This window comes from Gymnodraco acuticeps, unplaced genomic scaffold, assembly GCF_902827175.1.
Source record: "Gymnodraco acuticeps unplaced genomic scaffold, fGymAcu1.1, whole genome shotgun sequence".
Taxonomy (NCBI): Eukaryota; Metazoa; Chordata; class Actinopteri; order Perciformes; family Bathydraconidae; genus Gymnodraco; species Gymnodraco acuticeps.
In genome coordinates this window covers 1-72,089 of record NW_022991158.1, presented here as the reverse complement: position 1 = coordinate 72,089, position 72,089 = coordinate 1, and the positions used below count along the sequence as shown (strand labels likewise).

Below are 72,089 nucleotides of genomic sequence, written 5' to 3'. Positions count from 1 at the left end.
GGAGATCTAATCTGTCATGCACCGAGGCTAGGGTTCACCTGCCGCCGGATAATAACCATGTCGAAGGGCACAGATGATTTAGGAGAGCCCGGCTCTTTGTTTGGCTTTCCAAACACCTGATGGTTTCATTAATTAACCGGGCACAATTAGCGGCCCACGTCACGCCAGGTAGACTCCTTCAAGAGAAATATGAGATATTAAAAAGCAGGGAGGAACTCCATTAGAGCTGACCTTTTCGGTGAAATTACTGATATTTGAGATTTAAATCAGAATTCAATGAAAACTTCATCTTTATTCTTATGGCTGAGGCCCCTTCTGTCTCCAGTCTGAAATGGGGTCTCTTGCAGCCTGCTGGTCGTTAATTATGATCTTTATAAATTAAATTAAGAGGATGTCACTGCTTGATTTTTTTATCTTCCTGTCCTACAGGTTAAAGAGTAGATAAGATATTTATCACCTCTTGGCTGATCTCCTACATATTAATTATAAAACGCAGCACATTTCCAATTGGCTTTCTGTTACAGAATGCTTTCAGTTATCAAGTAAACATTTATTACATATTACCAGAATACATTGTGAGTATCCTTGTGAGTTTATTTGAACAAATGGCCTTTTCTCCCTCTGAGACTGAAAAACAATCTCAGCTATTCACCTGATAGTTGGGTAAAATATGCAGCCGCCTCTGACATGTGACAGATATGGACCCTGGGACAGAAAAGACAATGTAATTCTGAGGGTATTCATCCTGATAAAAATGCCTTTGGCAAGATGAAGCGCAGTGTGTTTTACACAGTAACGTTTTGAGATGTGTAATAGTCCAGATTATGTTATACTTGCTGAAGGAGAGTGCTGTCCCTCCTCTTTTCTCTGTCAATACATACATCACATTTCTATGTTATACTTTCCCCCCCGCACTGTCAGTCTTTTACTTACTTTTGAACACAAACACATTAAAGCAGAGACGACCACCACACTCATCTCTCTAAGTCTCTTTCCCCCGTCTCTTACTTACAGCTGCCGGCTCTCATCTCATCTCATTTTATCTCTCCCCTTTCTTTCTCTCACACACACTTCACATACACAAAAACACACAGCCACTGCCAGCCGCATGCATTTATTTATTCGTTATATTTCCTAATTCAGTTTGACGAATGAGTGACAGCTTGACACTTCATTCGGCAAGATTAATAGAACGACACAATATTTACGTGGCAGAGACAGCCAATTATCCCACCATCTATCATCCAGATTATCTTTCTGATTGAAAACTACTCGTCCATGTAATCGGAATTATTTGGAATTAGAAGGGAATTTATGGCTTCTTGTGTCACTTTTCCTGGACGGTGGTAAATTAGAAATATTAGATATATAAAGAGAGTATAGGAAATGGGATAAATAGAGGCCCGGAATTGATGTCACACATTTCCATTTTATTTTTCTGCCAGTGTTGGCCCTCCTCAATAAACTCCATTTTACCTAACGTTTCAGAGATTATCTTCACAAAGTATTGACACACATTGTGTTCTGATTATACCAATACAATGATGTAAATATGTTTGATTAAGCAATGAGCTGTTTTAATGAGAAAGCAGAATGTGATGAACTTTGAAGACAGTAATGGATAGATCTTATCAACAGAGATAGCCTTGTGTGTATTGATCTCTGGCTATGTTTTTAAATGTCCATCTCACTCAAGGCAGAACCGACGTTAGTTTACGCCTTCAACCTCTGTCCTTCAGCCTCTGTTGATTAATTTTCCCGACTCTTTCTATCTCACCCTACAATACTTTGTATTCTGTTTTCATACATCACCTTTTTGTACTATTCTCTCGTCAAATGAGTCACCACTTGATTCATTAACATAATCTCTGAGCTCTTCCTAATGTCTTTGAGTATCTACGTTTCATAGAAGAAACATGTTTCTATTACAGTATACTTATAATGAAAAACCTTGTGTGTGTGATGTGGTTGTCAGATCAGTTGAGACACAATGGATGGACAGGACTGACAGTAAAAGCTCCACACTGTAGATATCAGTACCCCCCGCCGAATATGGACGTTGTTTTGAATCAGCTATACTGTAAATTAAAATAGACCTCTAATGTAATCTGATGCCGAAGTGGTCAATAGCCGGACTAAAAATAAACGCACCTAATATTTGTTATGGTACATGAATTGACTGAGCATTTTTCGCTGTAGGTCTTTAGTAATGAAATTTGGAAAGTGACGTTTCATCCATTTAGTAAATCCTGGCAGTCTAAAAGCTGAGCACTCAGTCATTTCTTCTTTTAGAAATGGTGAAAATTGCCACATATAACAATGTTGCTGGGGTTTGATTGTATTGGCCAGAGTGCGTTCAGACTTGTAAATAGGATTATGCCATCCCAATATAGTGCTTCAACAACTAGCTTGTTTATTTTTATCCTCTTATTAAAGGGAGTTGAATCCTTAAAGGGTGCCAAAATTATCCTGCAAATCGCTGACAGGGAAAAATGAAAGGTCTCTAACGGTTATTATAAGCAATCTGTCTGGCATTGAAGCACAATGTGACTGCTGCGCTTGCGATACCAACGAGGTGACCTCCGTGAGATGGAAGAGAGACGTGTTGAAAGTCAGACACACCGTCTGGATGGGACCACCAGGAATACACACACCTCACACAGCATGTTCATACCACTGCCACCCTCAAAGACTGTTTTACACACAAAAAATAACCATAAAAGTTTTGTGTCCTACTTTATATTTACAAATATGTGATTAACAGTATGTGGTGCATCCAAAACGTATACATTGTAGCATATTTAGCAGACAAGCTATACTAAAACTAAAAGTCTGTGATTTAACATTTCAAAGTAAAAATACAGAAGTATCATCACAACGTACTTAAAAGTATCAAAAGTAAAAGTACTAGGCACTTTAAAAAGTGTTATGCTCTTATAGAATAATATAGTATCCTGTTTGTATTACTAACACATACAGTAGATGTACAGTAGGAACATTTTGATGATGAAGGTAATCAAAGTGGAGCACATTTCAAATGCCTTTTTTACTTTTTATAGTATTATGGTAATTGCTAGTATGGAAAATTAGTATTTTATAAGCCTATATGTTTTATGTGAAAAAAACAACTATAAGAAGATTCCTTCTGAAATGAACTGTCGTACAAGAAAAATAAAACATACAATGGAGATACCTAATTAAAGTTAGACAAATCCCTACTTTACTACAGTACTTCAGTCATAGTATTAAGTTACTTTCCACCCCTGCTTGTCAGTGCTTTGTTGGTATAGAAATCGAAATATTTGAAACGGCACTTAACTGGGAAATATTGTCTTGGCAGCCACCAAATTCTTTGTCGAATCATAGCCTGACTTTCTCTGTGGCGCAACAGGCTCAAGTTTCCATTTACCCATGTACAATGTAAATGTCTTTACGTTTCATGAGTTAACATTTTTTTCTTTTAATGAACGAAGTGAACCTAACAATAAACTCTCAACAACAGGTTGAAGGTAGTTCTCTTTCCATGTCATGGCGATGCTCTTTGTCTACTTTCTTTACCAAGATGGCTGCAGGCTGCCGGAGGAGTTGGTATTTTGGATATATCTCAGGAGTTAACGAAGCCAGATTACTCTGCTGGTTGACTCCTTGGTCCCCAGGGAGCAAATAACAGTACTGCGCTCCTGGGTTCCCCGTAACCTTTCCCCATCCTGACTGACATTTGTGTTTTTCTTTGCCTTGGGCCTGGGCGTATGGCAGCTGTGAGAAGATGCACGGGGATGCTAAGTATGTTAAACAACTGCATGCATGTGTCCAGTTGGGTTAAATTGTGTGATGTCAACATGTGTGTGTGTGTGTGTGTGTGTGTGTGGTGATGTGTGTGTGTGGTGTGTGTGTGTGGAGTGTGTGTTTGCATGTCAATGTGTGTGGTGTGTGTGTGTGTGTGTGTGTGTGTGTGTGTGTGGTGTTGGGGAGGGAGATTGCTCTGCTGTGAAACTGAGCACACATTCACAGCTCTGACTGTGACACATCTGATGAAAACAAGAGCTGCTGAAGAGAGTTGGTACGTTGTTCTCAAGTTACGAAATCTCGTCATATAGTATTGTAACGTTATGTTACACCAACAGCTGCTGTGTGTCAGGACTGTGTGTTAGCAGATCAGGCACTCTGTCAAACTCTTCTTCTAGATGTAGAGAGACAGAGAAAGATGTTTACAGTCAGGGAGCAAATGTCAACAACAGGTGACATAGATCACCAACAAATATTGTTAATCTTGTATGAAACTTCTGTGATCTTTTTACTGTTTAGACATCCAGCAAAAGTCTGGATATTTTTAAAAGATAAGATCAGATAATATTATCAATTTGCAGTGTACTGACTTATTATTTATTAATGATATGCGAGTTGGGTGTTTTAGGACAAAATGTTGCTGAATAAATATGCACCCAGTATTTCACCCTCCCATTCTTCATCCTGCCGGGACAGTGAAGAGTAATCGTGAATCAAAACTAAATGTAACTACATGGTTTCAATCTGAATTAAAGGTCAGTGGAAAGAAAAAGTGTATATGAAAAGTTCCCCTTTCATATAACATACTTATGTTATATAGTACTCCATGTGCTTTATACAAATCCCTGTACTGTACTATTAAGCAGTTAGTTAACATTTACTAGACTTTTGTACAATTGAACACTAACATGATCAATCAACTGTGAAAGTTTAAAAAGATTTTTCTTTTAAAACGTTCACATTTGATTGCTAAATGTTTTTCATTGATTAAATCATTTTCTTTTAGCTTTTTTTTTGCAGCTGCGTGTAACAATGTCATGTTTTGCCTTGCTTTGTGGTGTCTAAGTACTTTCACGCGCTGCGCTGTGTTTAAGTACAAATGTAGAATTACTTGTACTTTACTTTTTCATTAAATACTACTACACTATTCTATTTTTGACAGGTATAGTTACTAATTAATGTGAATATAGAGATTTTATATACTAAACATAACTATGTAATAAAATAGTAGAAAGGAGCTCTTCCTCAGCCAGCCATACCAATAAAATGCATCTTATACATTTATGCATCAGTAATAAAAACCCAATGATACAGTACATTATAATAATATAACAACTGACATCCCATATTCTGCTGCATTAAGAGCGCTACTCCTTTGATACTTTTAGCAAATGTTCAATACTTTTGCTTACGTTTTATATTTTGAATACAGGACTTTTAACTGTTGTGGCATATTTTGACATGTTTATTACTTAAGTTAAAGGCCTGAATTATTCTAGCACAACTAGGTGCTTATACAGTCATAAAGACATCTAGCTCCTGTTTCTGAATGTTAAATGCCCATTTTTAGACAAAAGTATCTCCAATGAAACAAAGCCATGGATATGTTTAGTGTAGTAAGGTTTATAGCGCCTTGAAAAGGTTAATAAAATGCTAAATATCTATACTGTTCTTCCAAAATCTATATTTCAATGCTTGTATTTACATTGCTGTTGAAATATAAAATGTACAATAAAGGTACAAGCCAATAGTGTGGAAAAAAATAAAATAAAAAAAATAGATCGAACTGCACTGAAACAAGTGTGATTGAACTTCTGAAGAGTGAAGTGACCACGGACCATTTTAGTTCTCAGACCGGTAGAAGTGGTGTGGGAGAAGAGGGATGGAAATACGGTTGGGTGTATGAACCTTACAGTGGAGCTGTCATGGCGCTAATGGAGCAGAGGGTCAGGAGTCCTCAGCACCTGTGTGGAAGATTAATGACCACAGAGCTACAGGAGGGAAAGACGGACAGAAAAAGAGAGAAACTCTAAAACGGGCCTTGGCCTATCTGACTAACAAAGGTCACAAATGCTTGACCCTTGCGAGGCAGCTACGATATTACCTACGTCTCTGCACTTCTGTCACTAGTGTTTGGAAAATGATATAGATCCAATGGACTTTATTTCAACAGATGTCAAAACCAGCCTGAGAACATGCTACAACATCACTACGTTACATGTAAAGTGTATGATAGAGCAGTTAGATTCATATTCAGCACAAGCTGTTAAGACCATAAAAGGTGCTCTCAGGCAGTGAGTACAGTGGGACCTTTATGATTACCTCAGTAGCGTGTAGCGCCACAGAAAAGAGATATCATCATTATCTCGACACAAAGGCGGCCCTCACATTGTTAAAACAATTTGCCGCTTGCTAATGTAGGCTGTCAGAGCGGCGCACAGGTCTACTTCCAAGAGTTAAGTTGTAGGGCTTTTTCTTCCCCCCCCCCCCTTGCCCGCCTGCCTGGGGAATCACGGCGGGTACGAGGCTCATTTCCTCATCAAACACAGGACGAGTGATTTGGAATATTTATGAGGCTACCAATTTAAGTTAAACATTTAACAAAAAAGCATCCGTTTAAAATGAGACAGCAGAAAGGGTTAAAGTCCATGTGGGTAGCCAAGGCTAAAAATTAAACATGAAATGCTGGAGATGAATTAAAGTAGCAGGTCTAAGACGGATTTCAGCTCAGTGGCATTACTGTATAGAAGCGTTGGTGATATGGTATATGTTGAAACAAGCTTTTCATTGACTGTGACTGGAATTCTAATTAGGTATGAAGAGATAATGCTTGATAAAGTGACTGTGAGATCATTTTTTAATAATTTGCATACTAATGTGACAATTTCATATAAATGAGACATCACTTGAACTATGTTAGAAATCAATTACTTAAAAACTCAAATCTACATGCATTTATCTATTGTGCAGTTCATAAATCCCTATGTGTGGGGAAAGCATGTATTGATTGCCCCCTGATGAAAATATCAGATGATCATTATGTATATGGTTCAGTGGTAAGCTGTTAAATAATTCTCAATCACTGCCATCAGAACATTGTTGAATGAAAAAAAATCTAATTGTGGAATACAGATACATGATGACTGTCTGCTCCAATAGTCCTGTCACAATAAAGATATCAGAGCCTGCTTAGGTCAGAGGGCATGTGTAACACAATGCTGCATTGACTTTATTGATAATCTATGGCTCCCTTTCATTCTGTCCCTCCTCTCCTCTCGTCTTTGTAGCAGCAGATCAGTGAGCGGCCGAGAAGGAGGGGTCAGTCGGCTCCTGGTCTGCTCAGTGACTCTCTCTACTTCCTTTTAATCACCGCTCCCTCAGGGATATTCTGCCATCCATCTATCACACCGAGAAAACTTCAGGTGCTCTATATTGCTGAGGGATAAAGAGCTTGGGTCAGGGTTGTGTATCTACTTTATGTGTCTGCACACTGACTTCTCTGAGATGCATATGAGATCGTTTAAAGCATTGGCATGTGTAATGTGAATCAATAAGACGCTATAAGTGTTGTAGCAATTTATCATTAAGTCTAATTTAATGATAAGTATTACTGTAACTTAATTATCTGTATAATTCCCACTGATTGAATTCACATCTAGCCTCTAATTTCATCTTCCTTAGAACAAACCAAAGTCTGTCTCTACAACTATTGGTTTGTAATTAACATGTATTTAAGTTTCAACCGTCTGGTCAACACTTCTTGTAATGTAAATGTGCTTGCTGAAGACCTTCCCCTTCCCTCCTTCTGGAGTGTATAAAGTATTGGTATTTTCTTTGGATGAGGAGGTCTGCTGCTGGCTTCTTGGTGCGAGACTGTCCTTTCGGCTGAAATAGGTTAACTCTGTTAAATGCTTTTTGACTTTTATTGACTTTATTAAATAACACAACTTTGCTTTAAACTTCTATTATTTGTTCATTTCTTGCCAACCAGGTTGTTTCTGTTTTTAAATTTCCTCCACAATAAGGATATCAGATCAGCTCAGGACTTAAATAAATAGTTCAGCACAAAAAAAAAAGAAGCTTTTTGAATCAACAGCTATAGATGATTAGCTAATCTTAGCATTAAGACAAGGAAAAAAAGCTTCCCCATACTCTTTCCAATATATAAATGATAAATATCAGTATGTCTAAACTTCACTGATGCCGCACAGTTATACAGCATGGCTCTACTCGACTCAACTTCCTTTTGTGTGGTTACTGTAGAGTTATATTTGTATTTATTCATGTTAGCAAACTATGGATAAGCTCACCATGAGAATAATTTGGGTAAAACTGTGAGCTGCATTTGGGGCCTGTTGACATGTGTTTTTGAGGACAAAGGAAGATGGGGGAAGGTGAGAGCATGTCCTGATTTGCATTCAACTTAGATCTAGCTGCAGTGTTTGTGATGTTAAGAGAGGTCCCTTGGGTTTCTCTGGTGCTTATCAACAGTAGCAGTTAAGTGAATACTGTTCAAAAACATACCTGTGTTTGTGTTTTATATTGATTTCTCTGTTTTATCCTTTCATAAATGTAAGGACTACAAATGGCTATAAACATTCTGGGCTGGTTGGAGTAAACAGGGTTTTATTGCTCTTTGGGGGAGGTGTAGGTATGCAGGCCTTGAGACCTTTTGTTGGAAAGTGAGCCTGTTTGGTTTCCTGCTGCTGCGTTTCCTGCTGCGTTGCGTCTCCCAATGAGATGACCTGAAAAGATGACCAGCTGACCTAACACCAAACCCCTCCTTCTTACTCTGGTATATATCCGGTGGATCCCTGGCGTTCGGCCTCTTCTTCACATGCTGCCCTCGGGTGAAAGTAGCTCTGTAGTATGCGGACTAGGGCAGGAAGTAGCCGGCATTACTCCTAAGCATTGCAATTAACTGTAATATATCATGTTGTATTGTAATGATTGTATTGCATTGTCATATTGCCATTAAAGTAGATTATTGTTACGGTTTACGTTGTAGCTATGGATTACTTCCTGTATTATAACCAGCTTCATAGGAACGCGCGGAGATTTGCAAACAGCGGACCAGTTATCCCTCCAAATCTCAAACAAAATGGTGACCCTGACGTGATAACGAAGCTGAGGAAGAATTCAGACGCTTTCAAACATCTCAGACAATCAGCAGGACTCTGCAACTTTGCAAATAAGGTAAGACGATGAAACTCGCCTGTCTGTAATTGGATACGCTAAAACTTTAGGATTGTCTGTAGGCGTTTTCAACAGTGTTTTTATAGTTTTAAATGGAATATACAATGCATATTTTACTATGTTAGGAAAGTTATATACAAAACGTAAACGTGGATCGACAGGTAGACGAAAGTCCTGCGGACGTGAAAATAGAGCAGTTTGGCGCGGATCTGCAGGTGTTTATTCCTGAGTGGCGTAGAAATGGTGCAGTTTGTGTGAATGCGAGGTTTGAATCCTGCACAGGCAAAACCTGAAAACTCGATATATCAGATCGAGTCGCCGTTTAAAACTGGGGTTTAAATAACAGACCAATGCTAAAAGCTTAAAGCCAGAGGTCTGTTATATATTAAACCAAGGTAGAGCGTTTCCCTTTGTCTGGAGACTTCTGCTGCTGCCATCTAGTGGCTGAAAGGGGGTATCACACCCTTGAAACTTCTGCTGCTGCTGCCATCTAGTGGATGAAAGGGGGTATCACACCCTTGAAACTTCTGCTGCTGCGCATCTAGTGGCTGAAAGGGGGTATCACACCCTTGAAACTTATGCGAGCTTTAGAGTTTAATCAATTACATTGCTGGCCGGTATTGTTTGGGTAAACTGGTACAAAACAATAAGGGATTGAACATTTTTTACAACGACAGCACCAGGAGATGAGTAAACTCAAGAATCTGTAGAGTGTAAATACATTGTGCAAAACACATTTTACACTCGAACTGTTTGCAAATGTAGACAATATAAATAAATGTTCAGAAAGAAGACATAGGCCTACACTTGATTCAAATTTCATTACTGTGATCCGATTGGTGTGCTCTGCAGGTTTACTATTGTTCGAAGTAAACAGTGGGATTTAAAATGAGAGAAGATATGGAGATGTTCTTCATAGTGTGTGGAATATGTGATGCTGGAAACATGTAAGTATTTCGGAGTTGTGTTGGGTACATATGTAACAATGGATGAAACAATTTTTGGAGTTAGTTTTGTAATATCATAAGTAGACATTAATTATGTTGTTTAGATGGCATTTAACAACTAAGACAGATAGTATGATTAGAAAGAGACAGAGTGGAAAGGGTTGGATTTATTTAACATCAGTGTGCTAGACTTCTTATAGGTAATGTGTACCGGGACCTGGACTCCCCCTCTGAGTTAGAAAGGCTTTGATCCCGACCCTCCAAGCAGACAACGAGACCTAACCCAACAGGAGACTCCTCCTTCTCCATCGTACAGACAGAGAACCAGAGCTGAACCAACAACGACCTGAGGCATCCAGAACCAAACCAGTATGCTGACAAGAGGCAAACTCTCATCGGTCCCCCTCAAACAGGACATGAAGTTCCAAACTGCGCCGCGAGATTTGGCACAATAGACATGAGAGCAGAATCCGCCCTCCATAAAAACAGCAGAGAGACTGTAAAGGAGGAGTGCAACAACAGTGGCATGATGGGTGCTGCAGATGTGGACTGGGCCAATGGCTGCCTACAAAAGTTACAGCGGATGGATTCAACAGCTGATGGACTGAAGAGAAGACAGAATCAGAGGAGTTGGCATGGTCGATTAGAAGTGAGGAGGCCGGGGTCACGGCTTGAGAAAACCAGGGGAGGAGGAAAGGAGAACGGGAATGAGTGAGTTACACATAAACACACTTATTCACGAAACGCACATTTAAATAACTTGAATTAACTTCATAAAGACAGAAAGATTTATTAATCATTTGGTAAATTAAAAATAGCAGTAAAGAGGAAACTATTAAAGTAAAATGATAATCATCCTAAAACACACTGACAGAGTAGAACCATATTCTTCAATATTTTCATCATGTTAACAATTCATTCTTTAAGACATTTTTATTCACGTGTGAATAAAGTAGCGGTCTCATTGGTTACAATATTGATCACCATTAAAAGGATAGTTTTAGGAACCACTCTATAGGACAAATCTTTGTTTGTATTAATGGCTAGTGCCAAGCCACATATTAAATTCCAATCTAAAGTGTTGATTTCACCATTGTGGCATAGTTATTACCAGACTTCGGTTTTAAATCCTTGATAAAGGAGGGAGTAATTGTTGCATGTTCGGACACCCAAGGTTCCACACACTGCTAAAGAGTTTAACATCGTTTTTTAAGTAGACCAGAATTATAATGAGCTATGAAATGCAGAGCGACACAGATCCTAGTAATGTTTTGACTCAAGATAATAGTTATTGTACACAAGTTTCTGAAATAGATCATTAGACATTTTAATTAGTAGTGGTACTCGAAGGAAGTGAGTTTTGTACCAAGTTTCAGGAAAGTGGGAGGCGGAAGTCCCAATGACAAGTGAGAATCATCTTGAAAATTATAGTTGAAATCGTGACATATTTTTGTAGACAAAGGATACTGGCCTATGCTGAAATGTCAAAGTCTCTGCAGAGCACGACACATGGCCAAAAAAGACGGAGACCAACTGACCTTTGACCCTGACCGACAGTGTAACTTGACAAGGCACTGTGGATGACTGACTCTGGGGTGAACCTGACCAAACTTGACATGACAACCAGACAGTGTGAGTGTGAATGAATGCCGGCATGTGATCAGTGTAACTGCATGATTCTAAAACAATAACTAACCAAGCATGTTTTTGGACTAACATATTATTTTTGGAGCTCCAAGGGAAACGAGAGGTTTCCTAAAAATTCCACAAAAAGGGGAAACCGCACATGTGATATTTTCCTCTCACATGAGTTGGCGGTTTGCAAATGTAAAAGCTGAAGATTCTGTTTCTTTTAGGCCTGAAGGACGGAGAGGAACACTTCTTTTCACTGAAGTGTTCACTGTGGAAATAATGATAATAATGTTCGTTATGTTCCTAACCAATTACCTGACAGTTTTTGTTCCCCTCCCATTACAGGCTTTTGTTACACATGATTTCATGTGTAAAAAGGGGGAGTGAGTAAGTATAATGTATAAATGTCAACATGGCTGTAAAATTCACAATTTACATTTTTTAAGGATTGAGCATTGAATGTAATTAACCTGCTCCATATCTGGGGATAAGATACTGTTTGATGAATGTTGAGATGTTTCTAAATATTGATTTGAATTATAACAGGTAACAAAGAAGCAGTGGCCAAGGGGCTACTGTGAAACCGAAGAAGTTGACCTGTGATAATGAAACAATTTTGTAATATTTTAACAGACATTAGAGCAACTGAGGTTTGAAATGTAGAAAGAACATATTACAGTTAAAGCTAAACATAGTAGTGTATTGAGACAGAATTTAATTTAGACAACATCCTGTAACTAGCCTGGTAAAGAAGTAAGAGCCATATACTTTATTATTTAGGTCATTATAGGGATATACATTTAATCTAAATTTATAATAGAAAGACATTTGATGACAGTTTGTTGGAATTCTGTATTCATTTTTTCAGCGTGATAATATCTAAGCACTGACAGGTAAGAGCAGTATCACCAGGAAATCATTCACTTTGTTAGCATCGTGATTTTGGTTGTTTTTGAATCCATAACATTAGTGTGTTTCTTTACCAGAAACATTAGCAGTTCATATTATATTTGGATTTTAAATAGGATTTCATTTAAAAATAAACACAGATGCTTGTCAGAAATTCAGAGCTATTGAAATATGTTATTTAGTTTACCTAAAGATGTTGAGGTTCTTATTTAGTTGGCACAATCCAAGTATTAAGATTCTGAAGCTGCACTGGCAGATACGAGGTCTACAATTAATTTGGAAAACCTGTTCACAGACGGCTGTTGTTTTCAAGACACCCCACCAAGAGGCTCCAAGTGGGGCAAAACAGCTGAGCGTAGGCTTGAGGGAGTTGTATCAGATTTCTCCACACAGGTCACCGGCGCCAAAAGGGGGACCCGAGAAGCACGAGGACAAAGTGGCTCAACCCCAGGCTCTCCGACCCCGACCGAGTGACCCAGCGGACCTCTTATGCCGTCTGCCTGGGAGAAAAGGGGGACAGCTCGTACCACGGGAGCCAGTGTGCGGCGGGGGAAACCACCTACTAGGACCAGGGGACGACATCAGGACGGACGTGGCCCTGGCAGACGTGGACTACTCGGAAGCAGCAGACTGGAGGAGCAGGACCCTGGAGACATCTCTACAGCATCGACCCGGAAGCCGCCATCAGCGGGCCGGAGGACGAGAAGGAGGAAGACATCTCTCTAGCAGGCAGCCCAGAAGCTGCTGTCAGCGGATTGGGTGGACAAAGACACGGCAAGCCAGGACGGCGCAGCAGAGGAGTCTACTTCGCTCTGATCAGTTCTACCCGTGAAGGGAAAGCTGCATCTCTCCCTCCCTATTAGCTGTCCTTGTGGGCTATTCCTCCGAGGGGGGGGGCTGATGATTCTAGCACTCAGCTACCCCCCTCATGGTTCCTTCACTGCCATGGAAAGTGGTGTTCGGTCTCCATGAAGGTTTCAAGTACTCTGAATACCAGCTTCGGATGGATTTACGGACACAGTAGAAAAGAATGACCGTGGGTATATTTCAAAATGCCTTGTCTAAGTTTATCTCTGGAGAAGGAGATAAAAAGGGGGATTTGTAGAGTTATATTTGTATTTATTCATGTTAGCAAACTATGGATAAGCTTAAAATGAGAATAATTTGGGTAAAACTGTGAGCTGCATTTGGGGCCTGTTGACATGTGTTTTTGAGGACAAAAGAAGATGGGGGAAGGGGAGAGCATGTCCTGATTTGCATTCAACTTAGATCTAGCTGCAGTGTTTGTGAGGTTAAGAGAGGTCTCTTGGGTTTCTCTGGTGCTTATCAATAGTAGCAGTTAAGTGAATACTGTTCAAACAATACCTGTGTTTGTGTTTTATATTGATTTCTCTGTTTTATCCTTTCATAAATGTAAGGACTACAAATGGCTATAAACATTCTGGGCTGGTTGGAGTAAACAGGGTTTTATGGCTCTGTGGGGGAGGTGTAGGTATGCAGGCCTTGAGACCTTTGGTTGTAAAGTGAGCCTGTTTGGTTTCCTGCTGCGTTGCGTCTCCCAATGAGATGACCTGAAAAGATGACCAGCTGACCTAACACCAAACCCCTCCTTCTTACTCTGGTATATCTCCGGTGGATCCCTGGCGTTCGGCCTCTTCTTCACATGCTGCCCTCGGGTGAAAGTAGCTCTGTAGTATGCGGACTAGAGCAGGAGTAAGCCGGCATTACTCCTTAAGCATTGCAATATAACTGTAATATATCATGTTGTATTGTAATGATTGTATTGCATTGTCATATTGCCATTAAAGTAGATTATTGTTAACGGTTACTTTGTAGCTATGGATTACTTCCTGTATTATAACCAGCTTCATAGGAACGCGCGGAGATTTGAAAAGCGGACCAGTTATCCCTCCAAATCTCCAACAGTTCTTCCAGCAGCTCAACTCTGTCCCTCATCATGAATGCTGGCTGTATATCTGAACTTGCGCCCACATCATTCTCTTCATCATCTTGCACTTGTTTTAAGCTGCTGATGATGATAGAGCTTGTAGCAGCGCTGCTGCCAAAAAGGTCTGTCAATTTGCGACATTTATATGCTCCACCTGTGAGTGACTTCACCTTTTTTTCTCTTGCCTTCTCGCCCACCTTTTTCTTTTCGTTTTCTTTGATTTTTATTTTTTTAACCATGTTTTTTCATTCTCCCTGTCTGCTGCGGCGTCTAATCCCTTCTCTTCATGTGGCCGGTATTTTTTCTTCTTCGTGTGTGATTATTTGACATAAGAACCACACAACCGCATTATCGGCCGCTGTCGCCCTCTGTCGGCCGTCAGCGCAATTTAAATGATGACGTTAAACCTTTTTTTTTTTTAAGTGCCGGCCGCCAACGGCCCTTGACGACCGGCCGTTCTGTGGTTCTCCAGATTCTACAGATGGCCAGTCCGCCCCTGCCCTCGGCATATATACGTTTTTAATATTATGTTGTTTGGTACCTATAACCATGGGCGTAGGAAGCATCCTGAATGTAGGGGGGACATTTTTAACGGGGGGTTTGGGGATCCCCCACCACGAGGTGGTTTGATACTTTTATGTGGCTATACTAGCATGAGGAAAATGATGGGTACATTTTGTAATTTCATCCAGTAGTAAAGAAAGGAAACATATTTGATTATTGATTCAGAGCCGTCTTTGAATTAATAAAAAGCAGTTTAAATGCCCACGTTTTGTACATTTATATACAACAATAAATATTTGTGAGTGCATTGAGAGATATTGTTGTGGAGAGTCATTTATATATAAATCGCAAAATACATTTGTGAATCCTTCTGTGAGCATTTATTAACATTGAGACTGATCTGACTCCATACAGATGTTAAGTTCACCTAGGAATGGTATCGACTTAAATGTTCAAATAAATGTTGCTCTTCTGTCTATATTGGTCACATGATGCCCCTTGACTGAAATGCTTCCTGTTCAATATCCCCACTGATTTCCTTAACACTCTGGGATGAGAGTCCACATCACAATTTACTCTAAACTGTCATTTCCCTTTCATCACTCACCTCAGCAATGGACCTCTCTCCACTGTCCCTGTATTCTGCCTCTGACTCACTCTGAAGCGCCTAGATGTCAAGAGAGGTGGTGAAGTGATCATTATTTATTGAGCAGTATACTCTTTCACATTGAATCATAACAAGTCATACTGAATGTAAATACAACTGACTTACTTTAGAAAGTAAGTCCCAGTCTGTGACATTGGACATTTTGAAGACTCAAAGTCCCAAGCAGTAGGTAGAATATTAGCTAGTCTATGTAATGTGCACAGAAAATAAACAGTTAACTGAATACTGGGAAGGAAATTGCCTATAAGCACTCAGTAAAACATAAACACACACAAAAAGCTTCTGAATGATAAGAAGTATAATTAAAACATAATGCACATTACCATTTTGAGAAAATAATCTCTTATCGAACTGAGGCTCCAGTAAAACACACTGACTGCGTCTCTACATGGACATCATGGTATTTACATGAGCACAGAGACATCGGGTTATTCATGTTCCCTGTTTACATGATAAATACTAGTAAACTTTCGATGCCTTTTCTCATCTAAACTATTCACTATTTGTATCTCTCTATCATCATGACATAAAGACGAAACTCCTCTCAAGAAGTGAGACACTCTTGCCGCCGCCATCACTGTTAACTGATTAACTGCTACCAGCTGAAGACTTACTTTCCTCTTCTTTGAAATGTTCTTATGTCCATGTTGTCTGGGGGAGAAAACATATCAAACCAAGAGATCGTCAGCTTTGATTTTCGCTGTATTAACCATTTCCTCAACACTTGGTGTGTGTGCCTTACCTCCGCTACCGGCATCGCTTCATACAACAGATCTGAGCTGTCCACCCAGTGTTTATCAAACTTTTTCATACCTGTTAGGGAAATTATTGACCTAGACTCCTAGATATGACGTACAGGACCAACCCTGACGTCTGTTTATCTCCTTTAAGGACATAGGCTGCTTCAGCCATAATGTTATTGTTCCCATTCTGTGACCGGTCAACACTAGGTAACAGATGGTCTGTTGTTGTGGGTGCACTGGGACACTTCCTTCTTTGTTGTTTGTGGACTCCAAGGTATGACATCTTCGAGGCCATAAATGACGGACGCAAGTAACTCAGTGTGCCCAACTGTTTAAACTATCTTATCAAAATATGTTGATTACTCTCTGTGAAACCAGTTAAATGGGCTAACGAGAGAGAGGCGCTCCAGAATTGACGTGGCAACCCACCCGTGCAGTCTCACCGTGACTGCTGTGATTTGTGATGTGAACTCTCCGGCCGTAACTCCAAATAAATCATCAGTGTTTGACATCAAAGCTCCTGGTCCACCGTGTCTCCTTCCTGAGTCGGTGACTCCCAATGCATAGCTACACAGAAGTTTCCTCTACAAATTGGCGTTGTCGGCAGGATACCAACAAATCTTCAGAGCTGGTAAGTGTGATTTCAAATCGACATTTGGACATTGCCTTACCAGAATCTGTGATTGACGGTATCCTAAAAAATTACCTGTGAAACTGAGCGGCTGTGTTTCGTTTTTGGTTATTGAACATTTGGGGATAATAAACCCAGGGGATCAGTGTCTGGGGACTCAGTCCTGGCTGATTTCCTCTGTGTGTGCTGCTCGGGACGGAAGTGCCATACAAGCATACACAGCTCATGTTTAGAGAGACCTTAAAGAAAGGCATCAGTGAAGTGGAGCTTCTGTGTGAAAGCAATGTAAAAGATTTGTATTGGACAAATCGCCGAATTCTGAGGGTTTTAGCGGCCAACACAGCAGTTGAAAATAAGCAGCCAGAGATATTACTGCCATCGCCTCTCTGTAAAAACACGGCTCCAGCTGCAAGCTGCGGGTGTGTGTGTGTAAAACCTCCCCGTGTTTGTGGGGCTGGAGCTGTGCAGCTGAGAGGGAGAAAGTCACAGCTTTTGTCTATAGCTTTAACTCACAACACCGCCGTCTCTATTACTAACGGGACGGTCTAAAAAGCACTCGTTGTTTTGGACCGCTTTCTCACGGTTAGACTGGCCAGCGCGAGGTGCGTGCATCACCAGATGCGCTACAGTTCCCTAGACATTGAGGAGCAGGTGGCGGTCAGGGGTGCATACATGAAATTATAGGCTAATTGATTACAGGTGGGTAGTGGCAAGCAAGCATAGAGCAAACTGTGTTTCATCATTGTAAATGAACTCGATGACAGGCTGGTCGTGTCGGACTACAGTCAACTGGGCTGTCGTTTGGAGAGAAAGGGAAGAGGGAAAAGTCTGTGGGCTCCGATCGGGGGGGCACAGCGCCACTAGAAAAGAGTAGTGGTGTCGCATGAGGATAAGCTAGTTATCGCTCTTGGACGGCTTTCAGGCACCGATCTATGACTTGTATACAAGGGTGGGGCGTGAGTCAAGGCGCCCCACTAGAGATAATTCTCCACCCCCTCTGAGACCTCTTAATTCGGACTAAATTGAGCTGGATGAGCTTTGCTGTCACGCTGGTGTTTATTACGAGTTCATGTTTTCTTTGTCTGATTGTTTGTATGGGGGGTCTATATTGGTTTGTCCCGCCGTCTTGTGTATGTTTTGTAACAACTAATAATGAATCAGTCCATAAACAGGGTAAAGTGAACTAAACTTTAGTTATCTCACCAAAAGTAAATGACTTGAGAAAAATAAATAATATAAAGATGTAAAGCAAAATTCTGGTAGTATAAATGTGCTGCAAAATGAAAATAAATAGCAAAAGAGTGTTTTTTTATGTCCTGCATCTGAGTGTGCTGGGGAAAATGTAAACAAGAAGCCCACTGTTCAGGGTGTGCGCTAGCTGTAAGAAGAAAAGAAGATTATATTGCTTTAAGAATCCATTCTTAAATGGTATTGCTGGTATGTTAAGATAGGTTTGTGACCCCGTCCTGCGCCCCGAGACCCTCAGAGACCTGCCTGAGGAGATCAGGGTTGCAAAAATCTGTTTTTGTAGGTCAATGTTGTATTATTTGTTTCATTAATTGTTGTTGAAACCTTTTGTGCTGTTGCTGCTAAATGGAAACTTTGTTGATTATCTGTTCCAACTGGCCCCTGGAGTCAGATAATTAATATAAGTTTAAGTTCAATTACAGTTTTAAAAATAGTTTAACATTCTTTATTAAACTGCTTCAAATTATTTCTCGTATCAACCAATTGGTCTCCATAGACATTACTAAAATTAAAATAGTTGTTTAACTACTGACAAGTTTTCTGAAACCGAGCTTATGAACAACAGAGTAAAGGTCGCTGGTTAAGCCAGGATCAATATATTTGTTGAAGTTTTTTTATTGTGTGCATAATAAAATGTGTTGAATTAATTGAGCAATTCTTTAAAAAGTATAATGTTGCAATCTCTTTAAAATAAGTAATTACAGTTAAAAAAAATAGATGTTGTTTTCCAAGGACCTCTCTTTCACAGGTCCACACTTTGAATCATCACACTTCCAAGTCCTACAGAGATCAGTATCACTTTGTGTTGCAAGCCAAATCCAGGGGTTCTACCCGAGCCCAATTTTAAATTCCATAAAGAAAAGTATTGAACCCAGCTCCAGCTAAATGTCAAATGTATTTAATTAATGTGCAAGTGTTTTGATTTATTTAAAATGTTCCAGTCTAGCTTCCTTCGAGTTTAGTGTAAACAACATATTGGTTCTCATAACATTCTCACTGCTGTGCTGTCCCAAATGTTTTGTCCTTGGGCAGACAAGCACACACACACACACACACCCACACACACACACACACACACACACACACACACACACACACACACACACACACACACACACACACACACACACACACACACACACACACACACACACACACACACACACACACACACACACACACACACACACACACACACACACACACACTTTGGATGAGTATTCACTTTATCCAAATTGTAAATTGTTGCCTTCTTTAAAGTTATTAGTAATTCAAGATTAATTATTAAATTAAATGTGGTACATAACATAGAATAAACAAAATAACTTTGACTTGATAATTTTGTTCACAACATTAGACCTTGTCCTCTAATCTCTACTAGAATAAGATAAGTGTGCATGTTTGGGTATTTTAACACTCCTATAATGTACGTAATCTTGTTATCCTTTTCATTACAGAGCTGGGAAAATGGTGTATTGCTTAGATTCTGATCCGTGCAAGTCCAATTTTGACTGACTTTAGTTCTAATGTTAATGTTAATTTGATTTCAACCCATAAGTAATTATTTAGATTAACTCAACATTTCACATGATGGATTAGTGATCCACATTTATTTTCCCCACTCATTTGTTGTGCAATTAGGCCAATGGTAAAGAGAGACATTGATGACCTTGTGTTCCTTTTGTTAGTACGTGGTTCCATTTTGTCTATGGCCTTGGACGGCTTCACTAAGAGTCACCCAGTTCTACCCTGCTACAGTCCGGCTGAGTGCAGTCACAGAGATGCTATGGCTGCTCTACATGAAATGACATTAATGGTCTGGTCCGAGAATGGCCACCATTCCCTGCTCCCAGAGAGAATGACGCTCCTCAAAACTGAACATTACAGCCATTGATACTGTCTCACGTGGGTCTGCTCCCCCCCACCGAGCCATGAACTAAAAGCTTGACATCTGCTTTGAACACCTGGAAGCCTCCCCGCCACACCAGCACCAACCCTTGGGTCAGTCAGATGAGACTAACGGCTTCACTTGGGGCATTTGGGGTCAGACACATGACTCTCGTTACCGCAGAGTGGGTTGTTTTTTTTAAGGCTATTCATAATGCTATGCAGAGGATGCCTGTAGGTTGGCAAGCTGTTAAAAGCCCCTACTATTTTTAAAATAGGCCTAATGCCAGGGGCCTCTTAGTTCTACATGTATTCACATTATATGGACCATGTTTCCACCTAGTAAAACTAGAGGCTGCACGGTACTCAGGCTACAATATGACCATTCTGTTCTGCTCTAACGATTCAATTGATAGATTCTACATCAAAACAATTAGCTTTTATTGTTTCCAATGATAACGTCACTTTAAGTGGAGGAATGCAAACCTGTTTTCAAATGTCAGGTTTTGAATTTGTTTGACATTTCTCAGTAGTGACACCCTCAGACACCCAATATCATTTATGCTATGCCTTCAGTGATAACACAGATGTTAAGGGGATGACGTTTTTACTCCCAAATCAGATATGCTTTGTTCTTCAACAAAAGTATACATTTCCTGCATAATCTATGTTTCTCACAATAGTTTTTGTAAGCTGCACACAGGTGATACTGAGTCTTCTCGATTAATAGATTATAAACTACACCATGCTTAAATAGACTCCTAAGTTATTATTTCATATGTGACATATGTAAGAAAAGGGAGGGAATAGTCAATTATATTGAGTAATTGATTTTATATTGGAACATTTATTTCTCAAACCTGTTTTATCGAAGAGGAAAATATTTCTGATAAACTAATATGTTATCAAACGGTAAATGGTGAATTAATATAACATTTAGAATCATTGAGAAGGGGTGATATCCACAGGGACTAGCTCACCTTTAACTTAAAATAACATTTCTCTGCTTTGGACTGATGAGTATATGATTCTTGCATGTTAAATGACTAACACAAACCTTACATTTATGCATGTGCATGTGTCAGGAAGGCTCCCAAATAATTCTGAGGGGACTGTCCTATTTTTGTAATTAAATGATAATGTGCTAATCCATTACTTTGAGTTGTCTGCACTCAGGAAAACATCCCTATCAAGTGTTAACCCAATAACTAGGACAGCTCTGAAGGCCAAGGGTCAGAGAGAGAGGGTCACACTCTCCGGCTGCAGAGGGCACCCCCAGCCACGGGCAAGGAGGCACGAGGTCGTTCGAGATGAGAGGATTCTAATCTTCAACTATCTGAGGAGATGGGATGCTTCTTCACCATTCTGTGCGGTGGGCTCAGGCAGACAACCCTGCGGGACGAGCGAGGACTTCAGAGGCTTCATACAAGGTTCCTTGTTTCTTGGAGGAGCAGATGTCTTCCTAACCTCTCCCATCACGGGGGGAGACCTGGATGCGCCACTTGGAATATGCAGTTTTGTCTGGCACTGCTCTCAAGCAGATAGCAGAAGGAATGCAGGCAGATGAGCCTCCGTTTCACTGGGGGGATCAACTACAGTGCTCACTGAATGAGCCACAAAAGCAGAGCAATTGGGGGGTTGAAATATGGTGGTCTGATGACGAAGAGTTTGAGCCAATCAGCACCTCAGTGCTAATCTACAGTATTAGGATGCCTTTACACACACCAGACACTCTTTGTCATAAAGAGAGGAGGAGAACGAGTCAGAAAGACTGAAGGACACGTTCTTCCAGCTCTCGTACAAAGATGAACTTTACATTGATTGTATATCTTGGATGTTTACAGATGTACAATTAATGACTGTCTTTATATTTCCAATGACCAGACATGTGTTGAATAGTGGTGATTCATATATTTTTGCCGGATCAGATTACACTTTCGCACTAAACAAAATTAATTAATTAATATTTTCAGATTGAATAATAAGATATTTCTACTATTATCACAGATAATGTTAATATCCTTAATCGTCCAGCAATCAGGCTTAACAACACTACTCTTTAATGTATTATCCATGCATAGAAAGACCTACAATGATGTTTCAAGTACTGGATTAATTTCAGTTTTGGCCCAAAACAAATATTTATAATATTTCATATAACAATTATGTAGCATATTTGATCCTCAAATTAGAGAAGTATAATTTAAAGAAATTGATATTATACATTCAACATTAGATAAACACAGAAGAATTCTTTCCAAGTACCATAAGTAGATGCTCAGGTAAGTATGGCTAATAGGAATAATTGATAGACTTAATTTGGTACAAATCAGTGGTAGCATTCACAAATATAATAATTCAAGTTTTAAGAATGTTTAATCCTTCCTTTCCAGGTTTTTACAAAAGTCTTTGAATATTTGCCTAACTTTTCCTTTTCAGATTTTGAACAATGTACTTGACTAAAATGAATGTATTGATTTGACTAAGTGCCTTACTCTTGACTAAAGCATATTTAAGTAAACGTAAAAGTAATCCTAAAATTGAGGACACTGCAATTTTGCAGATTACAGATTGATCAAATCACCATTGTGAATTTTATACCCTAACTGTGAATTTTTAGCTGGATCTCTTACGATCCTAAGTTATAAAATGCTTTTGACTAGTGATTGCCTTGAAGTAAATCTTTAAAGCGGCAAGCTGGTTTTGATTTTATAGTTTGATGAGTGAAATTAACTAATGGTAAATGATAAAATATATTAGTTTAAAACAAATATTTATCTATTTATGCATCTGTGTTTTATGTGTGTTCATTATTGTGCTTTTGACGAAAGATGATCAAACACTGATGAGAGATGATTTTTCCTATTATGATTGGCTGTATCAATCATTGTGATTGAATGTTTCAATCTTATTCTACTTTGTGATGTAATTAATGTAAGGTGAGACCACACTCAAATCTGGAGACGCCTATTGAGTTAATTATTGACCAAATTATTATTAGACTAATGTTTTTAGGTTATCATAAATGATAAAAAGAGAAGACTGTTAGGGAAATTATTGACCTAGACGCCTAGATATGACGTACAGGACCAACCCTGACGTCTGTTTATCTCCTTTAAGGACATAGGCTGCTTCAGCCATAATGTTATTGTTCCCATTCTGTGACCGGTCAACACTAGGTCACAGATGGTCTGTTGTTGTGGGTGCACTGGGACACTTCATTCTTTGTTGTTTGTGGACTCCAAGGTATGACATCTTCAAGGCCATAAATGACGGACGCAAGTAACTCAGTGTGCTCAACTGTTTAAACTATCTTATCAAAATATGTTGATTACTCTCTGTGAAACCAGTTAAATGGGCTAACGAGAGAGAGAGGCGCTCCAGAATTGACGTGGCAATCCACCCGTGCAGTCAGACCGTGACTGCTGTGATTTGTGATGTGAACTCTCCGGCCGAAACTCCAAATAAATCATCAGTGTTTGACATCAAAGCTCCTGCTCCACCGTGTCTCCTTCCTGAGTCGGTGACTCCCACTGCATTGCTACACAGAAGTTTCCTCTACAATACCAAGGACCACTTAACCAATAAAAAAACACTCGCGGACCACCTAACTCCACAAATATCCAAAAACACATCGTTTTTTACAAATCGCCTGAAAATGATACAAACAAGTGGCTACATGTGTGATGAAGGTGTTGTGCTGGGCTATATCATGCAATCGAAAGTTAAACTTAAGCTCGCTCCATTGCGGAGATATTCCCGCGAGAGTGCGGAAAACTTAAATATATTTATTTATTTCAAATGGGAAATGTTACCAATATACTCACGGACCACTAGGGGGCGCTCACGGACCACCAGTGGTCCGCGGACCACACTTTGAGAAGCACTGACCTATGACAACACTCCTTGAACATGCGCGCTACGGGAGAATCTGCCTTGGTACAAAGTAGCAGTGAAAACATGGTACGGAGTTTCATTGATTTGGGGCATTCTCTCAATAAGCAAGTGGAATGGATTTGATAGTGAAGCACTGACACAGCGCTCTACAAAGTGCGGCGAGTGGATAGACGGATTCACGGACTTTCCAAATGGTAGAAGTAGGGGGGTCTAAACTAATCATTTGAAAAAGTGGGGGGGACTTGTCCCACCCTCATATAATGGCTGCGACGCCCATGCCTATTACTCTCCTTATGTCTTAGTGATACCAAGCTATTGGGTGTTTCTCAATGTCGAGGAAGGCTGCTCCACAGCCTCTATTTCAAGGATGCTACCTCATCGAGTCCCGCCGAAGGACTGTTCCAATGTCCAGGATGCTTGGAATTATACCGAAGCCGGCGTCGTTGTGGGAAATTTCGAGGCTGCACATGTGTATCCTCCGCGGTCTTAAAATCCCCACAATGCTTTGCGCACGGACCAATTTCCAAATCTCTGGCGGAAATCACGCTCCATTTAAGGCGGGGCCTCGCATATGACGCACACCTGTTAGCCTGTTCCACCATTCTTCGATTTCCGAGGCTAGGATCCGGATTCTTGCCTCGCTTCTGAAGGACCTGACTCGGAGGGACATGTCCTACCAAGGAAGCGTCCTTGACATTGAGACACACCCATTGTGTTTGTGGAAAAAAAAAGAAAAAAGATTGATTTGGAGATATTTTATCCTGCAGTTATTTCATGACCTTGGCGTTTCCTGTTTTATTTGTAAAAATCACTAACCTTGTTCCACAAACTTCCTGTTTATGTGGTTTCCCACTTTATGTGATTGTTGGCCTCGTCCTGATTGGATCCACCTGTGTGTGTGATCACCCTGCTGCTCCTGTGTTTTAGCCTGCATATAGCAGCTGTGTCTTGTTGTGGTGATTAGTTCTGAAAGCATCTATACCTGTCTGTTTTCAACTGTTCTCCTTCAGTGCGTCGTTAATGTTCCCTGGTGTGGTTCGCCACAGTGCTCGGCACTACTTTAATCCTCTTATACCCCGTTGATGTTTTCCCTGTTTTTTCTAAGTTTAGTTTATTCTTGCTTTTGTTTTTGTAAGCTCCCTTTTTTTGTTATCTTTACCTGCTTGCCTACCTGTGACATGTTATTGTTGTTTTACTTTTATGTCATTTTCTTTAAAGCTACAGTAAAGACAGACCTCTTATTTAAAGTTTTGGTTAGGCCCACTGTTTTCCACTAACAGGACTATTTGGGCTGTCACAGTCTTACAGGTGGTTTGGTACAGTGTGGAGATGTTTTATTTGTATTTCATGCTTTTTCGCTGTTTTAGCTCCGGTGTGCTTCTGTCTTGCAGTATGAGTGTCGGCTTTCTACATGATATTTGTGCTGGTTTTAGAGCCTTCCCGATATTTTACTCCAACTCCGGGTTTCCTGGACATGCTCTCCTGTACTGGTAGGCCTGTTTTTGTCCCCCTATTTGTGGATAAGACTTGGTAACAGTAAGTGAGCTTTAGTTGCATTGATCTAACGAGTAAAGACCAACAGTTTGTTGTGGACATTCTCGACACATGCCACTGAAACCTTTCTTTGAAATCGACAACAAACTAAGAAACCACAGAAACCAGCAGACACAGGTTTGAACATTTATGTTCTCACGGTTATGCTGCAATGATTTAGTTAGTAGGCCTCGTTGCAGGGGAGAACAAACACAGATCTAGTTAGGCCATTAATTACCTTGTTTCTCATATAACATTATATATTATAAACTCACATGTTTTGTTTTGAAAGAACTTTGATGAAAGGATTCGACTGATTATTACATTATTCTGAAAAGGAATCTAGCTTCGATACAACAATTGTTAATACCTAGGCCGTCTCCGATACCGAACTCCGGTGCTGATAAGGCTCCGGTGAACGGCCGTCCAATCTTTTTAGGACTTCAAACCCCCCCCACAATCTACACGCAAGATCAACGTAATCTGCTTAGGGGGGAGTTTACAACGTGGCCTCTAACACCACGCTGCCCGTCGTATCCCTATTTTAGGCACTCCAGCCTCGGATGTCCGACCCCTAGGATAGCAAAATGGTGTGTATGGTGTAGTAGGTGTTGGTGGGCTGGTAGAACCCCAGAGCAGTATCAAAACTGCCCCTGGAGGAGAATCCCTCTGTTAATGGGAGACTCCCTGATAATTAGGGCAGCTTCAGAACCCACAGACCCCTAACCCCACCCTCTCTTGATCCCCAAATATATCAATCAAAAAAATACAAATGTAATATCAAACACAGCCAGAGTCAAACATCAATGTCACAGCAGTGACATCACCAGCCAGAGTCAAATATTCAATATCACAGCAGTGATATTACCACATCAGCAGAGCATATGTCATATTCCCCTTAAACAATTTAAATCCAAATTATCAACTAATGTCAGCCTTTTCCAAGGAAGGGTGTTCTTACCTCACTCTAAGACCAAGCAGATACCTTCACGATAGAGACCAGGATTTTGGGTCGAAGTGTACAAAGTACAAACCGGATTTATTAAGGTTTTAACAAAAATTGAGGATTAAAAAGAATCCTTTTAAAAATGATAAAGACAACAAGTCAAAATACAATAGCAACAGGTTCACAAGTCAAATGTTCTCCAGCCGCCTAAAAGAGCCCAAGCCCAGGCCCGGGGCTTGGGCCTCAGAAAACTTCCCCCAAGAAGCCTCCAAGAAACCCCCAAGACCTCCTTGTTTCTTCTTCTCCACTCTTCTTTATAGTCTTCTTCCTCCTTTCTCTCTTTCAGTCAGGAGGAGGTCACAACTGTTCAACTTCTAATTATTGAACATTAAAAAATGTAAGGTTTAAAAATTAAACAAATACAAACTTATAGTACTGATATGTAGTTTTAAAGAGAGGGAATATGAAAATGTTTCATGAAAGCAGAACACATTGTCAATGTCATGACTTTAGAATCAAATTATTTTCTTTAAACATTTCAATTTCAAATATGCAAACTTTAAACTTTAATTCATTAACAGAGACTTCATTTATTAACAGAGACAAATATGGGCAGCTTGTCTCTACGATTCGTTGGCCCAGGAAGTTGATTCGACCCTTTGCGTAGGCCGTCTGCATCCTGTGCCTCATTGTCTTCATACCCGCTGTAACCGCTCTCAAGGTGTCAAAAACCACAAGCGCCTTCTCTGAATGCTAGCTGGAACTTTTATTGCACCATCTAAAATGTTTTAGTGTGTATAGGTCAAAAGTTGAGAATGTTCTATCTAGTTTCACATGCCTGGTTTCATATGCCTGAAACAACAAAGAAGGAAACATACATCCTTTCCATTCACAAGGCAAGGCAAGGCAAGGCAAGTTTATTTATATAGCACTTTTCAACACAAGGCAATTCAAAGTGCTTTACAAAAAATGAAAGAGATTAAGAAAATGGCATTTAAAATCAGTCATTAAAAAGAAAAGCTAATAAAAGAAACATTAAAAGAAAAAATACATGGATAAAAGTTACAGTGCAGTTTAAGATATGAATAGTTCAATTAAAAGCAGCGACAAAAAGAAAAGTCTTCAGCCTGGATTTAAAAGTAGTCAGAGTTGCAGCGGACCTGCAGGTTTCTGGGAGTTTGTTCCAGATATTTGGAGCATAATAACTGAATGCTGCTTTACCATGTTTAGTTCTGACTCTGGGGACAGAAAGCTGACCAGTCCCTGAAGACCTGAGAGACCTGGATGGTTCATAATTTAGCAGGAGGTCAGAAATGTATTTTGGGCCTAAACCATTCAGTGCTTTATAAACCAGCAGTAGTATTTTGAAATCTATTCTTTGACACACAGGAAGCCAGTGTAAAGACTTCAGAACAGGAGTGATGTGATCCACTTTCTTAGTGTTAGTGAGGACTCGAGCAGCAGCGTTCTGAATTAGCTGCAGCTTTCTAATAGATTTTTTAGTGAGACCTGTGAAGACACCATTGCAGTAGTCGAGTCTACTGAAGATAAAAGCATGGACAAGTTTTTCCAAATCCTGCTGTGACATTAGTCTTTTAATCCTAGATATATTCTTTAGGTGATAGTAGGCTGATTTAGTAATTGTTTTAATGTGACTGTTGAAACTCAGGTCAGAGTCCATGACTACACCTAGATTTCTGGCTTTATCTGTTGTTTTGAACATTGCACACTGAAGCTCAGTGCTAACTTTTATACGTTCTGACTTGGCTCCAAAAACCATTACCTCAGGTTTATCTTTGTTTAATTGGAGAAAGTTCTGACACATCCAGTCATTGATTTGTTCAATGCACTTACTCAGTGTTTGAATTGGAGCATAGTCTCCTGGTGAAATTGTTACGTAAATGTGTGTGTCATCTGCATAGCTATGGTAACTTATTTTGTTGTTCATTATCTGAGCCAGTGGTAGCATGTAGATGTTAAAGAGAAGAGGCCCCAAGATGGAGCCTTGAGGAACCCCACATGTCATATTTGTCAACTCAGATGTGTATTTACCTATAGAAACAAAGTTGTTTCTGTCCTTTAAGTAGGATTCAAACCAATTCAGAACTGTTTCCGAAAGTCCCACCCAGTTTTCCAGTCGGTCTAGTAATATGCTGTGGTCAACAGTGTCAAACGCAGCACTGAGATCTAATAATACTAACACTGAAGTTCTGCCACTGTCTGTGTTTAAGTGGATGTCATTAAAGACCTTTACAAGAGCAGTCTCAGTGCTGTGGTTTGGACGAAAGCCTGATTGGAACACATCGAAACAGTTATTTAAATGCAAGAAATTACTCAACTGTTGAAAAACAACTTTTTCAATGATTTTACCTAGAAATGGGAGGTTTGATATGGGCCTGTAATTGTTCATTACTGAAGCATCTAGATTATTCTTTTTTAAGAGCGGTTTAATGACTGCAGTTTTCAGGGCCTGTGGAAAAATACCTGAGTGAAGAGATTTGTTTACTATATGAAGTAGATCTGAGGCCATGCAAGGCAAAACATCTTTGAAAAATCCTGTTGGAATAATATCAAGGCAGCAGGAGGAGGATTTCAGAAGTTGAATAATGTCCTCTAGGTTTTTATCATTAATCTGATGGAATTGTGTCATGGTGTTTGAATTGATGTTAAGTGGACACAGAGACAACACATTTGCTGTTCCTGATGCAGAGGCACTGACTGCTTGTCTGATTTTCTGAATTTTGTCAGTGAAAAAGGAGGCAAAATCATTGCACGCCCTGGTGGATAGAAATTCAGAGGCTACTGACACTGGGGGGTTAGTTAGTCTGTCGACGGTAGCAAACAAGGCACGTGCGTTGTTTTTGTTTTTGGTAATGATGTCAGAGAAGAACGATTGTCGTGCGTTTTTCAATTCCAAATTATAAAGGCCAAGTCTCTCTTTATAGATTTCAAAGTGAACCTGGAGATTTGTTTTTCGCCACCTGCGTTCAGCTTTTCGACATTCTCTTTTTTCTGTTTTCAGGGTTATGGCCTTTCTCCATGGAGATATTTTCTTGCCAGACACTTCCTTTACCTTAGTTGGAGCAATGGCATCTATAACATTTTTAATTTTTGAATTAAAATGATCTACTAGCTCATTTACTGAGATGTTAGCAGGGGCAAGTGTGGAAGAGAAATTCTGAGTAAACATTTCCCTAGTATTTTCAGTTAAATATCGCTTTGTGGTTACCTCTTTTTGAACATTTTTGTGAACAGAAATAGAGCTCTCAAAGAAAACACAGGAATGATCAGAGAGTGCAACATCAGTCACCACAACCTTAGAGATATTCACACCCTTTGAGATAATTAAGTCCAGAGTGTGCCCCTTATTGTGCGTGGGCTCCGTCACATGCTGAGTCAGTCCATAGCTATCAAGAACACAAAACAGTTCTTTAGCCCCTCTGTCCTGGGGGTTGTCAACATGGATGTTAAAATCACCAACAATGACTAGACGGTCAAAGTCAATACACACTATAGACAGCAGTTCAGTAAAGTCATCAAAAAAGCTTGCACAGTATTTGGGTGGTCTATAGATATTTAGTAACAGAGCTCGAGAGGAGCATTTCAGCCGAAGGGCCACATATTCAAAAGAATCAAAGTTTCCATACGATGTCTTCCTGCATTGAAGGGAATCATTGAACAGAATAGCAACTCCACCCCCTTTCTTATGCATTCTTTCCTGACTCATAAAACTAAAGTTGGGAGGGGTTGATTCGATAAGAACAGCTGCACTGTTATTTTGTTCAATCCAAGTTTCTGTTAAAAACATAAAATCGAGATTGTGCTCAGTGATAAAATCATTGATTAAAAATGTTTTTCCTACCAAAGACCTGACATTTAATAAAGCTAGTTTAAGTTTGTTAAACACACTATCAGTCATGTTTTTTGTAACAAGCTGTGGCTGACATGGAATCACTGCTAAATTAGATACACTCACACAAACGTTTGAGCGCTTCCTGTATCTAAGATGATTCACCGCTCTTAATCTATTACCTATCAACACAGATCTCGGCAAAGCTACTGGCAGGCAGGGCCCCGACATGTCCTGGAAAGAGTTGAGAGTGCCATACGCCCTTGAGCCTGGACCCATCATATATCAGTAAGAGTTTGTTGTGTTTTGTACACACACATCCTTATCAGGCTTCGGAGACTGCAGATGCCCCCTCGAAGGGAGGGGAGGTGGTCGACGTAGGCACGGTGATGGAGACGGGCGAGATGGTGCGGGGGTAGAGGACATGCTGCCAGGGGGGGGAGGTGGTTGATGTAGGCGCGGTGATGAGGACGGGGGAGATGGTGCGCGTCTCCGCGGTGATTTTGGTGGGCGTCGTTGAGGAGCGGGGGTAAAGGACATGGTGCCAGCCCTGCGTATCGCCTTCGTTTGGTCTTTGAACTCCAGGAAGGAATCGGTGCCAACCCTCTGTATCTCCTTTGTGTGTTCATCGATCTCCAGGAGGGTGGGCGAGGGTGAAAGGGTGAACGGAGTATCCTCAAAGGCGTTGACGGGGGGGGTGTGTGACGGGTAGTGGAGACTCCTCCATTTGTCTCATAGGTCTCCCATAATCAGAACATTCCTCAGGCGGGTGCAGTGATAATTCTTCAGGGTTTTCTGTGTGATGTGTTGTGTCTTTCTCCTGTTTTGATTCCTCTTGCCGCTTGTCCTTGGCAGAGGGAACAGATTGATGACGCAGGCAGTTGAATATGTTAGAGATAAACAATTTCACTCCTGACATGTTCAGGCAAACTCCATTTGCCTTGAAAAGATGTCTGCGATCCCAGAAAAAGTTAAAATTGTCAATAAAATGAACAGAATGGTCAGTACAGGCCGTTGAAAGCCAGGTGTTCAGTGCAAACAATCTGCTGAATCTCTCCACTCCTCTTCTGACTGGCGGTAGAGGGCCACTGATGAACACCTCTGCATTTAGAGAGCTGGCAGTTTCCAACAAACATTTAAAGTCTTCTTTCAGCACTTCTGACTGTTGTTTCACAACATCATTTGTTCCAATGTGCAGTACCACATTCTTCACAGTCGGATGTTCAGCCCCAATATGCAGGATCTTCTCAGCCAAGTCAGAGACCACATCCTTGGGAAAACAGAGTACTTTGGTGTTGTTCTTATTACACAGACCTTTTACATCTCTTACAGCAGAGTCACCCACAATTAGAGTTTCAGGCCCAGTCGTTAGCTTTCCCTCTAGCCTTTTACTTTTAGAGTAGCTATTGGTCCTTACCCTGCTGCGTGAAGAGGACAGGTTATCCAGGTCATCAGATCTCCGGTTCTCGGTCAGCAGAGCGTATCTGCTCTGGATTGGCACACTTGGTGGTTTAGGAGGATTGTTTGTAATTCTCCCTTTAGCAGCTGTCCACTGCTGTTTCCTAGTATGAATAGGGGTTGAAGAGGCGCTCTTCCTGGGTGATAACAATGCAGGCCAGCCGGTCGCATCACAGATTTCGGAGCTCTGGGCTCTGCCTGTTATCCGTCCTCCCAAATCCCATGGAAATGATTTACTCTTAGGCTTTGCACCCAGAGAGTTCCAGGGAGGACTACCACTTGTAGATGTATTACCCGGTACACAGCCCTCCTGTTCCTTGGAATCCTTGTAGCTGCTAACTAGCTGTGAGTTAGCATACCCTTCTCCATTATTTTTGCAACACTGGTAAAGTCGTGTCATTCCCACGACATAGTCCATTCACTTCCACGTTAACTTCCAACCGTTGCATTTTCATTTCCAACACAGCCATCTTCTGTATAAGTTTCTGGAAGTCATCTGTAGAGAACGGAGGCATTTTGCTACCGACTAGCTAAATAGCAGTAGCCTACCAGGCTTTAGCTGTTGCTAGGCCACGCTATTGTAAGACTGACGTCGTCGTAAAAATATTGAAATATGGCTGAAACCCTCCGTCTATTTACGAAGATGAACTGTCACAGTGATAAGTTAATGTCCAGGAGCCGCTGCTCGAAGTTTTCAGAGAATAAGAATAGGAAAATCAGCATAAAAAGTAAGCAGAGGCAAGAGCAAGCAGAAAAGCGTCTGCACTGTAAGAAAGATAAGCAAGATTCACAGCCAATTTAGCATATTTGTATCAATGGTAAGCTTAATAGAGGTAGGTGAGGCAAATGTCAGGTCTGACACGGCCACTTACACAGCAGAACTGTCAACAATTCATTAAACACATCTGACTACAGTATTCACTGTTTTTCTCACCACAAATCCATATTCAATACACTACCAACACATGTAATATTTGATAAACATATTGCAAGCTGTTGCTCTCATTATAACATCATTCTACTCAGTAGAGAAGGCCTGTGTTGGACCACAGAGCTGCAGAGTTTCTCTGCTTTTTAACCGTTAGTGGGCGCCACTCAAGTAAATAATTGGACAGCCTTCTGGGGAAAACCTGGTCTGATTAAGAGAGACGGCATTCATCCTACTTTGGATGGTGCAGATCTCATTTCGGCAAACATTTCAGGGCTTTGTGGACTTAATCCATGACAAACTGGAGTTGAGACCAGGAGGCGGAGTCGCAGTCTTACACGCTTCTCTGCGCTCTCTCCTAGGCAGTCATCCATAGGAATCCCGAACCCAATAAAATACCCAATATTAACGGTGTGTGTCTGCCCAAGGACAATTTAAGGTAAAACCTAATAGAGGTGTCATACATAATAACCTAATAAAAGTAAATGTAACAACTACTACAGTGCAACAAAACAGGAAGATTAAATGTGGTCTCTTAAACATAAGATCTATAGCATCTAAAGCAATATTGGTAAATGATTTAATATCAGATTATAATATTGATATATGCTGTCTCACTGAAACTTGGTTGAAAACTTATACAAAATGTACACCACCCCAAATTGATCATGTTGTTGATAGTGCTACAGATGCGCTGCGAATAAAATTAGACTCTGTTGCTCCTTTGAAAAAGAAGAAAATAAAACAACATAGATTAGCTCCATGGCATAATGCCGAAACCCGCAAAATAAAGCAAAAGTTGAGACAACTTGAAAGGATATGGCGTTCCACTAAACTTGAAGAATCTCATTTAATTTGGCATATTACTCTCAATGAATATAAGAAAGCACTGTGTAAAGCGAGAGCAGCCTACTACTCTTCCTTAATAGATGAGAATAAGAATAATGCAAGATTTCTTTTCAGCACTGTAGCCAGGCTGACAGAGAGCCATAGCTCGATTGAGCCTTCTATTCCCATAGCACTCAGCAGTAATGATTTGATGTGCTTTTTTAACGATAAAATTGTTACTCTTAGAAACAAAATTAATGACCTCTTGCCTTTGACCAGTATAGTGTTATCAACAGCTCCCGGAAACGTAAGTTCTAATATTACACTAGATAGTAAACTAGAATGCTTTTCAGCCATAAACCTTGAACAATTAAATTCAATGATTCTCTCTTCTAAACCATCAACGTGCATGTTAGACCCAATTCCAACTAAGCTGTTGAAGGAAGTTTTTCCATTAATTAGCACGTCTTTATTAAATATTATGAATATGTCTTTATTATCAGGCTATGTTCCACAATCATTCAAAGTAGCAGTGATAAAACCACTTCTTAAAAGCACAACCTCGATCCAGAGGTTTTAGCCAACTATAGACCTATTTCTAATCTTCCGTTCCTCTAAAATATTATTGAGAAAGCGGTCGCAAAACAGCTGTGTGATTACTTAAAAAACAATGATTTATTTGAAGATGTTCAGTCTGGCTTTAGAACACATCATAGCACAGAGACAGCTCTGGTTAAAGTCACAAATGACATTCTAATAGCCTCAGACAAGGGACTTGTCTCTATTCTTGTTTTGCTCGATCTCAGTGCTGCATTTGATACTATCGACCATGATATCCTATTGCAAAGACTAGAGCACTTAGTTGGCATACAGGGAACTGTTTTAGGCTGGTTTAGGATCTATCCATATGAACGCTCTCAGTTTGTACGTGTTAACGATGAATCTTCCACGCAAACCAAAGTTAGCCATGGAGTGCCACAGGGCTCAGTGCTCGGACCTATTTTGTTCACATTATATATGCTTCCGTTAGGCAATATTATAAGGAATCATTGTGTAAACTTTCATTGTTATGCGGATGATACTCAACTATATTTATCAATCAAGCCTGATGAAATTAATCATCTAAATAAAATTCAAGACTGCCTCAAGGACTTAAAAACGTGGATGACCTTAAACTTTTTGATATTAAAAACGACCAAAAGTTATTGTGCTTGGCCCGAAGAATCTACGAAACAAATTATATAAAGATATACTAACTATGGATGGCATTAATTTGGCCTCCAGTAAGACTGTAAGGAATCTTGGTGTTATATTTGATCAGGATTTATCCTTTAACGCCGACATAAAATCAATTTCAAGGACCGCCTACTTCCATCTACGTAACATTGCAAAAATCAGGCATATCTTGCCTCAAAACGCAAAATATGTAGAGATAATGTGCAGCGAGGCGGTCATTATTGGTAAAAGAACATCCGACAGGCTGATCAGGGGCCGTTGCGTTACATTTAAAAATCCTTCATCATCTTCACATATCAAGATATCAAAGTACCACGGCAAAGTGCACCAGAGACAGGACAATAACTGACAAGACGGACAAAACGGACAAAGGGAACATCACAGAGGTAGAGCATCATACATGGCATACACGATATACATGTTACGCGGTATGTAACAATTGTGAAGTAAAAACTTCTTTGCAGCAATGTTGAGCGCATCATGAAATGAGGGAAACTGGATTCACCCGTCAATACACTGATATTTATTGAGAGACAGACAATTACATACGGCCGGGGATCATCCTAGTTTCACACTGTCCTTGTGCTCCACCAAGGTAATCTCTGCCCCAAAAGACACAAAACATCTAACCAACACGAGGAGAGGCGGGCTTCCAGAAAGCCCGCGTATACCTAATTAGTAGCAGATGTGAGACAATGGTCTGCTTGTCTCAAAGAGATCCAGACAAGCCTCAACCTACACAGGGGTCTTTGACTGACTACAAGCAGATGTTTGCAGTATCACAGATTCTATAAAACAATAAGAAACTCTATAAACAGATCAGTTGAAAATATTCTCTTACATAAACCATCCTGCACATACTGCAACACATTATATACATCAAATACGTAGTACATCACATTATAACTTTATTTTGGGCTTTCAATTATTTGAAAGGGTGGAGCTCTCCAGCACTTCAAGTCACCGCCACAAAAGGGCCCCATATTTTCATGTAGATATCCATTCTATTTATCATCTTATAGCATAATCTTTCATAGGAGGAGATTTAGGCTATTTCGTCCATCCAGTCTTATATATCCCCTTTAGTAGCTTCTTGGGTTTTTCAATAATAACCAAACACAGTTACATTGGAATTTGATGAATGTCGTTTTTTTTTCTCAAACAATTGTCATAGAGTTTTCCATAAGGCTGTTTTTAATACTATGACACACTTTTGCCAGTAAGGGAAGTCTTTATGTCAAGGAAAAAACAACTACTAATATGTGAAAACAAGAAGGGGAAAATAAATATTGAGTCATTAAAGTTGAAGCCCATTGCATGTTCATTATGCAATAAATCTTCAGTATCTTCAATCTTTTTTAAATCTCTCTAAAAAGGGAACAATAAAAACAATATATTTGAAACAAATATAACTTGATGAATTTATCAATATATTAAATGGTAAATAAATAAATGGACAAGAGGTCACTTTCTATAAACTTGTTGTCTACATATCCCTAAAAAAGCTGCCAGGCCCCTGCAGCAATTACATACATATTAGGACTAAACTAAATACATTAAGTTAATAAATGTTTGTCTGTAGGTTAACTGATTTATTGTGTTGTAAAATAAAACATATCTGCGTTTGTTTAGTTTAAGAAGTACATTTGAAATACTTTCACGTGTTTTGTAAGACATTCTTTTTCAATTCAGTGTCTGACTTTAGCAGGGGAAATGCCACGTGCGGTGCTAATATGTGCGTTTGAGAGGCATGCAAGTTATAAAAAGCCACAGAAGGTGAAGCTGATGATACATCAATGACTCATCAGCAATCAGCAATGTGCATGTCATGCTCGTAAGAATGCAACATACATTTTCCCTTTTTGTTTTAAATATTTACGAGACACATTTCATTTCAGCGGTTCAACTTGTGTACGTTTCTGGACCTCCAGACTGAGGAGGAGGATTTCCATTCTAGTTCAAATAAGAGTTGAGGCGGAGCACTGACCATCATACAGAGGAGGTGAGAAGCTGTGAATTACACATACAAACACACACACACATCCTGAAGAATGGTTAACCCCCCCCCCCATAATTAGAAACGCTGTATTACCATCGTTTTACTGACTGTTATCTATTTTATTTGGTAATAAGTAACACACCTCTCTTTTATTTTATTTGTAAGAGACCATGTAACATATTAAACTTAAATGTTACCATTTATTGTAATGTAGCATTTAGCTTGGAAGGAATTTCCATCTACAGTCCATTGGGTGGTCACTGGTCACCAGGTGGTCACACGTTTAAAGAGGCCCTATTAGGCTTTTTGGTGTGTCTCCTTTCTTGTTGTGTGTTATAGGTTTTAGCGCATGTAAATGGTCAGAAAAGTTTAAAATCCCCAAATTTCCTCCAATGTTTAAGCACTTATTTCAACTGATATTATACATATGTATTATACTCTTATAAGATGTATGTAGATAGTATAAGAAATGTGCAGAATGACAGTTTAATGGTGGAGTATACACACATATTGATAGATGTCTTGTAATACACTGTTGAGGAACCTGCGACCCAAGTTTTTCATTCATTGCATAACTACACCGTAGTTGTGTATATGATATGTCAATAAACCTTAGACAATCTTGAAATCTTGAAAGGGATGTGCAAAATAGTCATTATATACAGTCTTTAATTAACCATTAGTAGAGAATAACGAGTAATGAATATACTTTATAGGGATCCTATTAATATCTAATAATAAAAATAATAAAATTCAATAACGTGCTTTAACCACTACGTGTCCCTTTCTATCAGCTGTGCACTGTTATGGTGTAAATACAGCCTATCTACCAATTGGATCAAATATAAAAGTCAGCCGAATTAGTGTTGATACTGCAAGGAGACGTATTGTGTGAAAATAAATGTAAGATGTTGTTTAATTGCTGATACATTTATGATCCACGTCACGTTTTCAGTTTTGGCGGCAGTTCTTCCTGTTTGTCTAGAAGTCTTCTCATTTATAGAGAACTACGGCAGATATGTAATATTTAATGCAGCCGAACCGTGTATTACAATGCCGTTATGGGATGAATTTCAAAGAGAAAAGCAAGCACAGTAGTATTTTTAAAAAATGTTTTCGGATTTCACATCGCATAACCACCATATCCCAGCGACGTGCATTGCGGCTAAATCATCCAATCACCGAGCTGAGGATCTTGCCTACGTCTGTTTCCGGTGTTGTTTATGACGGATGTCATATTTTGTTATATTAACATCGATTCAATACATTAATGTAGCCTTTGTTTCTGCTAAAAGAGGTGTCGACCAGCTGGGGCAACAAAAAAATCGGCGAAATCGAGTGTGACTATTAAAAAATAAATCATTATTATATTAATATTGACGATAACAACCGAGCGTCGGGGTAGCATTTGCTTGGCATTTCCGGGTATTTCTCCACTGGTTGGGCCATGTTAACAATACCGTGTAACTGTCACGTTTGAAGGGACGAAATCGTGACATCTTCACGTCTCCCAGCATGGTAAATCGTCACATGTTCACGTCTTGCCGTGATACCGGGTTGGCCTGAAACGCCTCAATTGGACGCCTTTGTATACTTCAGTAACATAATGACATCACTATGTAACACTTGCTCTATTGGCTAGGCAAGGAGTGTTTATTTATACAGCTCCTTTCAACACAAGGCAATTCATAGTGTTTTACAAAAATGAACGACATTAAGAGCATTAAGAAATAGTGCTAGCGCTCCAACACATTGTATGTGATAGGCCAAGGGGCGGGACATCTCTAAGCGGTTGACCACTCACAACAGAGCCAGCTAACCAATCAGAGCAGACTGGGCTCTGGTTTCAGACAGAGGGTGAAAAGAGGTGCTGCAGTACAGGCAGGATGAGAAAAATAAAGACCTTTTTGAACAATAAAGCATGGAGACATGTCACAGTAGAGACACAAAGTACAAATATGAACCTGAAAATGGGCTGGAATAAAAAAAATCCTCTTTAAATAAATAAAAACGGAAAAGAACCAAATATCCTTATCTTTTTTACGACCAAATAATTCAATGCTTCAAGCTCAACATCACCTTTCTGCATTGAGGGCAGCACACATGAACTGCTCAGTGATTATTGGCTCAAATTGAAAGATTAAAAATGTTGATCTTCACACAGATGACACATTTAATGTTGGTATTTTTTGTCTTTGGGGTGGAAACTGCGTCTCGATGAGTGGGAGGTGTGAAAATCAATTTTACACCTTTTTTTTGACACATTTTTGTGATGGTGGTCTCAACCCAACCAGCCTTGCCAAGTGACCAGCCTTGTTGTGGTTTAAATGTCCTTCTGTGGGGGTGCTGTTAAATGTATAAAAGACACACACAGAGACAGACACACACAGAGATCTGCACTCACTGGCAGCCATGGACACCTCTTCGATCCTCATTGTGTGCATTCTGGTGACATGTTCAGGTGTGCTGATGTTTATTTGATTTTGTAACGTTGTCTTTATCATCATGTCCACTGCTTTTCAACATGTTTTGTATTATCTCTTCAGTATGGACAATCCACGGCAGAAGCATTGAGGTCAACATTGATGATCAGGAGCCGGGGGAAATGGAAATCTCTGTGGAGGCTGGAAAGGTAAGATGACTGCTTTACAAACCTTCTGCTAGTCAACAATTCATCTACTATTATCAGAGGACAAAATGTTAGATAATGTACAAAGGCTCAAATACCCACCTGCTGTGTCTCTGTAGATTATGTAGCTCTAAATTTCACTTTAACCCTGATTTTATATTGTAGCCTACTCAAGCCTGAATAAAGTTAGGATTATCATTAGAGTGGGGGAGGATAATCTAAACAAGTACAAATACAGAATTACCTAAAGTATAAAAACTAAAGGTACTCCTGCATAACAAAATACCCCCTGTGACTCCCATATTATTATATATCACAGCATAGGATGGTTAATACTGATGCATCACTGTGTAAGTAATATACAACCGTTGTGAAAATTAAACAGTTAATGGGGTTTGCACAATTTCCTGAAGACCTTTTTTATAATTACAATGATTTCATATTATATTGACTGCATGTTAAAGTGACCAACTCCATTTATAAACATTATAATGCTTCAATGCATCCGTGCATCTACGGGTTCTTGATAAAAGACCGCTCTTTTAAAAAAATTCCATTCACTAAATTCTGTTTTAAGCACTCATTCCTTTGCTTAGTATTACAACAATGTGTCATTTTTACCTCCAGCTTCCAGGTGTGTGCTGGGCGTGCAAGTGGGCTTTAAATAAGGTGAAGAAAGTGGTCGGACGTAACGCCACAGCAGAGGTAAAACACTAAAACACTGACAGCTTGGTGATGATTTAGTCGGTGCATGGAAGGTATGAGTATTAATGATAATCTGCATTCTTCTAGAAACTGAAGTCAAAGCTGACGGCCGTCTGCAACGAGATTGGCCTCTTAAAATCGTTGTGCCGCAAATTTGTCAAGTCACACCTCTCAGATTTAATCGAGGAGCTCACGACCACGGATGATGTGCGGACCATCTGTGTCAACACCAAAGCCTGCAAGTGAGTTTCCAGCCCGCCATTATACAATATTTATTTTTCAGATATTATAACAACTCTTTAAGGATCAATTGTATTTCTGTCAAAACTCATTCACAGTCATGTAGGTCACTATAGATACAAATGTTAGGAAGTAAAGAGGACAACACTGCTCAGTATAAATTGGCATAAATAAAACACTGAAATATGTTCAGTATTTTATTAACTTTATACTGAGCAGTGTTGTCCTCTTTACTTCCCAACATTTGTCTGAGAGCTTCAGTATAGAACTCTCTTGAGATTTGAGACACAAAATATAATACGTTTATCGAACATGATATTAAACTGCTTACATGTAACAAAGTAACACATTGTTTATAATGAGTGCTTTTGATAAATACATTTGAATGCAGGGCTTTTAGCTGTAATGGAGAGTTTTTACAATATTGTATTGTGTTTTTGCTAATTATTTAATATTTGTTCATGTTTTCTTGTCTTGCTCTCTTTAGGACAAAGGAGTTGTTGCACCAAGTTTATCAAAGTGACGATGGGGGTGTTCAAATGCAAATTAATGAATATCCCGAGGGTCGCATGCATGGATGAATAAAACAATATAAACCAGAAGTGCTTGTGGTAGTGACCCAATCACCACACAGTGCATTAAGAATATGATAAATTAGCTTTCAGCTTTATTTCTCTCACTGCATTTACTTTCTCTTGTACCTTTACTTCTTCTTTGAAATGCCTGTAATGTGATTTTCAATTTCTGTATCTGTGCACAAATGATCCAAATAAATGTTTGCATTTAAAATGTTATGAATATTCATTCTTAAACCTTGTTGAAAACGTGATAACCTTCACCTCTATGGTTTGAGAAATGTCACCAAAAAAAGCGCTTTTTTATCCTGAAAAAATGTCTTAAAAGTGAGACGGTGATAGTATGGAAACAATATCAGGAGTGTGGCTCCACCACTGACACCATCAGGTTTTTGACGAGTCAAATCAAGCATATGAAATTCTTGTTGCGGTAAAGCTTCTCAGAAACCGGTGATCATTACTACACCCAAACGCCACTTTTACAAACAGCAATAGCAACTATAAATGGATTCAGCACTTCTAGAGAAATATATTGCAAATCTATGCACACTATTTATATGCAAAACAAAAAAAAGACCAGGGGTAAATTGAAACAGCCCGTTGAGACATCTAGTTTGTGGGTCTAGCATTTATTGATAGACAGCTGTCATAAAGAAAGAAGCCCCGCCCACAGTGGAGATGTTAAACAGTGTTTTCTCACAGCACCATCAACAGGTCAAAATGTTTCCTTTCTCCTTCAGGTTACTTTGTGCGCATACGGTACAGCCAGTTTTATCTGCATTTGATTTGTATTAACTTCTTAGAGATGAAAAATGTGCTGCTGAAAGACCAAGGCAAAAAGAGTCACTTTAATTGTTTTTATATCAAAATCATTCAATCATCCAGTTGATGCGTCATGACACAAACACAGTGCTTACATAACAAATTGAAGACTTTTACAGATACACATAAATAAGGCGTACAAAAGACATGAAACATAGGACAATAACACAAAATATCCTTGTATGTCACTGTTCTTGTTCATTGCATCCCCGCTAACTGAAGGAAATCTTCATATAGCACCCTCAGTATAACTGTTTTGTGTTTATGAGTTCCCATGACTCCGTGTCAGTGATGAAGATGTGCCATTTCCTCTGAAGCACATTTCAGTTTCCCCCTTCAGGACGAGGCTGGAGTGGAGAGCAGACACCTACTGTTCCGGTCGATGAAGCGCCCCGGGGAGCGGCTGCTGTCCCAGCTCTGCTTTAGGGCCTGCCGGTCCAGCTTGTTGAGTCCCTGAGAGCAAAGACGCAGATCCTGGACCAGCTCTGACAAACCGTCCAGACCGGCAGTGTCCCAGGGGCCACACACCTCACAGCCTGCGGGGGAGCAACAAGCAGCTTATCTTTATTTTGTATTGCAAGAATCCATTATATTACATTACATGTTATGCTGCGTTCACACCGGACCCAATGCGATGTTTGGGGGGCGGCGCGATTACATGTAAAGTCAATGCTGCAGAGACGCGGACCTCATGTCACCGTTTTCATAAAATGAATTCTGTTATCCATTTAAAATTAAATAGTTGTATCAATTCGTTATTTTCCTCCTCCTGCTCAATGCTATGGAAATATATTCAGAAATTGCTAAATCTAGAACACATTTTTAAACAATAGTTGTCACAAATCATGATATTAAAGGACAATCAAAAATAAAAATAAATATTTACAGTCCTTCATGTTCAACCAACCCTTTTGTAGCTTCCAGTTCCAATATTGTGTGTTAATGTAGCACGTTACTTTAACAAATTGTTTTAATGATACTGAATATATTTCACAATTGTAATGTTTAAGCATGTTTAAAGACGCACCTTGAAGGTTTAGAAGGTTCAAAGGTCGGCAGGCCTCTCTGAGAGAGATGAGGATGTTGTTCAGTCCTGCTGAAGTAACAGATGGATTTCCTGATAAGTTCAGGTTCACCAGAGTTGGACATGAAGGCAGGCATCTGGAAGAGAATTACAAATAAAGTTACTCAAAAGTCTAGATAGACCCAACCAGAGAAATCCTTTTTATTCCTCTTCCTGGTTCTTTGTTAATTAATCCAATAAGTCAAAAATAAGGTTAGTCTGAACGTCATTTCTTATCATTGTAAACCTGTGTTGACAGACTGTTGGCAGCATGCTTCAAGGACATTATTACACAATAATGATGGTTTGTTGGTTATTATATTTCAGATGAACACACACACACACTCACACTCACACACACACACACACACACACACACACACACACACACACACACACACATCCTTGTGCAACTCAATTGTGGGGCCCGAACTGATTTTACCCAATTGTGGGGTCCACCCTTTCCAACTATACTAGACCTCCGTAAAAAATCAGGCAATATAGAAAAAAAATTAGAATCACAAAAATCACTTCAAATAAACATAATTCCAAGCTTTTGTCATTATGCTAGTTTTTTACCCACTTAGTGGGGCCCAGTTTCTAGCAGTCAGCACTTATGAGGTCCATTATACACACACACACACACATATTTCTAGTTTTCATATCTTGGAAGGGATCAGACACACACATATTTCTAGTTTTCATATCTTGGAAGGGATCAGAGTTACTAGAGACATTATTGAGTTGAATGGACTTTCCTTGTTACCAAAGAAACTGCAGAACAGCATCATGAACATTTACATTCTACTCTGATATTTTTTACACCAACAAATTCACATTGCTGGTAAAATAAGTCATTACTTAGGTGATTAGCCTCATCTTAACATAGAATATAACTAGACAGTAGACATGGCAGTAACATTGAAACACCATGGAGACCAAATCAATAATCCCCTAAAGATCCTTTTCGTTCAACATTGTTTTTTCTTAGAGGCAACAATTAGTAATTCTTGAGAAAAAAGTATAATTCATATAAACTCTCTACAACATTATTTTAATGCTATAAATATTTATTTGTATATTATTGGGGTGTTTCTATATCGTTAAAACAAAATGTACAACTTGACCAATCCCATGACCCAAAAAACAAAACAAACAGGCCTAACAAATCAGTAGACTTTTACCTCCTTTTGAGTTACATTTAACAATGACATATTCTGGTCATTTTGAGGTTCAAATTTGTATAAAGTTTCTCTCCTGTGAAATGTTTCCATGCTTCAATGAGGGATTTTAGACTTTGAAAAACATTTACATGCACACAAAGATATTTTCTACACTACAGGAGAGGGAAAACCCTAAAAGCAAAAAAGGAAATCTTTGAAAACATGGATGATTCTTTCTAGCAGCATAATCGGAATGCAATTGATTTCCCTTTAATTTATATTAGTTGACGATTCAAAAATGAAAATTTGGTTTGGTTTAGGTAAAGCCCCTAGTTTTGGTAGTGGTACTTGAAATCCTTCTTTCAACATTGAACGTATTTTTCCTTGGTTCAATTTTACTTCATTTACATTCGGAGAGAAGAAATTGAAATGTTCATGTAATACTTAACGGCTCCCCAGTCCCTATTTGTTAGGGCTTGAGGTTCGGCAGGGATACAATCCTCACATGCATCTTTCCCTGGAACCTGGTTCTTGATTGTCCATTTCATAACCCAAGTGTTGTTCCACAGCAGCACTTTCTGCTGACGTCCAGCTGCGTTTCACAAACGTTTGTTTCCCTAGGTGGACAAATAATAACATGTCATAGGTTTAAGAAGTTTAAGAGCCAGTTATTATCATACAGTTAAGAATCTTATAAAACATTTAAAAAGTACCCATATTGCAGATCTGAAAGAATGTTAATGGTGCGACACCTTCTGATCACTTTATTCCATCACAATCAGACACACCATTTTGTTTGATACTAAGAGTTTGATTATGTGATTTGAAGTGATTGGTCAATTTATCTGTAAGCTCCCATTCATTGTGCAGATACAAACTAGCGTCTGGCATAATTTATAGAATTTATCAAAGTTGCAAAATGGTATTCCAGAAGATGTCCGTGTGGCTCATTTACAGTCCTGCTCCAGTGTAGTTTGTGACATCCAAGGCAAATACTTGAAAATGTCTATGTTGCAGAGTAAATGAATACACTTAATTTATTACAGACAGAATACTTACTTAAATGTACATAATAATACATGTAAACATTGTAAAATGTAAAAGGTCTTATCTTGGTACATAGTGAAAAGGAAAGAATAAACATATTGTGGAGACAGCTCCATATTACTGAATTACCTCGGTAGTAGCACAGTCACTTGTTGATGTTTCGGGGAAAGTCAAGTCTAAGGGGAGCCTCTCCTCCTCAACTCCCTCTGGATCAGTCTGCCCGTTTGTCACCTGGAACTGAGATACAACAATAATGCACTAAGAAGATAGTAACCATGTATATAATTATTAGTTGCTGAAGTTAGCTACATGATAAACTATCTAAAACTGGATTTGGATCAAAACAAAGGCATGGCATTATTTAGTCCTGTGGTCTCAATACATTTTACAATATCAAAAAGGGGTTGCAATGGACTGCTTTCAAATTACCCTTTCAAACATGCATAGGCTCAGGAAGAGTAGAATTATACATACAATGACCTACTATTAGATGTTAAAAAAGGTACTTTAGAAATATTTTAATTCATTTTATGTTATAACCAAACGGGAGGGCCCCATAAGGACAAGACTAGAAACAAGTGTGTGTGTGACAGGTTTCTGTAACTACTCCCATCGAGGCTAAGGTAAATGATAGCCGGTTTAACCATGCTTATGCTCACAAAGTGTTAACTTACGCCTACAACAACTTGAGTTTAGATTCCAAAAGGTGTTGCACAAATGTTTTTAAATGACTTTAAGTTATAACCAAACGGGAGGGCCCCATAAGGACAAGACTAGAAACCAGTGTGTGTGACAGGTTTTGTAACTACTCCCATCGAGGCTAAGGTAAATGATAACCGTTTTAACCATGCTTATGCTCACAAAGTGTTAACTTAAGCCTACAACAACTTGAGTTTAGATTCCAAAAGTTGTTGCACAAATGTTTTTAAATGACTTTAAGTTATAACCAAACGGGAGGGCCCCATAAGGACAAGACTAGAAACCAGTGTGTGTGACAGGTTTATGTAACTACTCCCATCGAGGCTAAGGTAAATGATAACTGTTTTAACCATGCTTATGCTCACAAAGTGTTAACTTACGCCTACAACAACTAGAGTTTAGATTCTAAAAGGTGTTGCATAAATGTTTTAAAATTACTTTAAGTTATAACCAAACGGGAGGGCCCCATAAGGACAAGACTAGAAACCAGTATGTGTGACAGGTTTCTGTAACTACTCCCATCGAGGCTAAGGTAAATGATAGCCGGTTTAACCATGCTTATGCTCACAAAGTGTTAACTTACGCCTACAACAACTAGAGTTTAGATTCTAAAAGGTGTTGCACAAATGTTTTAAAATTACTTTAAGTTATAACCAGACGGGAGTGCCCCATAAGGACAAGACTAGAAACCAGTGTGTGTGACAGGTTTAAGTAACAAATCCCATTATAGCTAGTCTAAAAATATGTTCAATTTAGTTTCTTCAGTCAGATCTACACAAATCACTCAATTAGTAACAGGATTAAAGCTGTATCAGAAAAGAGTTTTTTAAAAAAGGGTCCTCTCTTGAAATTAACATATTGTGGAGACAGCTCCATATTACTGAAATACCTCGGTCGTAGCACAGTCACTTGTTGATGTTTCGGGGAAAGTCAAGTCTAAGGGGAGCCTCTCCTCCTCAACTCCCTCTGGATTAGTATGCCCGTTTGTCACCTGGAACTGAGATACAACAAGAATGCACTAAGAAGATACAAACTATCTGAAACTGGATTTGGATCAAAACAAAGGCATGGCATTATTTAGTCCTGTGGTCTCAATACATTTTTCAATATCAAAAAGGGGTTGCAATGGACTGCTTTCAAATTACCCTTTCAAACATGCATAGGCTCAGGAAGTGTAGACTTATACATACAATGACCTACTATTAGATGTTAAAAAGGTACTTTAGAAATCTTTTAATTCATTTTAAGTTATAACCAAACGGGAGGGCCTCATAAGGACAAGACTAGAAACAAGTGTGTGTGACAGGTTTCTGTAACTACTCCCAGCGAGGCTAAGGTAAATGATAACCGTTGTAACCATGCTTATGCTCACAAAGTGTTAACTTAAGCCTACAACAACTTGAGTTTAGATTCCAAAAGTTGTTGCACAAATGTTTTTAAATTACTTTAAGTTATAACCAAACGGGAGGGCCCCATAAGGACAAGACTAGAAACCAGTGTGTGTGACAGGTTTAAGTAACAAATCCCATTATAGCTAGTCTAAAAATATGTTCAATTTAGTTTCTTCAGTCAGATCTACACAAATCACTCAATTAGTAACAGGATTAAAGCTGTATCAGAAAATAGTTTTTTTTTAAAAAGGTCCTCTCTTGAAAAGGACAACATTAACATATTGTGGAAACAGCTCCATATTACTGAATTACCTCAATATCAAAAAGGGGTTGCAATGGACTGCTTTCAAATTACCCTTTCAAACATGCACAGGCTTAGGAAGTGTAGAAATATACGTAGAATGAACCTATAACACAAGAATGCACTAAGAGAAGATCTCAAAAGGTATAGCTATCCAATAATAAACAAATTAATCACGTACTATCATTATTTGGACAGAAACAATAAAATGTGTTGAATCACGTGTTATTGTTGAGTTATATGTGTAAATGTACCTGTTTGCGCAAAGGCCAGTCAGCATCCCCGTAACTGCAGGTTATTTCTTCTTCTGGGGAGTTGTCTCTGCAAATAGGCAGAGATGTGGCATCCAATCAATGACAATAGTTTTCATCTTGCAGTTTGGTGTTTGCCCAGTAACTTGTCTTGAAGAGATGCATCAAGGGGTCAAGACTTAAATAAATAGAGATTGAATGTTAGTAGTATAATTTGCATACTTGGATTGGATACAGTGTTGAAAGTAACATTTAAAAAGAAAAATTATTATTATTATTATAGACTTCAGAAAACACCGTCCAGAACCCGCCCCCCTTCACCTCAATGGAGAGAGAGTGGAGAGGGTCCCCACCTTTAAGTTCCTCGGGGTTCAAATTTCGGAGAGCCTCAGCTGCACACACCACTGCAGCAGTTAAAAAGGCCCAGCAGCGACTGCACTTCATGAGGGTGCTTCGGAGGAACAGACTGAACAAGAAGCTGCTGGTGTCCTTCTACCGGGCGACCATCGAGAGCGTGCTGTCATTCTCCATCTCTGTGTGGTATGCTGGATGTTCAGCTGCGGACAAGAAAGCCCTGCAGAGAGTGATTAGGATGGCAGAGAAAACCGTCGGCGGCTTTTGCACACTGGGACAGAGTTGCACTCTGAATCTCGTTGTATTTTTTGTATAATGACAATAAAAGGCTTTAACTTTAACTAAAACCAAGTGTACACTAAAGTGCATTTCCAGTCACTAAAACAAAGATGTGCTCTGCTCCCACATAGTTTTCCTTGCAAAAGTATCCAAAAGACTAAGGGCAGCAATAGACAATGCTGGAGACAACAGTGTGAAATCTATTTGACTACACATTATTATAAATAAACTACGGTCATGTTGCCGGTTAGAATGTTATGTTTACATATTCACTCACCTGTGTCTGAGACACATTACATTCAAATGTTTATCAACAAAGTTTGATTAAAACATCCAAAGGGTTATGTTTAAATCATCACAACTGACGTCAACAAATAAGAAATAATAACCCAATTGGCCCCAGAGATGCTTATTTAATTATATATGATTTATTCTGAATAATAACTGTTTGACTAAAACAGTTATTGGGATAACTTTGTATTATTATATGGGAACATGCTCAACTTCCATGTGGCCCATTTATATGATGCCCAGAGTCTGTAACAGGCATATGGTGTTTCTTTTGTTTTAAACACTCACATTTGACTTTTGTAAGTGGCTTATTTATTGATGAATGAATATTTAGAAAATGTTACCAAATATTACAAAATTATCTTATCTTAAATAATTGCATAGCTTTTTGCTTTTCCCTAGCTTTAAATGTTAATACTGCCAGTAAAAAGTAACTTTTTGGAGTTAAGATTCCCATGGGAAGCAATGTTGGGATTATAAATTAAGATATTGTGATTTAATTTGCACTATTTGCTTGTGTTTATTTAAAACATACAACATTGTAAGCACTTACCTTTAAACGGTGTGTTAAAAATGTGATCCTGGCATCCTGTTGAAGACCAAGCCGTCTCTTCCTCACTGAACTCTGTTTTCTTAATTGTCAGCCATCTCACCTGTTAGACAGAAGAATAGCCTTAATTATTAATTACACCCTGATCCTGTTCAGGATATTTCAATGTTAGCAGGTTCTCAGTCAGTTCAGTCATTCTGATGTTTAATGATGACCATTGTCACATAACTTATTGAAGCTAATGTTATCCCAACTTAATTGAATAAGAAAGTTAATAGCTAGCTTACGTTATCTGGCTAAGAAGGTATAATATTATGTATTATTTACACCACTTTTACAAAGAGAAGTGCCACATGAAAGCCATGTGCACTAAAAGCCTGACTTAATGGTGTGCTGTTCACTCTCTCAGTCTTCTAACCTCATCATGTAGCGCTTGACTGTTTAGCTGAGGCTGTGAATATTTTTCAGCCAAACTCAACTCTTCAGCTGTTTGCTGGCTGTTCTGTGCTTTGCTCTCTGTTGTATCCATATCATCACTGTTGCCAGTATTTTTCATTATTTGCTAAATGAGTTTTAGCAATTTCCTTAGATGATACATTGAAATATCCTCTTCTTCATCATTTATTACATTATCCACGGATTCTGTTATTAGTCTTGTTAAAGCTCGCCTTGTAATGACATTTCCACTTGAGACTTTAGCTTCATCACACACCTCTTTGAGCTGATCCAGTTGCAACCTGCTGTGCGCGTCCAGTGCTCCAGCCCTGCTCGCTCCCGTCAGGGGAAAACTCCGTCCGAGTTGGTGTCACACACAGACACGGCGAAACATTAATACCTCAGCAGTGCCTCCAATATTTGTTGCACACGTGGACACAAGAGGGATTTCCAGGCGTGCATACGTTTAAAAAACAAGACGATCTTTACTTCAGTTCTTCAATTTACGTAAAAGCAAGACTTTACATCACGTGTCTGCATGCACTCCTCTCATCCCCCGAGCTGCCCCCCCCCCCCCACCCCCACGTGCCTGTGTAAACTTCACTAATTTAGGCATTGCACATGAATACAGTGCATAAATATCCAAAATCCTATGGAGGAGAAATCACGTTGCTTACTTCCGGGTTTTAGGATGCGTCACTGCATCACTGCTCTGTCCTGTTTCTGAACTCACAGCACAGCTTAGTAAGAGTGGGGGAGGGGAGGGCAATCAGGTGCACGTGCACCATGCTCTGCAAATGCACGGGGAAACGAACCACAGGAATATTGCCGTTGTTAACTCCCTGCATCCTGATGCTATCTTTACTTGTACTCAAGAACAAGATCTGAATAATTCTACTTTTACTCAAGTACAAGATCTGAGTACTTCTACTTTTACTCCAGTACAATATCTGAGTACTTTTACTCAAGTACCAGATAGAGTACTTCTACTTTTACTACAATATCTGAGTACTTCTACATTTACTCAAGTACAAGATCTGAGTACTTCTACTTTTACTACAGATCTACTTTTACTCAAGTACAATATCTGAGTACTTCTACATTGACTCAAGTACACTATCTGAGTACTTCTACTTTTACTAAAGTACCAGACCTGGGTACTTATACTTTTACTCCAGTACAATATCTGAGTACTTTTACTCAAGTACCAGATAGAGTACTTCTACTTTTACTACAAGATCTGAGTACTTCTACATTTACTCAAGTACAATATATGAGTACTTCTACTTTTACTACAAGATCTGAGTACATCTACATTTACTCAAGTACATATCTGAGTACTTTTACTCAAGTACCAGATCTGAGTACTTCTATTTTACTCAAGTACAAGATCTGAGTACTTCTACTTTTAATCAAGTACAAGATCTGAGTACTTCTACTTTTACTTTACTACAAGATCTGAGTACTTCTACTTTTACTTTACTACAAGATCTGAGTACTTCTACTTTTACTTTACTACAAGATCTGAGTACTTATACTTTTACTCAAGTACAAGATCTGAGTACTTCTATATGTACTACAATATCTGAGTACTTCTACTTTTACTCAAGTACAAGATCTGAGTACTTATACTCAAGTCCAATATCTGAGTACTTCTATATTTACTACAAGTAAGAGTGGGGGAGGGGAGGGCAATCAGGTGCACGTGCACACCATGCTCTGCAAATGCACGGGGAAACGAACCACAGGAATATTGCCGTTGTTAACTCCCTGCATCCTGATGCTATCTTTACTTGTACTCAAGTACAAGATCTGAATAATTCTACTTTTACTCAAGTACAAGATCTGAGTACTTCTACTTTTACTCAATTACAAGACCTGAGTACTTCTACTTTTACTAAAGTACCAGACCTGGGTACTTATACTTTTACTCAAGTACAGGATCTGAATAATTCTACTTTTACTCAAGTACAAGATCTGAGTACTTCTACTTTTACTCAATTACAAGACCTGAGTACTTCTACTTTTACTAAAGTACCAGACCTGGGTACTTATACTTTTACTCAAGTACACGATCTGAGTACTTCTACTTTTACTCCAGTACAATATCTGAGTACTTTTACTCAAGTAGCAGATAGAGTACTTCTACTTTTACTACAATATCTGAGTACTTCTACATTTACTCAAGTACAATATCTGAGTACTTCTACTTTTACTCCAGTACAATATCTGAGTACTTTTACTTTTACTCAAGTACCAGATAGAGTACTTCTACTTTTACTACAAGATCTGAGTACTTCTACATTTACTCAAGTACATATCTGAGTACTTTTACTCAAGTACCAGATCTGAGTACTTCTATTTTACTCAAGTACAAGATCTGAGTACTTCTACTTTTACTAAAGTACCAGACCTGAGTACTTCTACTTTTACTTTACTACAATATCTGAGTACTTATACTTTTACTCAAGTACAATATCTGAGTACTTATACTCAAGTCCAATATCTGAGTACTTTTACTTTTACTAAAGTACAAGATGAATACACTGCATACATATCCAAAATCATATGGAGGAGAAATCACGTTGCGAGGGAACCAGCATCTTATTTCCGGGTTTCAGGACGCGTCACTGCATCACTGCTCTGTCCTGTTTCTCACAGCACGGCTTAGTAAGAGTGGGGGAGGGGAGGGCAATCAGGTGCACGTGCACACCATGCTCTGCAAATGCACAGGGAAACGAACCACAGGAATATTGCCGTTGTTAACTCCCTGCATCCTGATGCTATCTTTACTTGTACTCAAGTACAAGATCTGAATAATTCTACTTTTACTCAATTACAAGACCTGAGTACTTCTACTTTTACTAAAGTACCAGACCTGGGTACTTATACTTTTACTCAAGTACAAGATCTGAATAATTGTACTTTTACTCAAGTACAAGATCTGAGTACTTCTACTTTTACCCAATTACAATACCTGAGTACTTTTACTCAAGTACAAGATCTGAGTACTTCTACGTTTACTACAAGATCTGAGTACTTCTACTTTTACTCAAGTACAATATCTGAGTACTTCTACATTTACTCAAGTACAATATCTGAGTACTTCTACTTTTACTCCAGTACAATATCTGAGTACTTTTACTCAAGTACCAGATAGAGTACTTCTACTTTTACTACAAGATCTGAGTACTTCTACATTTACTCAAGTACAAGATCTGAGTACTTCTACTCAAGTACCAGATCTGAGTACTTCTATTTTACTCAAGTACCAGATCTGAGTACTTCTATTTTACTCAAGTACAAGATCTGAGTACTTCTACTTTTACTAAAGTACCAGACCTGAGTACTTCTACTTTTACTTTACTACAATATCTGAGTACTTATACTTTTACTCAAGTACAATATCTGAGTACTTATACTCAAGTCCAATATCTGAGTACTTTTACTTTTACTAAAGTACAAGATGAATACACTGCATACATATCCAAAATCATATGGAGGAGAAATCACGTTGCGAGGGAACCAGCATCTTATTTCCGGGTTTCAGGACGCGTCACTGCATCACTGCTCTGTCCTGTTTCTCACAGCACGGCTTAGTAAGAGTGGGGGAGGGGAGGGCAATCAGGTGCACGTGCACACCATGCTCTGCAAATGCACAGGGAAACGAACCACAGGAATATTGCCGTTGTTAACTCCCTGCATCCTGATGCTATCTTTACTTGTACTCAAGTACAAGATCTGAATAATTCTACTTTTACTCAATTACAAGACCTGAGTACTTCTACTTTTACTAAAGTACCAGACCTGGGTACTTATACTTTTACTCAAGTACAAGATCTGAATAATTGTACTTTTACTCAAGTACAAGATCTGAGTACTTCTACTTTTACTCAATTACAATACCTGAGTACTTTTACTCAAGTACAAGATCTGAGTACTTCTACGTTTACTACAAGATCTGAGTACTTCTACTTTTACTCAAGTACAATATCTGAGTACTTCTACATTTACTCAAGTACAATATCTGAGTACTTCTACTTTTACTCCAGTACAATATCTGAGTACTTTTACTCAAGTACCAGATAGAGTACTTCTACTTTTACTACAAGATCTGAGTACTTCTACATTTACTCAAGTACAAGATCTGAGTACTTCTACTCAAGTACCAGATCTGAGTACTTCTATTTTACTCAAGTACAAGATCTGAGTACTTCTACTTTTAATCAAGTACAAGATTTGAGTACTTCTACTTTTACTAAAGTACCAGACCTGAGTACTTCTACTTTTACTTTACTACAAGATCTGAGTACTTATACTTTTAATCAAGTACAAGATCTGAGTACTTATACTCAAGTCCAATATCTGAGTACTTTTACTCAAGTACAAGATCTGAGTACTTCTATATTTACTACAAGATCTGAGTACTTATACTCAAGTACAAGATCTGAGTACTTATACTTTTACTAAAGTACAAGATGAATACACTGCATACATATCCAAAATCATATGGAGGAGAAATCACGTTGCGAGGGAACCAGCATCTTATTTCCGGGTTTTAGGACGCGTCACTGCATCACTGCTCTGTCCTGTTTCTCACAGCACGGCTAAGTAAGAGTGGGGGAGGGGAGGGCAATCAGGTGCACGTGCACACCATGCTCTGCAAATGCACAGGGAAACGAACCACAGGAATATTGCCGTTGTTAACTCCCTGCATCCTGATGCTATCTTTACTTGTACTCAAGTACAAGATCTGAATAATTCTACTTTTACTCAATTACAAGACCTGAGTACTTCTACTTTTACTAAAGTACCAGACCTGGGTACTTGTACTTTTACTCAAGTACAAGATCTGAATAATTCTACTTTTACTCAAGTACAAGATCTGAGTACTTCTACTTTTACTCAATTACAAGACCTGAGTACTTCTACTTTTACTAAAGTACCAGACCTGGGTACTTATACTTTTACTCAAGTACAAGATCTGAGTACTTCTACTTTTACTCCAGTACAATATCTGAGTACTTTTACTCAAGTACCAGATAGAGTACTTCTACTTTTACTTCAAGATCTGAGTACTTCTACATTTACTCAAGTACAAGATCTGAGTACTTCTACTCAAGTACCAGATCTGAGTACTTCTATTTTACTCAAGTACAAGATCTGAGTACTTCTACTTTTAATCAAGTACAATATCTGAGTACTTCTACTTTTACTAAAGTACCAGACCTGAGTACTTCTACTTTTACTTTACTACAATATCTGAGTACTTATACTTTTACTCAAGTACAAGATCTGAGTACTTATACTCAAGTCCAATATCTGAGTACTTTTACTCAAGTACAAGATCTGAGTACTTCTATATTTACTACAAGATCTGAGTACTTATACTCAAGTACAAGATCTGAGTACTTATACTTTTACTAAAGTACAAGATGAATACACTGCATACATATCCAAAATCATATGGAGGAGAAATCACGTTGCGAGGGAACCAGCATCTTATTTCCGGGTTTTAGGATGCGTCACTGCATCATTGCTCTGTCCTGTTTCTCACAGCACGGCTTAGTAAGAGTGGGGGAGGGGAGGGCAATCAGGTGCACGTGCACACCATGCTCTGCAAATGCACAGGGAAACGAACCACAGGAATATTGCCGTTGTTAACTCCCTGCATCCTGATGCTATCTTTACTTGTACTCAAGTACAAGATCTGAATAATTCTACTTTTACTGAATTACAAGACCTGAGTACTTCTACTTTTACTAAAGTACCAGACCTGGGTACTTGTACTTTTACTCAAGTACAAGATCTGAATAATTCTACTTTTACTCAAGTACAAGATCTGAGTACTTCTACTTTTACTCAATTACAAGACCTGAGTACTTCTACTTTTACTAAAGTACCAGACCTGGGTACTTATACTTTTACTCAAGTACAAGATCTGAGTACTTCTACTTTTACTCCAGTACAATATCTGAGTACTTTTACTCAAGTACCAGATAGAGTACTTCTACTTTTACTTCAAGATCTGAGTACTTCTACATTTACTCAAGTACAAGATCTGAGTACTTCTACTCAAGTACCAGATCTGAGTACTTCTATTTTACTCAAGTACAAGATCTGAGTACTTCTACTTTTAATCAAGTACAAGATCTGAGTACTTCTACTTTTACTAAATTACCAGACCTGAGTACTTCTACTTTACTACAATATCTGAGTACTTATACTTTTACTCAAGTACAAGATCTGAGTACTTATACTCAAGTCCAATATCTGAGTACTTTTACTCAAGTACAAGATCTGAGTACTTCTATATTTACTACAAGATCTGAGTACTTATACTCAAGTACAAGATCTGAGTACTTATACTTTTACTAAAGTACAAGATGAATACACTGCATACATATCCAAAATCATATGGAGGAGAAATCACGTTGCGAGGGAACCAGCATCTTATTTCCGGGTTTTAGGATGCGTCACTGCATCACTGCTCTGTCCTGTTTCTCACAGCACGGCTTAGTAAGAGTGGGGGGAGGGGAGGGCAATCAGGTGCACGTGCACACCATGCTCTGCAAATGCACAGGGAAACGAACCACAGGAATATTGCCGTTGTTAACTCCCTGCATCCTGATGCTATCTTTACTTGTACTCAAGTACAAGATCTGAATAATTCTACTTTTACTCAATTACAAGACCTGAGTACTTCTACTTTTACTAAATTACCAGACCTGGGTACTTATACTTTTACTCAAGTACAAGATCTGAGTACTTCTACTTTTACTCCAGTACAATATCTGAGTACTTTTACTCAAGTACCCGATAGAGTACTAATACTTTTACTTCAAGATCTGAGTACTTCTACATTTACTCAAGTACAAGATCTGAGTACTTCTACTTTTACTACAAGATCTGAGTACTTCTACTTTTACTCCAGTACAATATCTGAGTACTTTTACTCAAGTACCAGATAGAGTACTTCTACTTTTACTTCAAGATCTGAGTACTTCTACTTTTAATCAAGTACAAGATCTGAGTACTTCTACTTTTACTAAAGTACCAGAACTGAGTACTTCTACTTTTACTTTACTACAAGATCTGAGTACTTATACTTTTACTCAAGTACAAGATCTGAGTACTTATACTCAAGTCCAATATCTGAGTACTTTTACTCAAGTACAAGATCTGAGTACTTCTATATTTACTACAAGATCTGAGTACTTATACTCAAGTACAAGATCTGAGTACTTATACTTTTACTAAAGTACAAGATGAATACACTGCATACATATCCAAAATCATATGGAGGAGAAATCACGTTGCGAGGGAACCAGCATCTTATTTCCGGGTTTTAGGACGCGTCACTGCATCACTGCTCTGTCCTGTTTCTCACAGCACGGCTTAGTAAGAGTGGGGGAGGGGAGGGCAATCAAGTGCACGTGCACAGCATGCTCTGCAAATGCACAGGGAAACGAACCACAGGAATATTGCCGTTGTTAACTCCCTGCATCCTGATGCTATCTTTACTTGTACTCAAGTACAAGATCTGAATAATTCTACTTTTACTCAATTACAAGACCTGAGTACTTCTACTTTTACTAAAGTACCAGACCTGGGTACTTGTACTTTTACTCAAGTACAAGATCTGAATAATTCTACTTTTACTCAAGTACAAGATCTGAGTACTTCTACTTTTACTCAATTACAAGACCTGAGTACTTCTACTTTTACTAAAGTACCAGACCTGGGTACTTATACTTTTACTCAAGTACAAGATCTGAGTACTTCTACTTTTACTCCAGTACAATATCTGAGTACTTTTACTCAAGTACCAGATAGAGTACTTCTACTTTTACTTCAAGATCTGAGTACTTCTACATTTACTCAAGTACATATCTGAGTACTTTTACTCAAGTACCAGATCTGAGTACTTCTATTTTACTCAAGTACAAGATCTGAGTACTTCTACTTTTAATCAAGTACAAGATCTGAGTACTTCTACTTTTACTAAAGTACCAGACCTGAGTACTTCTACTTTTACTTTACTACAAGATCTGAGTACTTATACTTTTACTCAAGTACAAGATCTGAGTAGGGAGAGTGGGGTAATTTGTGCCAAGGGGCAAGTAGTGCCACCCGTTATCTAGAAAACCATAGAAGAAGTTGGTCATGTGACCACATATTTTTGAAGAGGCATCCATTTCGATCATCCTGCAAAGAAGGGAGTCACATGGCTTGAGAGGTAAGCACATTTAAGTTAAAAAAACAATTGTTTGCCCTCCAAAGTAAAATTTCTATGATCAAGGTTTTTTGATTGCTGTGTTTGAACAATTTAGACAACTTTAAAAACAGTTCACACATGTTTTAGTGCTTTAGTAAGCTACGCCATGAGTCTATACAGTTAGCATGATGCTAGCTCAAAAAAGCTGGGGGATGCATTTTTTTCAAAATGGTGGGCTTGGGGTGATTTGTGCCAAAGGGCCTGGGGTAAGTTGTGCCAGTGGCACAACTTACCCCAATTTATGATTATTTACTATATATTACTTTATTGTATTTTATTGTTATTGTACATTGTATTCTTACATTTGATCACTAAAACTATGTGACATTCTTAATTTTAGACCAAAATCCATCATGCCACGCACATACAAAAGGAAGACAGACAGGGTTTCAATTCCTCTTGAGGAGTTGGAAAGAGCAGTGAAAGAGGTGCAACAGGGGAAGACCATACGTCAGGTTGGAAAGGAGATGAAGATCTGCAGGATGACCATAAAAAGACATATGGATAAGAAAAAAATAGGAGAAGTAACAAAGCCAGGCTATGAAAGAACAGCAGTCGCCAAACGAGTCTTCAATGAGAACATGGAGAAAGAGCTGGCTGACCATATTAAGACACTAGCAGCAATGTTTCATGGCATAGGTGTCATGAAATGCCGTGAACTGGCTTTTGAGTTCGCACAAAGAAATAGCATTGACATGCCTGCCAGCTGGACCAGAGACGAAAAAGCAGGTTAGATCAAGTATAGGCTATTGGATAGTTATTTGGAGCGGATAACTTCAACTTATCTGAATGTAAACTGCAATGTGCTGATAAACTTTTAACCTTTTCTAGGACCTGATTGGTTCAACGCCTTTTAAAGCACGCTACCATTTGGCATGCCGCGTTCCTGAAGCAACCTCTCTTGGAAGAGCTACTGCCTTTAATAAGCACAACGTGGGGGAGTTCTTTGATAACCTCTCTAAAGTGAAGGACAGGTAACTTAATAATCATCTGGCTTTGACATGCTGATATGATCACCTCTCTCTCTCTCTCTCTCTCCTCTCTCTCTCTCTCTCTCTCTCTCTCTCTCTCTCTCTCTCTCTCTCTCTCTCTCTCTCTCTCTCCCACCCACACCCTGACTAGGTAACCTGGCAGCCTGGCGAGAGGGCACAGCATCTCTAGAGGGTCTTCTGTCCTCTGACATTTACACACACAACCACATCCAAGTATGTTAAAACTGCTTTAAACGTCTCTGATCATCAGCACTACCTTTTATTTCATTTCAGGTACAGCTTCCCTCCACACATGATGTACAACATGGATGAAACTGGTGTGACGACAGTGCAGACACCCATTTAGAGAGAATGATGAAGGAGTCATCCCTAGAGGTGATGTGCTCAAGAAACTACCCACACCACAAAAACTTGGTGGTACAGCCAGAAGGGAGTATAAATTCACATTCCCCTGCAGCATTGACAAGTGGGATGTTCAGTAGTAGGCCGAATCTGTGAAGAGATTCAGATGCAGATGATTTGCTGCTCATTTTTAAAGTGGCCTTTGATGTTGTTAAAACTTTAAATAAACATTAAATAAATAATTTTGTATTGAATGTGTCTTGCTTTTATATAGCATTATTGTTTGTGAGATTAAAATGATCTGTTTTACTTCAATTATCAATGGCACAATTTACCCCAGTGTATTGTCTCTAATGGCACAACTTACCCCGCACCGGGGGCAAGTTGTGCCACAAAACCACTTTTTTTTCTAAAGCTATATTTCTCAAACAGTTTATTTAAGATCCGAAGTGATTGTTCCCAGGGATGCACAACATCCTAAACTATATGTACATATTTTAGTTGGAGGCATTACTGTAATCCCCTTGCTTTAAAGGCACTTTAAGTAAAAATTGGCACTACTTACCCCACTCTCCCCTACTTCTACTTTTACTCCAGTACAATATCTGAGTACTTTTACTCAAGTACCAGATAGAGTACTTCTATATTTACTACAAGATCTGAGTACTTATACTCAAGTACAAGATCTGAGTACTTATACTTTTACTAAAGTACAAGATGAATACACTGCATACATATCCAAAATCATATGGAGGATAAATCACGTTGCGAGGGAACCAGCATCTTATTTCCGGGTTTTAGGACGCGTCACTGCATCACTGCTCTGTCCTGTTTCTCACAGCACGGCTTAGTAAGAGTGGGGGAGGGGAGGGCAATCAGGTGCACGTGCACAGCATGCTCTGCAAATGCACAGGGAAACGAACCACAGGAATATTGCCGTTGTTAACTCCCTGCATCCTGATGCTATCTTTACTTGTACTCAAGTACAAGATCTGAATAATTCTACTTTTACTCAATTACAAGACCTGAGTACTTCTACTTTTACTAAAGTACCAGACCTGGGTACTTGTACTTTTACTCAAGTACAAGATCTGAATAATTCTACTTTTACTCAAGTACAAGATCTGAGTACTTCTACTTTTACTCAATTACAAGACCTGAGTACTTCTACTTTTACTAAAGTACCAGACCTGGGTACTTATACTTTTACTCAAGTACAAGATCTGAGTACTTCTACTTTTACTCCAGTACAATATCTGAGTACTTTTACTCAAGTACCAGATAGAGTACTTCTACTTTTACTTCAAGATCTGAGTACTTCTACATTTACTCAAGTACAAGATCTGAGTACTTCTACTCAAGTACCAGATCTGAGTACTTCTACTTTTACTCAAGTACCACGATCTGAGTACTTCTACTTTTAATCAAGTACAAGATCTGAGTACTTCTACTTTTACTAAATTACCAGACCTGAGTACTTCTACTTTACTACAATATCTGAGTACTTATACTTTTACTCAAGTACAAGATCTGAGTACTTATACTCAAGTCCAATATCTGAGTACTTTTACTCAAGTACAAGATCTGAGTACTTCTATATTTACTACAAGATCTGAGTACTTATACTCAAGTACAAGATCTGAGTACTTATACTTTTACTAAAGTACAAGATGAATACACTGCATACATATCCAAAATCATATGGAGGAGAAATCACGTTGCGAGGGAACCAGCATCTTATTTCCGGGTTTAGGATGCGTCACTGCATCACTGCTCTGTCCTGTTTCTCACAGCACGGCTTAGTAAGAGTGGGGGAGGGGAGGGCAATCAGGTGCACGTGCACACCATGCTCTGCAAATGCACAGGGAAACGAACCACAGGAATATTGCCGTTGTTAACTCCCTGCATCCTGATGCTATCTTTACTTGTACTCAAGTACAAGATCTGAATAATTCTACTTTTACTCAATTACAAGACCTGAGTACTTCTACTTTTACTAAATTACCAGACCTGGGTACTTATACTTTTACTCAAGTACAAGATCTGAGTACTTCTACTTTTACTCCAGTACAATATCTGAGTACTTTTACTCAAGTACCCGATAGAGTACTAATACTTTTACTTCAAGATCTGAGTACTTCTACATTTACTCAAGTACAAGATCTGAGTACTTCTACTTTTACTACAAGATCTGAGTACTTCTACTTTTACTCCAGTACAATATCTGAGTACTTTTACTCAAGTACCAGATAGAGTACTTCTACTTTTACTTCAAGATCTGAGTACTTCTACTTTTAATCAAGTACAAGATCTGAGTACTTCTACTTTTACTAAAGTACCAGAACTGAGTACTTTACTTTTACTTTACTACAAGATCTGAGTACTTATACTTTTACTCAAGTACAAGATCTGAGTACTTATACTCAAGTCCAATATCTGAGTACTTTTACTCAAGTACAAGATCTGAGTACTTCTATATTTACTACAAGATCTGAGTACTTATACTCAAGTACAAGATCTGAGTACTTATACTTTTACTAAAGTACAAGATGAATACACTGCATACATATCCAAAATCATATGGAGGAGAAATCACGTTGCGAGGGAACCAGCATCTTATTTCCGGGTTTTAGGACGCGTCACTGCATCACTGCTCTGTCCTGTTTCTCACAGCACGGCTTAGTAAGAGTGGGGGAGGGGAGGGCAATCAGGTGCACGTGCACAGCATGCTCTGCAAATGCACAGGGAAACGAACCACAGGAATATTGCCGTTGTTAACTCCCTGCATCCTGATGCTATCTTTACTTGTACTCAAGTACAAGATCTGAATAATTCTACTTTTACTCAATTACAAGACCTGAGTACTTCTACTTTTACTAAAGTACCAGACCTGGGTACTTGTACTTTTACTCAAGTACAAGATCTGAATAATTCTACTTTTACTCAAGTACAAGATCTGAGTACTTCTACTTTTACTCAATTACAAGACCTGAGTACTTCTACTTTTACTAAAAGTACCAGACCTGGGTACTTATACTTTTACTCAAGTACAAGATCTGAGTACTTCTACTTTTACTCCAGTACAATATCTGAGTACTTTTACTCAAGTACCAGATAGAGTACTTCTACTTTTTACTTCAAGATCTGAGTACTTCTACATTTACTCAAGTACATATCTGAGTACTTTTACTCAAGTACCAGATCTGAGTACTTCTATTTTACTCAAGTACAAGATCTGAGTACTTCTACTTTTAATCAAGTACAGATCTGAGTACTTCTACTTTACTAAAGTACCAGACCTGAGTACTTCTACTTTTACTTTACTACAAGATCTGAGTACTTATACTTTTACTCAAGTACAAGATCTGAGTACTTCTACTTTTACTCCAGTACAATATCTGAGTACTTTTACTCAAGTACCAGATAGAGTACTTCTATATTTACTACAAGATCTGAGTACTTATACTCAAGTACAAGATCTGAGTACTTATACTTTTACTAAAGTACAAGATGAATACACTGCATACATATCCAAAATCATATGGAGGAGAAATCACGTTGCGAGGGAACCAGCATCTTATTTCCGGGTTTTAGGACGCGTCACTGCATCACTGCTCTGTCCTGTTTCTCACAGCACGGCTTAGTAAGAGTGGGGGAGGGGAGGGCAATCAGGTGCACGTGCACAGCATGCTCTGCAAATGCACAGGGAAACGAACCACAGGAATATTGCCGTTGTTAACTCCCTGCATCCTGATGCTATCTTTACTTGTACTCAAGTACAAGATCTGAATAATTCTACTTTTACTCAATTACAAGACCTGAGTACTTCTACTTTTACTAAAGTACCAGACCTGGGTACTTGTACTTTTACTCAAGTACAAGATCTGAATAATTCTACTTTTACTCAATTACAAGACCTGAGTACTTTTACTTAAGTACCAGATAGAGTACTTCTACTTTTACTAAAATATCTGAGTACTTCTACATTTACTCAAGTACAAGATCTGAATATTTCTACATTTACTCAAGTACAAGATCTGAGTACTTCTACTTTTACTCAATTACAAGACCTGAGTACTTCTACTTTTACTAAAGTACCAGACCTGGGTACTTATACTTTTACTCAAGTACAAGATCTGAGTACTTCTACTTTTACTCCAGTACAATATCTGAGTACTTTTACTCAAGTACCAGATAGAGTACTTCTACTTTACTACAAGATCTGAGTACTTCTACATTTACTCAAGTACCAGATAGAGTACTTCTACTTTTACTACAAGATCTGAGTACTTTCTACTTTTACCTCAAGTACAATATCTGAGTACTTTTACCAAGTACAAGATCTGTGTACTTCTACATTTACTCAAGTACAATATCTGAGTACTTCTACATTTACTCAAGTACAATATCTGTTTACTTCTACATTTACTCAAGTACAATATCTGAGTACTTCTACTTTTACTACAGGATCTCAGTACTTCTACTTTTACTCAAGTACAAGATCTGAGTACTTTTACTCAAGTACAAGATATGTGTACTTCTACATTTACTCAAGTACAAGATCTGAGTACTTCTACTTCTACTCATGTACAAGATCTCAGTACTTCTACTTTTACTCAAGTACAATATCTGAGTAATTCTACTTTTACTCAAGTACAAGTTCTGAGTACTTCTATATTTACTACAAGATCTGAATACTTCTATTTTACTCAAGTACAAGATCTGAGTACTTTTACTCAAGTACAAGATATCTGTACTTCTACATTTACTCAATTACAAGATCTGAGTACTTCTACATTTACTACAAGATCTCAGTACTTCTACTTTTACTCAAGAACAAGTTCTGAGTACTTCTATATTTACTACAAGATCTGAATACTTCTACTTTTACTCAAGTACAAGATCTGAGTACTTTTACTCAAGTACAAGATCTGAGTACTTCTATATTTAATACAAGATCTCAGTACTTCTACTTTTACTCAAGTACAATATCTGAGTATTTATACTCAAGTACAATATCTGAGTAGGCTACTTATACTTTTACTAAAGTACAAGATCTGTGTACTTCTACTTGTACTCATGTACAATATCTGAGTACTTCTACATTTACTACAAGATCTCAGTACTTCTACTTTACTCAAGTACAATATCTGAGTACTTATACTCAGTACAAGATATGAGTACTTCTACATTTACTCAAGCACAAGATCTGAGTACTTCGACATTTACCATAGCCCTTAGCTGCTATGCTTAACACTTAGCTGCTTTGCTTAGCAATTGCTGCTAAGTAGCTGCTAATATTAGCACCTCTGACTTCACCCACCTCGGACCAAAAGCCTGAATATGGTACACAATGTCTCTTAATTCACCACACTGTAGTACCCCGATTGTAAATTCTTAGCACTTAGCTGCTACACTTAGCACTGCTAAGTTGCTGATAATATTAGCAGCTACAAAGGTAGCTAAAGCCTACTGAGCAGTTACAAATATTACTTACTTAATCACAATTAGAAACATATCAAGAAACAACTGCAATAAATGTGGAGGGAAACTTTGTTATAAACCAAATAATTACAATATTAAACCAAAACATATTAAATAACTTACCTGTTGCTCAAAGCAAAGTCCATGTGTTGTCATTCATGTAAGTAATTCAATGCATGGGAAATGGCTGCATGAGATCTCGCAATATCTCGCGGGATTACGCACATCACACGTGATTTGGTTGCCGGCATCTGATTGGTTTAAATGTTACACACTTTCAGGAAGTGTGTATAACTGTAGTTACACCAAATGGCCTCCGGGGAAAAAAATAGTTTACACACTTTTCTAATTTTTGTGACATTGTGGGCCAAGTGAAAAAAAAGCAAGAGGCATATAAGGGGAAGCTCTAGAGCTCATTTATAGCTTTAATATTTGTGGGGCCCACCATTTTGGGCCCCACAATGCACCTGGGCCCCACAACGTGAGTGTTCTCCCTGTTTACAGGCCTCACAAAGTAATAAGAACAAGTGCACACACACACACACACGGGTTTTTGTGAACTAAAAGGACACTTTGACCCAAACACGTTTTTTTCCTTCATTAGAAGGACACCCCTTTCCACTAGCTTTACAAAGATGTTTTGAATATCAAAAAATCTATTTTGAGCCATACAACACAAATCCCACTTCAAATATCCAATACACACATCACAACTCAAAATACAACAACCTGACACCATGCTTAATTATGAGGACAGCAGATAATGAGCTGCATAAGCCCCGCCCATGACAAAATTGTTATTTGTGAGGACAGTAGCTATACAACACACAAACATGTCACTGAAGTGTATTAAAGGGACAAACATGATTAAATGGAACATAACTTTACACAGACAAGTGTTGGATTGTGCATTACAAGAACAAACCTTTTATAAACGGACAAAATGTATACAGCATAGGAATACCTGATTTGTGATGTAATATTTTAATAGACAATATAGTGCACCATAGATATATAGCTTAAAAGTATGTTAATGTGTTTGGTTATTGCTTGCCTCCTGTTTGCAATCTGTTGTTTTCATGCAAATGTAGAACCACATTCTAATACAAGCAGGTCTTCCGAGACGAATTAAATCCATTTGCAAGTAAATGCTTATATTTGCAGCACTGCTAATTGCAATTACATCATCGATATGAAAATAACCGATAACCATTTTATAGCAAAGTGACCGAACTGGTTTATCACTAATACAAAATGCTATTTGCCCTACAAGACTGCTCATCTACTGGAGCATTACCTTTCAAAAGCTGATACAAAAGGACACATGGCACCTTGCACAGTGAACAATGAGCCAAGTTTAATGGTTATTTTCACATAACATTTTCTCACATGAAAATTGAGCTAAGACTAAATCTTTATTATTTGAAACATATAACTCTCCTTCCAGCATTACCTTGGTACGACAGAGGATTAGGGCCACACAAAAGAAAAGATAGAAGAATAAAGTCATAATTACGAGATTAAAGTCGCTATGTTCGGAGAATAAAGATGAAATTATCCCGGGGGCTGAGGGGTCGTTGCAGCAGATCTTCAAGAAAGTTATATTGACAGATTGGAACTGGAACGGATCAATAACTCATAAACAAAACGTTGCTAAAACACAAACTAACTACCGTAATAAGGTAAACAACTATCCACAATCCAATGTAATCAAAACAACCTCACACCCGCCGCCCTCTGAGCTGGACACATCACACAGGTGTCTGTCTGCAGCCGAAGGAGAGAGGAGGGGTCAGGGACCGTCTACAAAGTGCAACACTGAAAAAAATACTGCAAATAAACTACTAAAACCACCTATTTTCGCAAAGTTGCATGTGTAGTTTAAGCAACAGTATATTATTGTGTGATTTAAAATGTGATGTTTTATAGCTTTATAACAGAGGAGTTATTGAGTATATCTTTATTCAGTGTTGCACTTCGTAGACGGTCCCTGACCCCTCCTCTCTCCTCCAGCTGCAGACAGAGGACACCTGTGTGATGTGTCCAGCTCAGAGGGCGGCGGTGTGAACGGTAGTTAGTTTCTGTTTTAGCAACGTTTTGTTTATGAGTGTTTGATCCGTGAAGTTCCAATCCTTCAATATAACTATCTGCTGCAACGACCCTTCAGCCCCCGGAATGATTTCATCTTTATTCTCCTAACATAACAGCTTTAATCTCGTAATTATCCTTATAATAAAACATTGCTCCTACATGTAACATAATAATGAAGTTGAACTGTGAACTGTCCTCATTGCATGTTCGATTACATTTCATCATCATTTGTGTAGCAGTGCTTTTTCTTCTGAGTCGTGCCTTGGCTCCTGACGAAGTCTCTAATATTTTGCAAAGAGCGACCAGCCAGAATAGGATGCTCTGCAGCTTTGCACTGTCTGCAGTCTATCATTGTGGCCACTTTCCCCTTGGTGTGCATTAAAGTGTCTCAAAACTGCTGCCACCTCTTTTGGAGACCACTTCTGTTTTTGCATCCTCCTGGGATTCCTCTCCACAGCATTTTCAAGAGACTCTACAAACAGAAAAAGAGGAAATCTTGTGGATGAAGAAGGACCAAGTTTAATCACTAGACATCCAGAGTAGTATACAAATGCTTTAACTGGCTCTTGTTCTGAGTTAACAACACAATCAGGTAGAAAGACACTGATTATAGTATTTAATATCTAAAGAGTATGATCATTCAGTTTAACATTAAGAAGAAAAAACAGCATTGACACACAGTCCTCTTAGTGTCTAAAGCGGTCCAGTAGAGTGATACACAGGACCTGTGTATCGAACCTCAGCATTCAAATCCAGTCTTCATGGTTTATAACTTGAAATAAATATGTAACTAATACCAACATTAGCCGCGTTCACACCAAGTACTTTGCCGTACTTAGTGCCCCGGCACTTAGTACAGATCGCGTTCACACCGGAATAAGTTCCCTGAGGGAAGATTACGCAAATGAGCCGCTGAAGTCACTTCGTCTTCTTCTGCCTTGGGTATACTGGCAGGCCGCAAACAGCTTCACGGCGTATACTGCCACCCGAAGTCCCCGGCCGGAAGTCCCCGGAGTTGGGGAAGGCTTCAGTAGAAGCTGCTGGGAGTCCCAGCAGCTTCTACTGAAGCGTTCCGAGTAAATCGCCAGAACGCCGACACCTCCTTATCTCCACCGCTCCCATGTTTTATTTGTGTTTCAATAAGTTAATCTCTCTGCATTTGTGCGCTGGGCGAATGCTAATGCTAATAATGCTAATGCGAGGATAATAAAATGGCGGCTCTACAAAACATTTCAGAGTTTTACGGGGCGGGGTTTGCAATTCGCCCAGCCAATCAGAACTGGGGCACTTTTTTCCCCCAGGAAAGTACCATCTCTCAACAGGCACTAAAAATGGGGGTAAAAGTTCCCGGCTTGAAGTACTCTTTTTGGTGTGAACGCCACATAAGCAGTAGTAACGGAACTAAACGTGAAAAGTACGGGGAAAAGTAGTCCGGTGTGAACGCAGCTATTGAGTTGTGGTTAACTCACCTGTTGAATGTCATCATAGTGTGACTCAGATGTCATGGCAGCATCTTCATGCAGAGTCTCTGCCTCAGTGGAAATATTGTGAATGAAGAAGGACCAAGTTTAATCACTAGACATCCAGAGTAGTATACAAATGCTTTACTGGCTCTTGTTCTGAGTTAACAACACAATCAGGTAGAAAGACACTGATTATAGTGTTTAATATTTAAAGAGTATGATCATTCAGTTTAACATTAAGAAGAAAAACAGCATTGACACACAGTCCTCTTAGTGTCTAAAGCGGTCCAGTAGAGTGATACACAGGACCCGTGTATCGAACCTCAGCATTCAAATCCAGTCTTCATGGTTTATAACTTGAAATAAACATGTAACTAATACCAACATTAGCCGCGTTCACACCAAGTACTTTGCCGTACTTAGTGCCGGCACCAAGTACTTTGCCGTACTTAGTACCGGCACTTAGTGCTCCGGCACTTAGTACCCCAGGGCACTAAGCTCTTGTTCTGAGTTAACAACACAATCAGGTAGAAAGACACTGATTATAGTATTTCATATCTAAAGAGTATGATCATTCAGTTTAACATTAAGAAGAAAAACAGCATTGACACACAGTCCTCTTAGTGTCTAAAGCGGTCCAGTAGAGTGATACACAGGACCTGTGTATCGAACCTCAGCATTCAAATCCAGTCTTCATGGTTTATAACTTGAAATAAACATGTAACTAATACCAACATTAGCTGTGTTCACACCAAGTACTTTGCCGTACTTAGTGCCGGCACCAAGTACTTTGCCGTACTTAGTGCCGGCACTTAGTACCCCCAGGGCACTAAGCTCTTGTTCTGAGTTAACAACACAATCAGGTAGAAAGACACTGATTATAGTATTTAATATCTAAAGAGTATGATCATTCAGTTTAACGTTAAGAAGAAAAACAGCATTGACACACAGTCCTCTTAGTGTCTAAAGCGGTCCAGTAGAGTGATACACAGGACCTGTGTATCGAACGTCACAATTCAAATCTAGTCTTCATGGTTTATAACTGGAAAGAAATATGTAACTAATACCAACATTAGCCGCGTTCACACCAAGTACTTTGCCGGCACTTAGTGCCCCGGCACTTAGTACAGATCGCGTTCACACCGGAATAAGTTCCCTGAGGGAAGATTACGCAAATGAGCCGCTGACGTCACTTCGTCTTCTTCTGCTTTGGGTTTACTGGCAGGCCGCAAACAGCTTCACGGCGTATACTGACACCCGAAGTCCCTGGCCGGAAGTCCCCGGAGTTGGGGAACGCTTCAGTAGAAGCTGCTGGGAGTCCCAGCAGCTTCTACTGAAGCGTTCCGAGTAAATCGCCAGAACACCGACACCTCCTTATCTCCACCGCTCCCATGTTTTATTTTGTGTTTCCATAAGTTAATCTCTCTGCATTTGTGCGCTGGGCGAATGCTAATGCTAATAATGCTAATGCGAGGATAATAAAATGGCGGCTCTACAAAACATTTCAGAGTTTTACGGGGCGGGGTTTGCAATTCGCCCAGCCAATCAGAACTGGGGCACTTTTTTCCCCCAGGAAAGTACCATCTCTCAGCAGGCACTAAAAATGGGGGTAAAAGTTCCCGGCTTGAAGTACTCTTTTTGGTGTGAACGCCACATAAGCAGTAGTAACGGAACTAAACGTGAAAAGTACGGGGAAAAGTAGTCCGGTGTGAACGCAGCTATTGAGTTGTGGTTAACTTACCTGTTGAATGTCATCATAGTGGGACTCAGACGTCATGGCAGCATCTTCATGCAGAGTCTCTGCCTCAGTGGAAATATTGTGAATGAAGAAGTACCAAGTTTAATCACTAGACATCCAGAGTAGTATACAAATGCTTTACTGGCTCTTGTTCTGAGTTAACAACACAATCAGGTAGAAAGACACTGATTATAGTGTTTAATATTTAAAGAGTATGATCATTCAGTTTAACATTAAGAAGAAAAACAGCATTGACACACAGTCCTCTTAGTGTCTAAAGCGGTCCAGTAGAGTGATACACAGGACCCGTGTATCAAACCTCAGCATTCAAATCCAGTCTTCATGGTTTATAACTTGAAATAAACATGTAACTAATACCAACATTAGCTGTGTTCACACCAAGTACTTTGCCGTACTTAGTGCCGGCACCAAGTACTTTGCCGTACTTAGTACCGGCACTTAGTGCTCCGGCACTTAGTACCCCCAGGGCACTAAGCTCTTGTTCTGAGTTAACAACACAATCAGGTAGAAAGACACTGATTATAGTATTTCATATCTAAAGAGTATGATCATTCAGTTTTAACATTAAGAAGAAAAACAGCATTGACACACAGTCCTCTTAGTGTCTAAAGCGGTCCAGTAGAGTGATACACAGGACCTGTGTATCGAACCTCAGCATTCAAATCCAGTCTTCATGGTTTATAACTTGAAATAAACATGTAACTAATACCAACATTAGCTGTGTTCACACCAAGTACTTTGCCGTACTTAGTGCCGGCACCAAGTACTTTGCCGTACTTAGTGCCGGCACTTAGTACCACCAGGGCACTAAGCTCTTGTTCTGAGTTAACAACACAATCAGGTAGAAAGACACTGATTATAGTATTTAATATCTAAAGAGTATGATCATTCAGTTTAACGTTAAGAAGAAAAAACAGCATTGACACACAGTCCTCTTAGTGTCTAAAGCGGTCCAGTAGAGTGATACACAGGACCTGTGTATCGAACGTCACAATTCAAATCTAGTCTTCATGGTTTATAACTGGAAAGAAATATGTAACTAATACCAACATTAGCCGCGTTCACACCAAGTACTTTGCCGGCACTTAGTGCCCCGGCACTTAGTACAGATCGCGTTCACACCGGAATAGTTCCCTGAGGAAGATTACGCAAATGAGCCGCTGACGTCACTTCGTCTTCTTCTGCTTTGGGTTTACTGGCAGGCCGCAAACAGCTTCACGGCGTATACTGACACCCGAAGTCCCTGGCCGGAAGGTCCCCGGAGTTGGGGAACGCTTCAGTAGAAGCTGCTGGGAGTCCCAGCAGCTTCTACTGAAGCGTTCCGAGTAAATCGCCAGAAACACGACACCTCCTTATCTTCCCCCACCGCTCCCATTTTATTTTGTGTTTCATAAAGTTTAATCTCTATCTCTGCATTTTTGCGACTGGGCGAATGCTAATGCTAATAATGCTAACTGCGAGGATAATAAAATGGCGGCTCTACAAACATTTCAGAGTTTTACGGGGCGGGGTTTGCAAATTCGACCAGCCATCAGAAAACTGGGGCACTTTTTTTGGGGGGGACCCCCAGGAAAGTTACCATCTCTCAGCAGGCACTAAAAATGGGGGTAAAAGTTCCCGGCTTGAAGTACTCTTTTTGGTGTGAACGCCACATAAGCGGTAGTAACGGAACTAAACGTGAAAAGTACGGGGAAAAGTACTCCGGTGTGAACGCGGCTATTGAGTTGTGGTTAACTCACCTGTGTAATGTCATCATAGTGGGACTCAGATGTCATGGCAGCATCTTCATGCAGAGTCTCTGCCTCAGTAGAAATCTTGTGGATGAAGAAGGACCAAGTTTAATCACTAGACATCCAGAGTAGTATACAAATGCTTTACTGGCTCTTGTTGTGAGTTAACAACACAATCAGGTATAAAGACACTGATTATAGTGTTTAATATTTAAAGAGTATGATCATTCAGTTTAACATTAAGAAGAAAAACAGCATTGACACACAGTCCTCTTAGTGTCTAAAGCGGTCCAGTAGAGTGATACACAGGACCTGTGTATCAAACCTCAGCATTCAAATCCAGTCTTCATGGTTTATAACTTGAAATAAACATGTAACAATA

The 72,089-nt window shown here is 39.1% G+C and overlaps 1 protein-coding gene and 3 long non-coding RNA genes across 5 annotated transcripts; 2 read left to right on the top strand and 2 right to left on the bottom strand.

The window, feature by feature from the left end:
- Positions 1-39,102: 39,102 nt before the first annotated feature.
- Positions 39,103-41,112, top strand: LOC117560641 (antimicrobial peptide NK-lysin-like). Its single transcript, XM_034237575.1, has 5 exons — positions 39,103-39,234; positions 39,320-39,405; positions 40,030-40,107; positions 40,195-40,349; positions 40,835-41,112. The coding sequence occupies exons 1-5, from the start codon at positions 39,186-39,188 to the stop codon at positions 40,926-40,928; spliced, it is 462 nt and encodes a 153-aa protein (XP_034093466.1). The 5' UTR covers positions 39,103-39,185; the 3' UTR covers positions 40,929-41,112.
- A 423-nt stretch (positions 41,113-41,535) lies between these two features.
- LOC117560642 lies at positions 41,536-42,926 on the bottom strand. Its single transcript, XR_004571202.1, has 2 exons — positions 42,772-42,926; positions 41,536-42,280 (listed from the first exon to the last, which is right to left on the bottom strand). It is a non-coding gene; the product is annotated as an uncharacterized LOC117560642 (long non-coding RNA).
- A 248-nt stretch (positions 42,927-43,174) lies between these two features.
- Positions 43,175-50,127, bottom strand: LOC117560639. 2 transcript variants are annotated; one of them, XR_004571199.1, is made up of 7 exons: positions 49,846-50,127; positions 49,137-49,236; positions 48,013-48,233; positions 47,663-47,729; positions 46,606-46,713; positions 45,147-45,254; positions 43,175-44,587 (listed from the first exon to the last, which is right to left on the bottom strand). It is a non-coding gene; the product is annotated as an uncharacterized LOC117560639 (long non-coding RNA). The 2 variants fall into 2 exon arrangements; XR_004571200.1 differs by having other exon boundaries at positions 48,013-48,216.
- Positions 50,128-58,699: 8,572 nt separating this feature from the next.
- LOC117560640 lies at positions 58,700-59,434 on the top strand. The gene is made up of 2 exons (XR_004571201.1): positions 58,700-58,820; positions 59,112-59,434. It is a non-coding gene; the product is annotated as an uncharacterized LOC117560640 (long non-coding RNA).
- Positions 59,435-72,089: the final 12,655 nt, after the last annotated feature.

Bases quoted from the DNA above. Each gene is read 5' to 3' on its own strand.
- LOC117560641 (XM_034237575.1), top strand. From the start codon at position 39,186: ATGGACACCTCTTCGATCCTCATTGTGTGCATTCTGGTGACATGTTCA. The intron at 40,108-40,194 runs GTAAAACACTAA...GCATTCTTCTAG, and splicing joins GACGTAACGCCACAGCAGAG to AAACTGAAGTCAAAGCTGAC. The intron at 40,350-40,834 runs GTGAGTTTCCAG...TGCTCTCTTTAG, and splicing joins GTCAACACCAAAGCCTGCAA to GACAAAGGAGTTGTTGCACC.